The sequence below is a fragment of the Dipodomys merriami genome, unplaced genomic scaffold (assembly GCF_024711535.1).
Source record: "Dipodomys merriami isolate MVZ:Mamm:240054 unplaced genomic scaffold, mDipMer1.0.p SCAF_8, whole genome shotgun sequence".
Taxonomy (NCBI): Eukaryota; Metazoa; Chordata; class Mammalia; order Rodentia; family Heteromyidae; genus Dipodomys; species Dipodomys merriami.
The window spans coordinates 52176078-52248166 of record NW_027206401.1 but is presented as its reverse complement, the minus strand read 5'-3'; the positions used below and the strand labels follow the sequence as shown (position 1 = coordinate 52248166).

The 72089-nt window shown below is 36.9% G+C and overlaps 1 pseudogene; it reads right to left on the bottom strand.

Annotated features, from left to right (window-relative positions):
- Positions 1-31399: 31399 nt before the first annotated feature.
- On the bottom strand, positions 31400-53643 carry LOC138818997 (condensin complex subunit 3-like; annotated as a pseudogene).
- Between the last annotated feature and the right edge of the window lie 18446 nt (positions 53644-72089).

The following is a 72089-nucleotide window of genomic DNA, read 5'->3' as shown; positions in this document are numbered from 1 at the left end:
TTAGAACAAAATATGCACAAATATAAAAAATTATTTGGTAATTTTTAATTTTTCAGACTACATTTGTTTAGAGTTGTTGAATAGCCAAGTCAACTGCTACATGCCATAATTTTAGCATTCAGGAGGCTGAGATGGGTACTGCAAGTATGAGTGAGTCATTGTCTCAAAAATAAAAAAGAGGGCTGGGAAAGAGGCTCAGTGGTAGCGTGCTTGCCTTGGATGCATGAGGTCCTGGGTTCTATGCCTCAGTACCACATGAGCAGAAAAAGCCGGGAGTGGTACTGTGGCTCAAGGTATAGAGTGCTAGCCTTGAGCTAAGAGCTGAAGGACAGCACTCAGGAGAAGAGCTCAGGCACCATGACTGACACACACAAAAATAGAAGTAAAAATAAAAATAAAAAAGAGCTACTGAATATAAAATGACCACTTACCGATGAAAAACTAGATGCACAAGCCTATTCTAAAAGAAAATATTAATTTTAACTATTAACATTTAAGTATGCATTTCATTATGTATATTTATTGTAAAAATTTTGTACAGAGAGGTTACACTTACATGAGTAGGGTAATGAGTACATTTTGTAGCAAGCATTGTTACCTACTCTTTTGTTTCCCCCTACCATCACTTCCTTCCCCACCTTCCCAACTCCACCCTCCCCCTCCCCCCGACATTGTAAAGTTCATTTTCTGTTTTTCATTATTTATTTATTTTTAATTAAGTTTTTATTGTGAAAATACTGTACAAAGAGGTTACAGTTACATGAGCAAGGTAATGAGTACATTTCTTATCCAGCATTGTTGCTTCCTCCTTTAGCTGAGGAGGTGGGAGGGAAGGGATGGCAGGGGTAAAGTTTGTTTTCAACATAGTGTCCTGTACATCTTGTTGTCACAATGGGTCAGTCTGCATCCCCATTTATGTGTTCTGCAATATCCCTTCTTCTCCCCAAATTACAAAAATGTATATACAAGATGCAGAACACACTGGCATCAAATCCAGTGAAAACAGGGGTTATACCGTGGGGGAAGAGCATAGAAAAGAAACAAAAGAATCACATAGTGCATTGTATGTACATTAAAAACACTAGCAAGAAAGAAAAAACCACTTGTGTCCCTGTATTGGGGTCCATTTTGCTTAACATAATCTCATGTGGTCATGTGTACATATCCTTTGATCTTCTCTGCTTGTCCTAGACATATACTAGTTATTGTAGACCAGGGAAACCATGAGACCTATGTTTCTTTGGGCCTGGCTTACTTCACTTAATATAATTTGTTCCAAGTCTTTCCATTTCCTAACAAATGAGGCAATGTCATTCTTTCTGATGGAGGCATAGTATCCATTGTATAGATATAGCACATTTTCTTGATTCATTCATCTACTGAGGGGCATCTGGGTTGCTTGCATATCTTAGCTATGATAAATAATGCTACGATAAAACATAGTTCTGCTGGTAGCTTTGTTATGGCCTTGTTTGTGATCATTTGGGTAAATGCCCCAAAGTGGGATTACTGGGTTGTAAGGGAACCTCCATACTGCTTTCCAGAGTAGTTGAACAAGTTTACACTTTCACCAACAATGCAGTAGGGTTCCCTTTTGACCACATCCCCTCCAGCATCTGTTGTTACTAGATTTCTTGATGATAGCCATTCTAACTGGGGTGAGGTGGAATCTCAAGGTTGTCTTGATTTGCATTTCTTTTATTGCTAAAGAAGTTGAGCATTTCTTCATGTGTCTATTGGCCATTCTTATTTCCTCTTCAGAGAAGTCTCTCTTTAAGTCTTTAGCCCATTTATTAATTGGGAAGTTGTTTCTTTGAGGATTTGTTATTGGGGATTTAGTTTTTTGAGTTCTAAGTAAGTATATTTTAGATATGAGACCCTTGTCAGTTGTAATGGCTAGTGAAGATCTTCTCCCAGTCCTTGGGCTTTCTATTGATCTTGCTAGCTATGTCCTTTGCCTTGCAGAAACTCTGCAGTTTTATGCAATCCCATTTGTCCCACATTTCTTTGATTTGTTAAGCTTCTGGGTCTCTATTAAGAAAATTTCAGCCTATGTCAAGAGTCCTAGAGTTTCTCCTATTCCTTCCTGTAATGTTTTCATGGAGTCTGCTTTATTTCGAGTTGATTCTGGTAAAGGGTGATATAAATGGATCTAACTTCAGTTTTCTACAAGAGTTTAACCAATTTTGCCAGCACCATTTACTGAAAAGGCTGTTTTTCTTCCATTCTATTTCTTTAGCTCCCTTATCAAAGATAAGGTGGCTATAGGTCTGTGGGTTTATTTATGGGTTTTCAATTCTATTCCATTGGTCCTGAGGTCTGTTCTTGTGCCAGTACCAAGCTGTTTTGGTTACTATGGCTTTGTAGTAGAGTTTGACATTTGGAATTTATATTCCTCCAGCACTCTCCTTTCTACTAATTATTGTTTTTCTATTGGTGGTCTTTTATTTTTCCATATGAATTTTTGGATTTCTTCGTCTATTTCATTGAAGAATGAGGTTGGGGTATTGATAGGTATCACATTGAATTTGTAGATAGCCTTTGGCAATGTTGCCATTTTCATGATGTTAATCCTCCCAATCCAGGAGCATGGGAGGTTTTTCCACTTGCTTAGTTCTGCTTTGATTTCCTTTTTCAGGCTTTTAAAGTTTTTGTCATACAGGCCCTTCACCTCTTTAGTTAACTCCTAAATATTTTATTTCTTGTGGGGCTATTACAAAAGGGGTTGCTTTCCTAATTTCAGCCGTGCTCTTCTCATTATTGTTATACAGGAAAGCCATTGTTTTCTGAGGGTTAATTTTATACCCTGCTACTTTGCCAAAGTTTCCCATCAGGTCAAGTGACTTGGGAGTGGAGTCCATGGAGTTCTTTAAATACAAGATCGTGTCATCATGCATTTCATTTTTAATTTTACATTTACAAATTACATAATATTATAGTAGTTGTTAAGACACTGAAGACAAATAAGCTGTATTCAAATCCTAGCTCTTTTACTTAGTTGGTAGCAGTTGACTTGGGAAAATTTTTTCAACTTTTCTGTGGTCATTTTCCTTTTCTGAAAATGCGACTGTTACTGGTATTTACTATATAGAATTGGTTTAAGGATTAAATTTGTCCACTCAGATTAAGATTCTAAAACAATGGGTAACAGAGTAACATTCTATAATTGTTAGCTGATATTCGCAGTTATAGTTTGCCACATTTTCACCTGGTGCATGAATTTTCTATTTTGATCCAAGAATCATTTACTGAACCCAACTACATGTTTAGAACTGTACCATATAGAAACAAACAACCTTATGGATATTAAACCAATTTTAGCTACTTACAGATAAAGCAACAGAAGGAGAGGAGGAGGTAGAGGGGGGAAAGGGGGAGAAAGAAGAGGAGGATAACAAGAAAACAAGAAAAATTAAAATGAAACTAATAATGCCCACAGCAGTAATTGGCTACATTAATGAATGAATAGAAGCATCACTGTGATACTTTGGAAGCAAGCAAAGGTAGAAGTCTAAGTGATAGAAAAACATACAATAGAGATATTTGGAAAAAAAATGCTCTGTCATGGATACAGTCCTTTGTATAGAAGACACATTTGGTTTGATTTTAGCAATCTCTGACATCTCTGACATGTTTCAAAGTTCACTCAGCTTTCATCAACCTTTTCCTGTTATGGCTGTGCCCTCATAGGAGGGACATATGCCCAATGGAGTAGTAAGGCCAGCAGGTGAACTTAGAGCTTTATACAACAGGCAAAAGAGCAGCAAGCCAGGACAAAATGAGGGAAAACAGTTTCCTCCATTTTAGTGATCTCAATAAAAGCAACATTGTCGGCTCTGTTTAATATTTCTAATTATTCATGTTTTAAACCATATCCTTTATAGTTATTAGGCATCAGCTTCCTCCTATACAAAATATATAGATGAACTTGGAAGTCAGTATCTAGCTATCTAATGTTCATATTTCTGAAAATCTATCTTTGGAAAGCTAATTTTATCACATTAATATTCAATGACAGTCATCAAGAAAATTATCTTTTCATCATTTTTAGAGGTAATTGTAGAAATTCTGACTCCCTAAAGTATTACAGGACAATCTGTGAACAGAGAAAGCTTAGCTTATTTATGGTGCTAAGACAGCACTCTCTAAAGCATTTTGAGGTGAGAGAGGAAGTTGGGATCCTGAAAGGTAGCTTGAGGTCAGATTTATGTGGAGCCTTTCAGTATGGAGGTGGAACTTGTTAGGATTGGATGATAACTCTAACATAGTTGTGGAGGATATAACAAGGTGAAGATTTTGAGACATGGGAATGAAAACGTCAATTTTCCAGCTGGATTTACATAGATTTCCCACTGGAGAGGTTGCCTATAATATAGGCTTTCCAATTCCTATTTGCCTTATCTCAAGCTGATATAATTTTCTAATTTACTGGGACAGAGCCAAGCAGAATATTTTCCTTGAGTGTTTCTTTTTCTATCAAAAGTTATTTTAAAATTGTTATCCATTCTTTCCTCTCTGTGCTTCCTCCTCTTAAATTCTATCTACTCTCTTTATTCATTCTTCCACTCATTATCTGCTCATCCTTACAAAGTAACTGTCTCATTTCTCTCTGATTCCTTTTCCTTGCACCTCATTATGTTGCTGACCATTCTCTTCATTGAAAAAAATGTATTCTTTTAGCTTCTTGTTTGTTGAATGTTCTCTTTTAGCAGGACACCAATGGCTCACACATGTAATCCTAGCTACTCAGAAGGCTGAGATCTGAGGATTGCAGTTCAAAATGAGACTCTCATCTCCAATAAACTACTCAGAAAAGGCTGGAAGTGGCGCTGTGGCTCAAGTTGTAGAGCACTAGCCTTGATCATGAGAAGCTCAGGGACAGTGCCCAGGTCCTGAGTTCAAGCCCCAGGAACAGCAAAAAATAAAATAAAATAAAATAAATATTCTCCCATATCTTCTTGTTTGTTTTTCTGAAACTCTTCTTCCCTACCCCTTGCATGCACACATGTTGTCTCTTCTAACATCTGCTTAACTGTTATGGTTAGTTGAGGTTTTGTCCTTAGTCTCTTGATTTTCTCATACTATCGGGTCTCATAGTGTGCTTCATCCATAAGCAGGCTTCCATTATCACTTATTTATGGACTATTTCCTAAATGAAATTTTGTGTATGTGTGGTCCTGGGCCTGAACTAGAAAGGGGCTTGAGTGCTGTCCCTGAACAGTTTTGCTCAAGCCCAGTGCTCTACCAGTTGAGCTACAGCCCCATTTTTGGCTTTTTGATGGCCAATTGGATATAAGAATTTCCTGCCCAGAATAGGCAGTTCTCAGATTTTAGCCTTCTGAATAGCTAGGATTACAGCAATGGGCCACTGATGCCTGGCAATTCAAATTTTTACATGACTCTTTCCTTAGTGTCTGATACCAAGACCCAGTTAACCCAGATGAAATATATTATTTTATATATCTTTTAAATGAAATATGTCTTATTTTAATCTTTGATTATTTTAGTGGTGCCACTGTGCACTGTCTCTACCATCTCTCTACCTCTCAGATGGCATCACTCCTGACACTGATTAACTATTAAAATTGCCAGGCCTCTTCCTAGAAATCCTGATGCAAGTGAAGTTGAGTAGTCTGGGAAGCCTTAATGGGAATGAACACCCATCTTGTACTCTCTGTCTGCTTCACTCATACCTCTCCTACTTCATTTTTGGGATCTGGCCACTTGCTTCACCAAAGACCTCTCTAGTCCAAACCCCTCTGTTCCATCCCTCTGTTACAGCTTTACTCCTGGCCTTTGGGAACTTCTGTGCCTCCGGTTTCATCCCTGTAATCTCAACTCCCACTCAGGTCCAACAGAAGACATTTAGAAGTGATTATCTTATATTCCTCCATGACCTTTAGGATCTTTATTATAGGAAGGATGAAGTCCAAATTTTTGGACAAGCCTCTCATTTGTTACTCTGTGATTATTCTGAAGACCTGAAATCTATTTTCATGTATTGAACATCTAAAAGTTCATTATCAGGAAAATACCCTTTCTCATTTATGTTTTCTCTTCTTGAAATGCAATGCCTTATTAACGTCTTTTTAAAAAACTCCACAAAACTAGTTTCCCTTTGAGACAATTGAAATAAACTAGAAAACGCAGTTATCTGGAAGATAGTAAGAATGAGTAATCCTTGTAGACTTCTTTATTACTTTCATCCAGGCTGTAGCTTGCCTTATGCTTGCCAAAGGAGAAGCGTTTCACTATAGAAATACAGCTTTTTGTAGATAAAATGTTAGAGTAAGATAGGCCTGAATTAAATTGCCGTTATTTCCTGTTAATGACTATATGATGTGGACAGCTCTTTAAGATTTCCAAGCCTCAAGTTCTCATCTATGAAACTCAAGGTGAAGATAGAGAAGATTAAGTATATCACGGAAGAAATAAGTTGATACCAGGTCCACAACTAGTATTCTAGAATCTTCATATAAGGCAATGGTTTATAATCAATATCAGAACACTTTCAAGAATAAAAGAGGATGTTATGGTATTATTGTAAATCAGGGCTGTGACATGGTTAGCCTTTGTACAAGAGGAAGAGGGTATAGCTAAAAGACTTGCTCTTATGCAAAAACAGAGCAATCTCACTATTTTTACTTATACTATATGCAGTGATTTACATGTACTTTGCCATCAAGAAATACTTTGTTGAAACTGAATCCCCACTGTGAGGTATTAAGAGGAGTAGAAGCTTAAGGTCAATAGGAAGGGAAGAGAGCAGAAAGGCCCATACATACAAGTGTGTCCTCTCTCTTGGTGTACAATGCCCTGTAGCACTTTAGGGCTCTTGATCTACCACCTCCAGATTACAAACTCCAACAACCCCTTCTTCAATAATATCACACCTTACTCTGTTCTCAGAAAGAGATTTGGCTGAAGCCATTTCTCTCTTATTTGGTTAGATTTCACAGGGGTTCCCTCGATCCTAGAAGGTATACCCTTTTTACATGCTATTCATAAATGGTGGAATTCATGGTGCTAATCTAACAAGTTTCAGTCTACATGTCATTGTTCCAGCTCTGATTCACATATGTGCTGGTTAAATAACTTGTCAGTGTTAGGATGATGAGTGACCAGTCCTCATTTTGCTTATTCCCATTGTTCTTTTGGGAAGAAGTCATACAGATGAGGTACAAGGGATACCTGCTTCTTACTATCACTTCTCTACTGATATTAAGTTCCTTCCTTCCTTGTTTATGAAACTCTGGGCTTCCTTTATCATGTTCATCTCAATCTGTGCTTCTTGAGAGAAAAAAACTTAATTTTTGTTTATCATTTTATCTTTAGAATGTGGTACCGTGCCTGGCACATATAAATTCTCAAGAAATGTTTAAATAATCACATAAATATTACGTGCAAATAATCCTAAGAAATATTTTACCTTTCAAGTATACTTTAGTCATACATTAAAGTGACATTCTGGTGAGATGGAATGCTGTGCTGTGGTAGGGTTTATGGCTAGAGATACAGATATTTAAAATTTTCAGCACATTAATAATTATGACTAAGTCATGAAAATGGATAGAAGCTCTCAGCATACTTAGGAGAAAGAAGATGAAGGATCATGGAATCTATTTGAGATCCCTTCAGATCCTTCAGGATTGATGTAGACAGCATATTCCTTAAGAAAACCTGGTTCTTTTTTTTACTGTTATTGTTAAGATGATGTACAGAAAGGTTACAGTTACATAATTCAGGTGATGAGTACATTTCTTTTGGAACAGGGCTACTTCTTCCCTCATTTTCCCCATTTTTTCCTCCCAAGCCCCTTCCCCGCAAAGTTGTATAGTTCATTTTCAACATAGTGTCTAGTGAATATCACTGCTGCATTTGTTCACCCTTTGTCTCACCATTTCTGTGCTTGCCTTACCCTTTCAAAACCAGATAAACTTACATACAAAACAAAAGGTATAGAAAGCCAAAACAGTGACAAAGGAAAAAAATAAAAACAATAACCAAAAGTCCCTCTTTTTTCAATTCTTGAGTTCATTTTGATATCATCCTTTTATATGATTATATGTACATAGCTACTGAGGCTTTCTCATCCTCTCCTAAGAATGTCCTCCTTTGGTTTCACTGTTTGTATATGTCCTATATAACGTATCATGTCCAGGTGTATTTTTTTTTGTCTTTTACAATCCAATGTGTTTACTTGTAGATTTATAGGCACATTCTAGTTACCACAAACAAGGGAAACCATGCAAACTATGCTTACTTTTCTTAATATAATTCTTTTCAAGTCTTTCCATTTTATTCCATTGTGTATTTATACCACATTTTCTTGATCTATTTGTCTACCGAGGGTTCTCTGGATTGATTCCATATCTGGATTGTGGCAAACAATACAATAAACATAGTTGTGCTGGTAGCCTTAGTGTGGCCTTGTTTGTGCTGTATTGGATAAATGGCCAGGAGTGGAATTCTTGGGTCATAGAGAAACTGTATGTTTAGTCTTTCAAGGAACCGCCGTACTTTTCAGAGTGGTTGAACAAGTTTACATTTCCACCAGCATTGTAGTAGCATTCCCTTTTGACCACATTCCTGCCAATATCTGTTATTGTTAATTTCTCTTGATATGGTCATTCTAACTGGGATAAGGTGGAATCTCAATGTTGTTTTGATTTGCATTCTTTTTGTGCCCAGAGATATTGAACATCTCTCCAGCTCTCTATTGCCCATACTTACTTCTTCTGAAAAGTCACTCTTTTTAAAAAATTTTTATTTTATTGTTAAGATGATGTACAGAGGGGTTACAGTTGCATGAGTAAGGCAATGAGTACATTACTTGTCAATCATTGTTACTCCTTCCCTTCCTTGTTGTTGTCCCACTATCCCATCATCCCCCAATCCCTCTGCCACCCAAAGTTGTAGTTTGTTTCCAATATATTGTCCTCTGGGTATCCTTGTTGCAGCTGGTCATCCTGTGTCCTTGTTTCAGAGTTTTGTTATTCCCTTCCACTCCCCAGATTAGACATATGTATATACAAGATGCAGGGTATCAAAATCAAGTACATTGACAACAGGGGATATGCCATAGGGGAAAGAACATACAAAGGAAACAACAACAACCAAAAATAAAATTTCATGGTACATTTAAAACAATAACAATAAAGACAAGACTCTTGTGTCCATATCTTGGGGTTCATTTCACTTAGCATCATCTTATATGGTAATTTGTACATGGTTTTTGAACTTATTAGCCCATCTGATAAGATTATCCTGTATGTTTACTAATTACTGTGATTAAGAAAAAACATGGGACCTAAATTTCTTTGGGACTGGGTAACTTCACTTAATATGACTTTTTCCAAGTCTTTCCATTTCCTAACAAATGGGCAGTGTCGTTCATTCTGATGGAAGCATAGTTGTGCTGGTAGCTTTAGTATGGCCTTGTTTGTGACTGTTTGGGTAAATGCCCAGAAGTGGGATTGCTGGATCATAAGGAAGCTCTATGTGAAGTCTTTTGAGGAAGAACCTCCATATTGCTTTCCAGAGTGGCTGAACAAATTTACATTTCCATCAACAATGCAGTAGGGTTCCCTTTTGGCCACATCCCCTCCAGCATCTGTCATTATTAGATTTTTTTTGTTTATAGCCATTTTAACTGGGGTGAGGTGGAATCTCAATGTTGTTTTGATTTGCATTTCTTTTATGGCCAGAGAAGTTGAGCATTTCTTCATGTGTCTACTGGCCATTCTTTTTTAAATTCTTTTTGTAAATAAGTTTTTTTTATTGTGAAAATACTGTACAGAGGGGTTATAGTTTACATGAGCAAGGTAATGAGTACATTTCTTATCAAGCATTGTTGCCTCCTGCTTTGTTTTTCCCCTACTATGCCTTTCCTCCTACCTCCATAACTATACTCCCCACCCCACCCCACCCCCCACCTAAATTGTAAAGTTCATTATTCAACATAATGTCTTGTACATCTCATTGTTACAATGGATCAACCTGCATCCCTATTTAAACAATTTGTTTTTTCCCTTCCTTTCTTATTTCTTCTTCAGAGAAGTCTTTTTTTTAAGTCTTTAGCCCACTTATTAATGGGGTAATTGTTTCTTTGAGGATTTGTTTTTGGGTGACTTAATTTTTTGAGTTCTAAGTATATTTTAGATATGAGGTCCTTGTCTGTTGTATAGCTAGTGAAGGAAGATCTTTTCCCAGTCTGTGGGCTTTCTATTGATCTTACTAGCTATGTCTTTTGCCATGCAGGAGCTCTGTAGTTTTATGCATTCCAATTTGTCCAAGATTTCTTTGATTTGTTGTGTTTCTGGATCTTTATTAAGAAAATTTTGGCCTGTGCCAAGGAGTCCTAGAGTTTCTCCTATTTCTTCCTGTAATATTTTCAGGTGTCTGTTTTTACTTCCAGGTCTTTGATACATTTGGAGTTGATTCTGGTGCAAGGATCTAATTTTAGTTCTCTCCAGGTGTTTAACCAATTTTTCCAGCACTATTTCCTGAAGAGACTATCTTTCTTCCATTCTATTTTTTGTCCCCCTTATTGAAGATTAGGTGGGTTCATTGCTGGGTCTTTGGTTCTAGTCCATTGGTCTTCAGGTCTATTCTTGTGCCAGTGATTACTATGGCTTTGTAGAAGAGTTTGAAGTCTGGTATTGTTATTCCTTCATCACTGTTCTTTCTGCGAAGGATTGTCTCTCTTTAAGTCTTTAGCCCACTTATTAATTGGATTCTCTTTCTTTGATTTATTGTGATTCTGGATCTTAGGAAGTTTCAACCCTAAAATTTCCCTTAATCCTTCAAGTAATATTTTCATAGTATCAAAATACATAAAAATCTTTGATATATTTAGAAATGATTCTGGTACAGAGTGATATATAAGGATCTAGCTTTAGTTTTCTGAGTTCTGTCAGCACCACTTGTTGAAGAGGCTATCTTCCTTCTAACCTGTGTTTTTGGTTCCTTTATCAAATATTAGATGGAAAGCCTGGTCTTACTTCCTGTTTTAAATATTCTTTTACTTCCTACAACAGTTGACTATATCACTGTGGTATTTTCAAACACGAACGTTGGTACTGTAAGAATTTCAGTAAGGGAAATAACAGATAAAGGAAATGCAATATTAAAATAAGTGATGTAGACACAGCTCAAGAAAAGCTTAGAAATACAGACAAGAAATGAGAAAGACAGATCTTGAAATTAAAGATCCAGGGCCCAGAAAGGATGCATATGGAGGAATGGAAATTGGTCCAAGTGGCACCTGGTAGCTCTAGGGTAAATTAGAACATGGAACCATTAGCAGAGTCAGAGGCAATTGCAGTTACTGGGGAGACCATGATCAGTGGGATTAGCAATACAGTACTATGGCAATTTGGATTTCTACATCAAGGCTGAGACCCATGTCTGACACAGATTAAGACATTTAAAATCACAACTGTAATGGAAAAATCAAGGATATAGAGCAAGCATTGTTATGGTCTTTCTTGAAAAAATGCAGTACCTTGAACTGTTTTTAGGTACTCTGGAAACTACTACGATACATAAAATGATGCAGGCAAGTTGTAAGGAGAGTGATAGGAGAAATAGGTGACCTTAGTGTCTGGTGGGATCTGGAATTCTCCATCTTCATTAAGAATTTTGAGCAAAGGGACTAGAGAAGAGACCACAAAGTTGCTTTTATTAACAATTTTTTTCAGTTTATTTAAAAAAAATTTATTGTACAAGTGATGTACAAAGAGGTTGCAGTTACACGAATCAAGTAATGAGTATATTTCTTTGGGAAGAGGTGACACTGTTCAACAGAGATTTTCTGTTGACCATTGTTTAAGCTATTTTGACAAGTACCACCACCACAATCATTGTTAGCAAAGAACAGGGGTGAAAAACCCAGGCACCAAATAAGAGATCAGATTCAAGTGATAGCAATCATTTTGATGCATTTCTACATATGTTTTGCAGGAGGTAAATCATCTATACTTTCTGTAGGTAATGGTTTGAGATTGCAATATCTGGTATATTGTATATGTATGTATGTATATATTTTATATGTATGTGCATATATATACCAAATATTGGCATATGCATGTTCATATAATGTATGCACACACACACACACACACACACACACACACACACACACACACACACAATCCTCTATACAAAGGACTCTAATATAAAAAGAACTCTTCCTTTCTCCACAGGTTGTGTCAATGACAAAAGATCTCTCCCTTCTCTCCCTCTCTCTCCCTCTCCCTCCCTCCTCTCTCTCTCTCTCTCTCTCTCTCTCTCTCTCTCTCTCTCTCTCTCTCTCACACACACACACACACACACACACACACACACACATACACACTCCACAAATACATTCCCACTTATAGTCACTTAAAACTTAACCAGTAAAGTCCTTAATGCTGGCCAAGGTGAAAGAAAGCATTGGCTCAGACCACCTGGGGCCCCGTTATGCTACATGGTGCCAAGAACACTTGATTTGGATCTATCCTCCTGAAATAAATGCCATTTTCTTTCTCGGTCTGAAGAGACCTATATTAAGCAATAGTGACTGAGCTTTTGAACATGTATGTAGTTGAGTGCTTCTTAATTGGCAAGTGCTCAGATTTGAGCATCTCACCTAGACCAGTGAGATTCCCGTACCTTAGTAACACAGCTCTTTGCAAATAAGCAAAGCTTTGCGTTCTTGGGGGAAATGCAGCTTATATAGCACTTAGGAGTACTCAAAGAGCCTCTGTTTCCTCTCTGTATTCATGTGGTTTCATGAGAAGACCAAGATTGTTTTATTGCCCCAGGATGCCGGGAAATTTTCATTTGGCTCCCTTAGATCTTTGGGATAAAAGAAGGATGGTAAGAAAAAGAATTCCCTTTGCTGTCTTAGGTTTCTGTTCTCCAGGAAAATCTGTTATGTTTTCTAAGATCAGATACTCTATCGTTTATTTTTCGCTTTGGTGACTGTATAATTTTACACCTTCAGACCTCATTTTTTTTCAAAGGAATAACTTTCCTCTGGTTCTTCCTGTTTCAAATCATTTCATGGGATTCCATTTTCAGATAAAATGCAGGTAGTGTGTTCCATAAATTTTAGATTTATTGACTGCACATTTCTTTAAATTCTGAGAAATGAATGACCTAAGTATATTCGAACTAGAAATTATAATCACAACTAAAAATGAAGTGTTGCCAGTCACTGGTGACTCACCACTACATTCCTAGCTACTCAGGAAGCTGAGATTTGAGGGTCTCAGTTCAAAGCCAGACTGAACAGAAAACTCTACGTGATCCCTAAAAAGCCACAAGTGGAGGTATGACTCAAGTGATAAAACTCCAGCTAGAAGTAAAGCAGCCAAAGTGAGAATGGAAGGCCCTCATTTCAAGCTCCAGTTTCAGCACAAAAACAAACAAAAAAACTAACAAAATACACACCCTTTCTAGTACACTTGAGAAGTTTTTGAGGTGCAGATTGGCAGAGTAAGTTTGAATTTAGTCATTTGCTAGCGTGTAAACGAGTGATTCCTCTGGCCCTCTGTAGCATGGTACTTCTTGCTTCTATCTCCCTCATATCATTTAATCTTTCTTCATAGAACAGAATAAAGAACAACTCTTGGGCTTTTGTCTGTCTCCACTAGATTGCAATTGCACACAAAAATTTAACTATTGGGTTTCATTTCTGATGGACATCTGTGCCCATGAACTATAAATAATGCCCAAGTGATTCTACAAGGGGCAGTAGCTTATTTGTGTATTGAAAACTGAATACAGACTGGAAATGTAGCAGTTCAAAAGTTATATTCTACCATTTTATTTTTATTTATTTTTTTGTCAGTCGTGGGGCTTGAACTCGGCCTGGGCGCTGTCCCTCAGCTCTTCAGCTCAAGGCTAGCACTCTACCACTTGAACCGCAATGCCACTTCCAGTTTTCTGGTGGTTTATTGGAGATAAGAGTTTCACGGACTTTCCTGCCCAGGCTAGCTTTGAACCGTGATCCTCAGATCTCAGCCTCCTCAGTAGCTAGGATTACAGGCATGAGCCACTGGTGTCCAGCAATTCTACCATTTTTATAAGCCTTTATCTTGAATAATTCTGACTCAGTATTCTAATAAAATATTTTATTTATTTAATAAGCAATGGTAAAATGATACTCTCTTCTCTCTTCTTCTGCATAGGGACCTCTAATGCTAGAATGATACACATTAAATTAGTTCTTAGAACTTTTTATATTCTGACAATAGATGTTTTCCAATAATTCTAGCAGAATATCTGATTTGGGGAAGTGGCACTGTAGCTCAAGAGGTAGAGCGCTTGTCCTAAGCTGAAGAGCTGAGGGACAGTCCCCAGGCCCAGAATTCAAGCCCCAAGACCAACAACCACAACAAAAAAATCTGATTTGGGTACTATATGTATTAAATGATCTTTAAAAGTACACCTAAAATTTTTACAGAATTAAAATAAAACTATTCTTGTTTTGCAAAAATTCAAAATGTTCTAAGAGTTCTAAAGTACAAAAGAAAAATATTCAGAGGTTTAACACCAGTGTCATTTTTAGGTGGAAACTAGAGTTCTGTGATTTGAACTTTCCTTCTCCCTTTGAATGGCCTCCATTATTTTTAATGTCTTTTGAGTACCCTGTTCTCTTAAGTCACATTGGTGCTTGCTTTCTTTGAATCACATTTATAATGGTGGACTGTTTTCCATGAAATATGTGACGTTTTTACAGCTTTAAAAAGTGCCTAAAATCTTAAACAGCTAGTAACCCAACGTACAAATATCTAATAGTCTAATGTGTAAACAAAAAAATTAAGTTATTGTCTAGTGAAACTTTCATTTCAAGAGTGGATGGTAGAAGGAAAATTTCAGCAGATTTTTGTCATAAACATAGTCTTAAGGAGACACTGAATAACAAAGAATGAGAATAGCAGACCTATTTAATTGACAAGATACACAAATTAGTATCTGGATTTACTAGGATAGCACTCACATTGTGAATTCTGACATCTAGAATTGGTAAGAATTCAATGTGCCATTTAGATGTTGTTTGAAGACGATCTTCATTTTATAAAAGCATTTACCCAAATCATACCTTTTGATCCAGAAATTCTATGTAAACATTCCAGTGACTTTGAAATGAAAATTGTTTCCATAAAGCAACATTTTGGAGAGGAAGGATCTTAGGGGAAAATGTCCCTTAAAATCTTTACCAAAGTGAATAACTGTTCAAACTGAAAATCCTCAGGCAGTTGAAGATCTTAAAGCTGGTTTTCTGCCTATATATTTATATACATTATTGAAATAATCTTAAGTCATGATCTAATATTTATCTATTTGTTTGAAGAATTAAGTATAGAAACATAACCAGAACATTTTCATTAAACGTAGGAACACAGTATACCACATTTACTGCAGATAGCTTGATGTTTTGGATATGTGTATGTATATGTATATGTGTGGGAGTGTGTTATGTTGTGTGTGAACATGGGCACACAATAATGGGTAAATTAAATATTTTAATAATCACCTCACTTTTAAATTACAATAAGGGTAGAAGTCATTTATTTAAACATCTTTGCATGTACATAGGCATGCATACACACATACATGCATGCACACATAGAGAGACTGACAGACAAATACACACCTTCCAACCTTGCCAGATTTACCTGAGGTCTGGGAGGGTAAGATTTTCATCAGGTTATGGAATTAAGCTTAACCTTACCTTTTCATGTTAAGCATTCGTTCTGACATACTTTCTCCTCCTTCCAACCTTGTCGGATTTTTTTTATTCCATTTTTATAGGACAGCTTTGACTCTGCACTAAACCATGCCACTAACACGTTACTTAATCTAACTGGCACATTGTAAAATTTTACACATGCGCTCATCCAGATAATTACACAATTAATTTTCACTTAGTTCAGCTGAAATGGGGATAATGAAATTTCCACTGGTGTACTGTTACGTCCAGGGGCCAAAGGTCAGTTTCCTGTTTGGATAAGGGTGAGTTTAAAGAGGATTTCTGACAGTCTCCTTACTTCAACTAGTTCTAAAAACATTGCAATGGAATTTCAATTTACAGCTCAGTTCAATGAAAGGAGCAGATGTTGGGAGTGTGCCACCAGTGCGCTAGGGCTGCTTTCCACACAGGTGTGCAAAGAAAACCGTCAGCTCCAGCTTAAAGACATGTCGTTTCTACCTTTCATTCTGTAGTGAAAAGCTAGCTGACGGACAGCTGGAACTGATTTTTCTTTTAAGATTTAGATATCTTCCAAGCCATGATCTTAATGCAAACTTCGCAGGTGACACTGCCTTTAAATCTAGAAGTTAGTCCTTGAGGTGGAAGAGACATCAATTCATGTGCTTGTGACATTTTTTCATAGTGAAGAAGTTTTCCATTAGGCTTTCCTGATGGTGAAAGTGGAGAAAATTTACTTTGAAATACAAGATAAGTCTTCATCTTTCCTCAAGTGTTTACTTTGTTTTGTCACAATTCCAAAGTCTCCACATTTTATCCTAAGTACTCATTGGGTATTTTATAAACAGCAGTGAAAGATGCCCAACAAGAAAAATACAGTTACCATAAGTAATCCATTGTGTTAAAAGTTTTCTTTTCACCAGAATCAGACATACTACTAAAATTGGTATTTCCTAAGAAGGGAAATTGGATTCTAACAGGAGTCCACATTTTTGTTAAATTCTGATGCATGCAAAAGGTTGATTGTCTGGCAAGTGATAAAAGTACCTGAAAGGAGACACATATGCTAATTGATAAAACCTCACAGGTGCTCTGTTGATGTCTTTCCTGGCTAGGTTAACATTATGGTATAGACTTGCTTTCATAGCTGAATCCAGATGACTTGAACATTATCATACAAAGAAAATGAATCAGATGTTTACCTGTATAAAAGAAAACTTTTTAAAGAAAATGTTAGAAGACAGAGTATATTATTATTATAGTAAAAATATTTGTCTTCTTCTAAATGATAAGAAAGCTCAGATATTTTTAAGACAGCTGAGTGCTGGTGGCTCATGTCTATAATCCCAGCTACTCAGGAGACTGATATCTGAGGATCAAAGTTTGAAGCCAGCCCAAGCAAGAAAGTCTGTGAGACACTTACTATTCTGGAAGTGGAGCTGTGACTCAAGTGGTAGAGTATGAGCCTTGCACATAAAAGTTCAAGGATAGCATCTAGGTTCCAACTTCAATCCCTCGGACCCCCTATATCACACCCTCCCTACACAAACAACTGTAAGACAATAGGTTTTATTTATGATAACATATTAATTCCATATTTCCTAATAAAATAATTTCCCCTAAAATAAGTGAATCTTGTAAAAATAAGATCTCGAGGAGAAAAGGGAATGCATCTTTGCAAAGCATTTCTGGCACATCTGAGGTAGAAAGCTAGACTCTGTCTTTCCTTTGAATGTATTTTCCAAACTATTTTTTCAATAAAGTCTTCCCTGACCATCCTGCTTTGACATTACAAATCACAGTCTCCCTCTCCCTAGCTGGCCCTCTTTCTTCTGTATCCCTCCCTCCACCTTTTCTTTTTTCATAGAAAGACATACTGGAAAAGTTACATGTGATCTTATATTCATTAATTTCCTCCAGTAGAGTGTAAGCTCCAAGATGACAGTGATCTTCGCTTCATTCACCACTCCATCCCAAGCACCTAGGATGTGCTGAGTTACCGAGTGGATGAAGAATTTCTGCAGGCTAGTGCAGTTCTCTTTCTCTCCCAGAAGCAACTGCAGAAACAAGAGTCCCTAATAGATAGGAAACGCTTCATTATGGAGTCAGTGAGTAAATAACAGGGTGTAGTTATTCTGGCATAAAAGCAGGCTATACACAATGGCTCAGTAGCTATGCGCATATGACCGTATAAAATGATGCTTATTGAAATGAACTCCAAGAAACGAAAACAAGAGTTGAGTTTTGTTATTGTTGCAGTTGTTTCTTTTTATTTTCTCCTTTGGTTTACTCCCTGGTGTCACTGTTTTTATTTCTCTACCCTTTGTCTTGTATATAAGTTTATCTGATTTGTGAAGGGAAGAGGAATCACAGAAACGGTGGGACAAAGAGTAAAGCAATGCAACAGTGATATTCACTAGATACTATGTTGGAAATTAACTTTACCACTTTGGTGGAGGGTAGTTGGTGGAGAGGTAAGTGGGAGAAAATGAGGGAGGGGTTAACACTATTCAAAAAGAAATGTACTCATTACCTTACTTATGTAACCTACAACCCTGTACATCATCTTTAAAATTAAATTTAAATTTAAAAAATAAATAAAAGAAGGCTACAAATACAGAGTATTCTAGGAAGTCTAGCCACTCTATGGCCAATGAGTGATAACCTCCAGAACATATAACACAGTAGGAAATGACCTTTCCATCTGCAGGTAAACTCTCTAAGTTGACAGAAGACATGAATCCAGACTTAGGAGGGACAATTTAATTTAAATTATAAACATAAATAGTTTCATACTTTTGTAAAAAACATTTTAATATCTTGGTTTTTAAGTGCACATAAGAACAGAGTGAACACATCCCTGGAAATAGTAAGGTTTCATGCTAATCTGTCTTGAGCACTGGGAAGAATTTTCAATGAATAATCTTGAACCATTTATTACATTTACTTGATCTTTAAGATGCTGATGAACAAATCAGAGGTATAAGAAGTAGCCACTGAAAAGGTAACTATATAGGAATGGGGGAAGGACTCTCATAACTTCATCTGAGAAAAAGAAAGAGGGTAAATGTGACTTTTTTCTAGATTAAATAAATACAAACATGTTGAAGGGCACATTTTCAAATAAAAGGACTCATGCTTTCTTGTAAATTCTAATTTCTCATGTTTTAATGGGCTCTAGACTATAACATCAATTTGAAATAAATTAAACTTTTTACTGAAATAAAGAAAATTTGAAATAAAATCAAATAAAATGTTGATGCCTGTGGTCTAACTCATTCCTGAATGCTTTGCATTTTATTATAATTTCTGCCTTTCTAGAGAATTCTCCAGTGAACTGGCACTCAGACAGTTTCCACAATGAGGAAGTATGGAGGTCAAAATGAGTCACTTCCCCCAATACAGTGTGATTCTTAACACTTTTCTCCCACTAACACTATACCTTATAAGATACCTATACTTTACTGATTTCGTTCCTTTTTCCACTGACAATTTAAGACTAGATTCATTTATTGCCTTGGGATCAATTCTTAATCAGTATCCCTGGAAAGATCCGTCCATAAAATTTTCAACAATTTGATTGCCCCCCTCCCCATTTTCCCAAATAGTATCTTGATCACCAATTTTCCTGTATTTTTTTCCCTAAGATCATCGAGGTTTTTGAGAGCACATCTTCAACTTCCCTTGGCATTCTCTCTCTCTCTCTCTCTCTCTCTCTCTCTCTCTCTCTCTCTCTCTCTCTCTCTCTCTCTCTCTCTCTCTCTCTCTCTATATATATATATATATATATATATATATATATATATATAGATGCTTCTTGAGGGAATTTAGACAAATGTGAAAAAACCTCACTTATAAATGAACAGTGCTTTAGGGTCTCTGCTCTTTATATATTACTGAAAACTGGGTGATGGATTTGCAATCCCCATGGCCTTTATCTGTCACTTCTTAATAAAATCACTGCATTGCTTCCATATGTTCAGTTATTATACTTCCCCCATTTCATTTTGGCCCTTGTCCATGCTCTATGACTGAGGATCTAGTGACTTTCCAATGGAATGTCAGAAAACTTGCTGAAAATTGCCATGTTGGACACTAAGTCTCTGTTTGAGACTGTACATCTTTATTAATAAAAATCACTCTACTCCATGGAATCATGATACCTCCAATTTTTCTTTGCAATTTTTTGTCAAGACATGAGCATATTGATTCATTTTTCTCAATTCAAATGAAAATGATAGCATTTAAAATCATTGACTATCTGGGAATCATGATATCCCTCAGACACATACATGAGGTTCTCAAAATCTCTTGCTCATTGTAGTAGGTTTAGTAATCTTTCTCCAAAAGTTATGTCTACTTGACACTTGTATATGATCTTATTTGGAAAGATGGCAGTTGCCAATATAATCAGTTAAGGATCCAAATGAGAATATCTGATAGGAAACAAAAAAGAATGGACATGCACAGGCAGAGATTTTAGTGCTGAATCAGACTTATAGCCTCTATCACTGTAAGTAAATAAATTTCTGTTGCTTTAAACCATTCATCTTGTGGTGATTTGTTATAGCAACTACAAGAAACTATTAGTATATACTCCTCTCTTTCCCCCTCTCCTTTCCAATATTTCTCTTCTCAGTTAGTTTCTATTCTCAGAGTTCTTCTGAAATCCCATCTCCATGTCTAAAGCCACATTTTAAAAGATGGACAAAGAAACCCACCCAGAAAAGGGTAAGAAGTCTGAATAGTCAAGAGAGTTAAGGGAGACATCAGAGACGCCTGTATATTTATTTTTTAAATAATTGTGGTACATAAGCAGAAATCACAACTTTATGTTATAATTTAGTTAATATGCAGTGAAAAAATTCAAATACTAGAATGACACAAATATTAGCTATAGTTGTTAGTGATGTAGAATGCTATATTAGAACTGGCAAAGGCTAGATACTTAAAAAAAAAACAACAAAATTTCATCAGAGTCAAGGAGGAGGCTCAGATCTAAGGATCATGGTTCAAAACTAGCCCTGGCAAGGAAGTACATGAGACTCTTATCGCCACTAAAACTGACCAAAAAATGCTAGAAGTGGAGCTGTGGCTCATATGGTAGAGTGCTAGCCTTGAGGGAAAAATAAAAAGGAAGCTCAGGGACAGAACTAAGAGACTGGCACACACACACAACTTTTTTTTCCAACAAAAAAGTAAGTTTTCATGAGAGATCATGCAACAGTCTTGCTGGAAGAAGTCCAATAAAAATGAGATAGCCAATGTCCAGACTATCTATAAATACTTCAGGCATTGTTAACTAGTTAAATGATCTTTGCAAGTGATCTAACTTGTCTGGATGTATGTCCTAATACAGAAAATAAAGTATAAATATTAGTCATTTAGGGTGGTTGCTGTATGAACAAACAGCACATACCGAGTTAGAAAAAAAAACCACAAGCACAAAGCACCAAAGTTGCTTTTTATTTTAAATCTAGATAGCTTTGCATAACCTTATAGCTCAAGGTCATGTAGTAATTAATATCACAGCCTGCTGCCTGTCTTGCTGACCTTTCTGGGAACCCCATGGTTCTACTAATAGGGACTTCACTTAATGGCCTTTTATCCGGCTGTTCTCTATGGTTGATCTTACTGCTTCCATAATCACTTTTTTGGTGATCTTTGGGCTGGAATCCTATAATCTATTTGTTATTAATTAGCATTTGCATTTTTAAGTTTTCTGCATTTTAAAATGATCAGCTAATTCAACATTATTCTTGGTCAACATTCCCAGGTTTGAAAGAGATGTTATTATAAAAATCTCCTCAATCCTGTGTCCTATTTTCAGCATTGATACTCACAGGACACTACATTGGAAGTGATCTTTACAACTTTGGCAGGGAGAGGGGGGTGGGAAGTTGGGGGAGGAGGGGGAGGGAAGGGATAGTAGGAAAAAAACAAAGGAGAGGGTAACAATGTTTGACAAGAAATGTTCTCATCTTACTCATGTAACTGTAACCCCTCTGTACAGCATCTTTACAATAAAATAAAATTTTTTAAAAATCTCATTTTTTTAATGTTTTCAAGTATTCCTCAGTTGCCCTGGATTTTAATATATGAGCAGCTGAAATTCAGGATGTTTTGTTCCATATTTCTCCAAATTAGTGACTTCTTTCCCTTACTTTTGGAGATTTTTACTAATGCCTAAACAAGATTTACACACACATAAAATTCTTTATAACAAGTTACAGAAATAGGAGGAGATACATTTATATTTCTGTTTAAATATACACATTTCAACCTTAGAACTGTTTAAACATCCAGATTTATTTTCATCTTTGGCACTTGACTAATTTCATCAGTTCAATTTCTTGATTAGAAATTCTTAATAAGACACTCCCTAGGATATAGTAATAATTAAGCTCAGAGGGACTGGTATCCCTACTATTAAGAAATAAAAAGTTTATAAAACCTCTTTCTATCACTTCTATGAAAAAAGAGTTCTTTCACATTTGAGTATTAGTTTTGCTGCTTTTACACATGGCAAATTAATTTTACTTTTATAATTAGGTGAGGTGTTCCAAATCTAAATTAACACTTTTGGCTTTACTTTTTGAGAATACCTACTCATTATTCTCTAGCAACTTAATGGTTGTGCCATTCTATGAACCAAAATAGTTAATGTAATCTGACATTTATGACTTCCACATAATATCAACTGCTAAAATTTGAAAAGAGGTCTCTATTCAGAAAAAAAATCTCAAACTAATAAGTATGCACTCAATATTAAAATAGGGTCAGAGATCCTTTTCACTTTCATTACATATAATTTATGCTACTTGAATGTAGTTTAATAAGGTCATAAAAATGCCAGTTGCGGTATCTCATAATACTTTTTATAAACTGGTTTTACAGTCTCTCCTTTGTTCCAAAGTTCAAAGTGACAATTGAAATGCACAAGTTGCTTAAGGGTTGTTGAAGCTGTCTCCTGGAAAAACTCCTGGAAAAAAATACATAAATTATACATGTATGTATATGAAACAAAGCTTTCATAAAAATTTGTATATTATCTACTTATAAGCATGTAAAATATCCTATTTGCTTAAGGTATATTTTCTAAATGTAAAATTATTTCTTAAAATCTTGACAATTAATGAAAGACATTTCTTTTTTCCAGGTGATATTTCTTATTTCCAGGTGATAGGTTGATATTTTTTCAATTATGAGGGAAAAAACAGAATTCAAGAAAAGGCTAATTTTATATTATTCCTCTAGCCTGACCCTTTTGTTAAGATGAGATTAAAATTTCCCAACACTTATTCTTCACTTGGTCAATGTCAAACAAACTCCAAGGTGCTCTTACAATGGTGGCATTGTCAGCTTTCCATGACTTCATTTACTTGCTGATCACTGCTTTACTTCCTGTCTGAGGTAAATAGGGCTTTGCAAGCACTTCCTGCAAGTCATTTCAGAGGAGATAAATTAAATAATGATTGCAATGTAATATTGTGATAGTGCTAAAATATTTCCTTCATGTTTCAACTTTAAGCACAAGTTTCCAATAATATATAATTTTTCATTTGCTAGCTCAAACTTTTGGTTTTATTAAATTCTACAGCTGCACACAGTATTTATGCATTTGGTGACCAACCTTGATAGACTATAATAATACTGAGCTAGGGCCTTTATATAAAAATAAAGAAAATTTCAAAGATCACTGTCGAATCAAGCACAGATATTTTATGAAATTTTCTTAAAAACATCAGTTGAACAAAAGCATGAGCAAGTTAGTGAGCCAATATATAAATTGTCATTCCACCTTTGCTTTATCTTTCTGAAGACTTCCATGTTTTATTTCTATTATCAGAAGAATTATTCAGGAAGGCCACAACAAAGTGATTCTTATTTAATACTCAACTCCTGTGTAGAGGTTTTAGCTAATTAGATTTTCGGTGAATATGTAGTTATTCCTTAGAATTGTTTATTCTATCCTGCTAATGACAAGAGGAAGAAAAGAGCACAGTATTAATACTACACTGTCTGAGAGGATAACACCAGGTAACTTATTGTCAGAAATGGGTTAATTTCAGCACTTGTACTTACTAGTATGATCATGGAATTGCCTCACCTGTGAAATAAGAACACAACATTCTGTAAGATTGAAATCCAAACAAGATAGAATAGAAAGTATAATACCTATCATAAAAATAAGGTATCATCATCATTATAGAGAATGACATGGCATATAAGCAGTATGCATAGTTCACTTCTCTATTCTGCAATATTCAATGGAGACACTGACTTCTCAAGTGAGAAACTTGTGCTTTTCATAAGATAAATAGATCCCACAGAATCACTGACACACCTGGATCACTAGAACAAAGGTCCTTGAGGGAATCAGCAGGAAATTGCTAGAAAATGGGCTCAATAGGATAGGAAACATAAAGAGCAGAAACATTCTCCTCAAACCAATACTGTTTGGCTGACAAAGTCTAAGTCTTTTGGGCCTAAAGCTGTCAGCAGTCACCACTTCCTGATGTTGAGTGTAGAGAGATACCTAGCAACTTTCATGAGAAAATGTGAAAAAAATCAGAAAAAATTTGAATGATTAGACAAAACGAATACTAATAGCTATGTGGAACATATGCATACTCAATACAAACCATTTGAACTTACAAATTCAATAGTTGAAAAAGAAGTTTCACTTGATCCTTAAGAAACAATTTTGTATCATTTTAAATATGGCTTTCTTCTTTCTCTGTAACATAATCTCCATACTTGAAGCCATCATAGATGAATGTTGTATTTTTCACTCCCAGTTTTCTTCAACCTTCCCTCCCATCCTCTTCTAATATAGGAAGCCTGACCTTGGAACCTCACTCAGTGCTGCTCTACTTTGTGTCTTGACCCTCACAGCCTCCAGATGGGCTATCAACCATTGTTATTGTCTTGTTTAATTGTTAAACAGTGGCCTGAGGATGGATTTAAGAAGTTGAATCCAAGCCTATTGCTGGTGGCTCACACTTGTAATCCTAGCTACTCAGGAGGCTGAGATGTGAGAATCACAGCTCCAAGCCAGCCCTGGCAGAAAAGTCCCTGTGAGATTCAGATCTCCAATTAACTCAAAATCCAGAAGTGGCTCAAGTGGTAGAGCACTAGCCTTGAGCACAGAGACTCAGGGATAGTACCCAAGGCCCTAAGTTCAAGCCCCACAACCAACAACAACAAACAATAAAGTTAAACCTAGAGGGCCTGCTCATTAGGATCCAACCCCAGAAATACTATTAGAGGCCTCTGACATGTTATTACATAACTTTCTGAAAAAACAAAACCAAACCATGAAGCACACACAACAACCAGAAATAAAATGTCATGAAGGACATATGATGGGGATTAAATATGAAGAATTATTTTGAATCCATGTTGTAGATGGGACCCTTGCAAGTTTACAAGAGTTTCACAAGAAGAAAACAACCCTGAATGAATGGTAAACTGTGAGATGATCCCAGCTTACTTTCCACTAGGTCTTATGCTTATTGCAACTTCTTCATAGAATAGAAGCCTCTGAACACACATGATTTGACATGAAACCTGTATCAAAATTGTCTAGTAATTTCAAGGAGCAAAGTGATAATCCTTGAGGTTGGGGTTGTTCCTTTGGGATTCAGAAGTGCTTGTGTGACAGATTAAAAATAAGCATCAAATTTCAAGATTCAACACTCAACATCATGCTGAAACCTTCAGGCAGATTTCACAATGCTAAAGACAAAGCCTCTATGGGGAATGGTGGTGGGGGGAGGAGGAGAATGGGAAGGAAGGGGAAGGGGAAACAAAGGAGGAGGCTACAATGCTTGATAAGAAATGTACTCATTATCTTGCCCATGTAATTGTAACCCCTCTGTACAGTATTTTCACAATTAAAAAAAAAAGCCTCTATCTCTATTTTGTTTGTTTTCATTTTGTGATATTTGGATTTGAAATCAGGACCTCATACATTTTCAGCTTGCTTGCTTGGCTGGTGTTGCATCAATTGAACCACACAGCTAGCCTTGATTTTTGTTGGTTATTCTGGAAATGGACTTTCATGCCTGAGCTAGTTTTGAACCATGCTCCTCCAAATCTCAGCCTTCCAGATAGCTATGATTACAGGTATGATCCACCAAAACCCAGCTGAAAGGCTTCAATTTTTTTGTCTGCACCTGAAAATGTCCTGGAACTTACTGTGTAGCCCACACTGTTCTGGAACTCAGGATCTTCCTGTATCACCCTCTGGATGGTGGGACTATCGACATGCACTAGCATAATTAGGTAACAAAAGCTTCACGAAAAAAATCAAAAGATCCATCCATTCTACAAATTTGAAGTTTAACAAAAGCAGGCTCTTTCCTGCATATCAACCATATTTTTTCTCTACTTTGCTCTGTTTGAAATTCTTGGGTAAAATTGTAAAGAAAGGATAACTGAGCAGGAATTTGAAGTCAGAGAATCTAAAAGACTGAGAACACAAATGTAAATCAGAAACTTGGGGGAAAACCTTATTAGTATGCATGTTATTGATTTGTCATTTGGACAGTAGTGAGGAAAAATTTAAATAGTTATGAACACATCCAAGCATTGATTCTTGCCAGATGAAAGTGACAATTTGCCCTTCCAAGCCTTAATTTATTTTGGAAAATGAAGGTATAATCTATAAATTACTATGAAATATTGTGTCCAAAGGCACACTGTGGGACAGTTGGTTCAGAATAGATTTTCAATAATTTGCAACTACCATTATGAACAAGAGCAGATTACTCATGTTTTGAAAACAGATTCTTTCTCAGCAATTGTACTCTTTTTCCTTATATACAGAGTTCTCTGTTCTAATCATCCCTTGAAAGTCATTGTGAGACTATTTGCTACCATAAACAAAAATACCAAGGATTTTTAAAAAGTTCTCAAATCTCAAGCATGAATAGAGAAACTCTTACAACCAGACATTTTTCTTTAACTATATAGACCTATCTATGAGAAAGAGACAAACAGAGAGAGGGAGAGAGAGGGAGGGGGGAGAGAAAGGAAAAGCAAGAAAAAGGAGGGAGAGGAGGAGGAGGAGGAAGATGAGAAGGAATGAGAGAAAATTAAATAAATGATAAAAATGGAAAAATTACTGAACCAACCATTAGAAAATGACATAGATAAATAATCTGTATTTTCCCTCAAAGGAAATTGTTACATAATCCCATTCTTTCTTATGTAAGCGAGTTCACTTGTCTTTAAAATATTTCCAATTGTTTGAAGTCAAATTGAAAGTAGGCAGAAAAAAAGATGCTATGTAAAGTATTTGAGCTTAGATTTGTAAAACAATGCTAAAAACATATTTATACACAATACTTTAGGATAACAGATTCACAAAAGTTTCCAGTAGATTATCTCTTAAAGATCACAGACCATTTTATTTATATTAATTAGTTCTATGCCTTAGTGAAAAAAACTATTTGATTCAAAATGCTTAAAAGCCAATGCTTTATTTATGGTCCATCATAGCAAAAGGAGTGTTGGTGATCATACTATGCAAGTTAGCACTCAAAGATCTTAGTGATAATCTTGTGCAAACAGATCTTAGTGATAATCTTGTGCAAACAGAATATCTCTTAAGTAATCATTGAGTAATAATGGACAATCCATTCTCAAGTAGAAAGTTCAAAAGCTCCTTTTGAGTTTCTTAGAGAGGATTTTAAAAAATTTATTGTTACTGTAAAGATGATGTACACAGAGGTTACAGTTACATAGTCAGATAAACAGTGCATTGCTCTTTTGTGAGTTCATTTTGCTTAGCCTCATCTTATATTTTTCATATATATTTTTATTGTAAAAATACTGTACAGAAGTGTTACAGTTACATGAGTAGGGTAACACATACATTTCCTATTGAGCAGTGTTACCTCTTCCTTTGTTTTCCTCCTCCCACCCTTTCCCACTCCCCAACTCCTTCTCCCCCTCCCCAAAGTTGTAAAGTTCGTTTTCAACATAATGTCTTATACATCTTATTATTACAATGGGTCAATCTCCTCATTTCAGCATTTTGTTATTTCCCTTCCCCTTCTCAAATTACAAAAATGTATAAACAAGATGCAGAGCACTTGAATCAAACAGTGAAAATGGGTTACACCATGGGGGAAGAACATATGAAAGAAACAAAAAAATCACATGGTACATTATAAATACATTAAAAACAACAGTAAAAAGGATAAAACTGCTTGTGTGCCTATCTTGGGGTTGATTTCACTTAGCATCATCTTATATTGTCATATGCACATAGCTTTTGAGCTTTTCTGCTTGCCCTAGACATATACTAGTTATTGCAAATGAGGGAGACCATGGGACCTATGTTTCTTTGGGTATAGCTTACTTCACTTAATATATTTTTTCCAAGTCTTTCCATTTCCTAACAAATGGGGCAATGTCATTCTTTCTAACAGAGGCCTAGAATTCCATTATATATATATATATATATATATATATATATATATATATATATATATATATATATATACCACATTTTCTTGATCTGTTCATCTACTGAGGGGAATCTGGGTTGGTTCCGTATCTTAGCTATGGTGAATAATGCTGCAACAAACATGGTTGTGCTGGTAGTTTTGGTATGACTTTGTTTGTGATCATTTGGGTAAATGCCCAAAAGTGGGATTACTGGATCATAAAGGAGTTCTATGTGGAGTCTTTTGAGGAACCTCCATACTGCCTTCCAAAGTAGTTGTAAAAGTTTACACTCCCACCTACAATGCGGTAGGGTTCCCTTCTGGCCAAATCCCCTACAGCCTCTGTTGTTATGAGATTTTTTTTTATTATAGCCATTCTAACTGGGGTGAGGTGGAATCTCAATGTTGCATTGATTTGCATTTCTTTTATGGCCAGAGAAGTTGAGCATTACTTCATGTATCTATTGGCCATTCTTATTTCCTCTTCAGAGAAGTCTCTCTTTAAGTCTTTAGCCCATTTATTAATCGGGCAGTTGTTTCTTTGAGTATTTGTTGTTGGGGGATTTAGTTCTTTGAGTTCTAAGTATATTTTAGATATGAGACCCTTGTCCATTGTATGGCTAGTAAAGACCTTCTCCCAATCTGTGGGCTTTCTATTGACCTTGCTAGCTATGTCCTTTGCCATGCAGAAGCTCTGTAATTTCATGCAATCCCATTTGTTGAATATTTCTTTGATTTTTTGAGTTTCTGGGTCTCTATTAAGAAAATTTCAGCTTGTGCTAAGGAGCCCTATTCCTTCCTGTAATGTTTTCAGGGTGTCTACTTTTATTTCAAGGTCTTTGATCAATTTGGAGTTGATTCTGGTTTAGGGTGATATATACAGATCTAGCTTCCATGATCAAAAAGGATTAATTTCAGGGATGCAAAGCTGGTTCAATATACACAAATCAATTAATATAATTCACATCAACAAGAGCAAGGACAAGAACCACATGATTACCTCAACTGATGTAGAAAAAGCATTTGACAAGATCAAACACCCCTTTATGATGAAGGCTCTGGAAAAACTAGAATCAATGGAACATTCCTCAATACAATAAAGGCTGTGTATGGCAAACCTATAGCCAGCATTATACTTAATGGCAAAAAGCTTAAGCCATTTCTTCTAAATTCAAGAATGAGACAAGGATGTCTGCTCTCTCCACTCCTCTTCAATTTAGTATTAAAATGCCTAGCTAAGGCAATAAGACAAGATGCAAACACAAAGGAGATACAAATAGGGAAAGATGAAGTAAAACTCTCCCTCTTTGCAGATAACATGATCTTGTATTTAAAGAACCCCATGGACTCCATTCCCAAGTTACTTGACCTGATGGGAAACTTTGGCAAAGTAGCAGAGTATAAAATTAACCCTCAGAAATCCATGGCTTTCTTGTATGCCAACAATGAGACGAGTGAGGCTTAAATTAGAAAAGCAACCCATTTTGTAATAGCCCCACAAAAAATAAAATACTCAGGAGTTAACTAAAGTGGTGAATGACCTCTACGATGAAAACTTTAAAAACCTGAAAAAGGAAATCAAAGCAGAACTAAGGAAGTGGAAAATCCTCCCATGCTCCTGGATTGGGAGGATTAATATCATGAAAATGGCAATATTGCCAAAGGCTATATACTAATTGAATGCGATACTTATCAATATCCCAACCTCATTCTTCAATGAAATAGAAGCAATCCAAAAATTCATATGGAACAATAAAAGACCCCAAATAACAAAAACAATCCTTAGCAGAAAGAACAGCACTGGAGGAATATAAATCCCAAATGTCAAACTCTACTACAAAGGTATAGTAATCAAAACAGCTTGGTACGGGCTTAAGAACAGACCTGAGGACCAATGGAATAGGACTGAAGTCCCAGAAATGAACCCACAGACCTACAGCCACCTAATCTTTGATAAGGGAGCTAAAGAAATAGAATGGAAGAAAAACAGCCTTTTCAGTAAATGGTGCTGGCAAAATTGATTAAACAGTACATTTCTTTTTGAACAATATCACCCCTTCCCTCACTCTCTCTTCCAGTTTTTGTCCATTCTGCCTCCACCCACAAGTTGTAGAGTTCATTTCCCATATGGTGTTCAGTGAGTACTGCTGGCTGTACTTGTTCACCCTTTGTTCCATCATTTAAGACAGTGAGGTTTCTGAACTCTGGACAGGAGCAGTGGAAAGCTTAACCAGCTGATGTTCTCTGGGCTTTTGGTCAGCAGCAGGATTCTTTCTTGTCTCATTTTGTTGTTTAATTCTGTGACAGAAGAAGACATTGGACTTGGATATTGTCCAAGGGTGATTCTCCCCATGATTGCTTATGCTGCCAGGATCAACCAGGAGTACTTCGAAGAGGCCTTTCTTTCAACTCTGCAAACACTGGCTAATGCCCTTGTTTCATCTCCTTTAGCTTTCCAACCAGATGGAGGTATAAAATAATTGGTTCCTTTATGTAAGGAATTACTTTCCTGTGGTGAAAATTCAATGAGGCAACAAATAAATAATGATAGTTTAAGGCTGATTATGGCAAAAGTCATAAGGGAGGCATTATGTTACTCTATGTACAAAATGATATTGGATTTCAGGAGATCAAAATATAAAAGTTTCTTCTGTGCTGAGAACTCTGATTTTATTAATGCCAGAGGCTCCCGAAGTGTCATAAAATGTTTGAAATCATGAGAGTTTTTGAAAATACACCATTATATCCAGATTGCTTGTCTAAGCCACAAATTCTTTCTAGATCCCACATGACACTAAATAGTTATGCTGTGCATGTTTCTTGATCAATTTCATTGACCGCTGATAGACTTGTAAAAATAATTGAGAGGAGCCATGAGAAAATAGGACACTTGAAAAATACTTGAATGACTTTCAGATATGTAAACAGAGATGAGTGCATGTGCGTGCGTGTGCACACATACACACACACACACACACACACACACACACACACACACACTCGTGTATATAAATGGAGAACTAAGGGGATTATCTATATTGTTCAAGCAAAGTTAAAATTTCTGCCTGAACTCTCTACATGGATTATTTGGATGATTGGCTAAATTGTAGAAAGGGGAATACTCCACATTTCTACAAGGACAATGGAAGTACACACAATTGTACTACACTTTTTATCCTTCTATATTCAAGCAATAGTTGTCAAGTACCTATAATATGTTGGGGTGCTAAAAAAATTAACAATTTTGAAGGAGCTTTTGAACATTCTTGGTGGTAGCCTCCTCAGCTTCTTTCAGTTCCGACTCATCATTACTGCTTATTTCTGCACCTTCACACTGAGGGGACTTGATGTTTTTAGTTTTAAATGGTTCAGTTCCAAATATCATCAGTTGGTCAAAGATAGCCTTTAAAACACTTACTTCATTATGACATCATCATAAGTTTACAAAACCTGTAACACTACCACAAAATGTTTACTTGCAAAATCTTGATCCTGTATTCCTCAACATCCCAAACATAATACAGCCAAACTTCTTATTACAGGAGGAATATTTATTATTCCAGGAAGAATCAGAGATTTAATGACTCCATTCATGGTCGCACTGATCCCACTAGAAATGGACATCTGTTTCAACAGTTCATAGTACAAAACAAGACACTTCTGTAGTGTCTCCATAACATTCTTTTCTATGTGGGTTTCTTTAATTTCAAGTTGTTCTATCTCTTTCAACAGCTCTATTTTGGTATCATCCAGTGCTCTTATTTCTCTTTTAATTTTGATACCCCATTGAAATCTTGTAATTTTCCAAAGCTTCTTTAGCTTCAATTAATGTAACTTTTATTTTATCCTTCTTGAGTTCTTTCTTGCATTGGATGGATCAACATTAATAGTATTAATAGGTGCATAAATCTCCAAGATAATTTCTATAACAATTTGTGTCCTATTACTGTCAACTGTGATGATGTGGAGTTGTCTCTTTTTTTTTAAATTTTTATTTTATTTTATTTGAGAACATACTGTACAGAGGGGTTACAATTACATGGGCAGGATAATGCATACATTTCTTACCAAGCATTGCAGCCTCCTCCTTTGTTTACCCTTCACCTCCCTTCCCAGTCTCCCCCCTCCCCCCACCCAATTATACCCCTCTCCCCCCCCACACCGAAATTGGAAAGTTGGTTTTGACATGATATTTTGTACTTCTCATTGTTGCAACAGGTCCACCTGAATCCTTAAACGACTTGTTTGTCCCCATGTCCTCCACATGTTATACTGACATCAAATATAGTGAAAGCGGGGGTTACACTGTGGGGGAGGGACATACAAAGCAACAAAGAAATAATCTTATAAATGCATTAGAGACACATGCATGAAAGAAACGAAAACATTAAAATACATATTTAAGGGTTCATTTTCCTAACATCACATTATCTGACCTTTTCCGTTTGACTCACACCTATACTAGATATTGCAAATAAGGGAAACCATGGGACCTATGCTTCTTTGGGCCTGGCTTACTTCACTTAATATAATTTTTTCCAAACCTTTCCATTTCCTAACAAATGGGGAAATGTCATTCTTTCTGATGGAAGCATAGAATTCCATTGTGTATATATACCACATTTTCTTGATCCATTCATCTACTGAGGGGCATCTGGGTTGGTTCCATATCTTAGCTATGGTAAATAATGCTGCAATAAACATAGTTGTGCTGGTAGCTTTAGTGTGGTCTTGTTTATAAACATTTGGGTAAATGCCCAAAAGTGGGATTGCTGGATCATAGGGGAGATCTATGTGAAGACTTTTGAGTAACCTCCATACTGCTTTCCAAAGTGGTTGAACAAGTTTACATTCCCACCAACAATGAAGTAAGGTTCCTTTTTGTCCACATCCCCTCCAGCATCTGTTGTTGTTAGAGTTCTTGATTTTTGCTGTTCTAACTGGAGTGAGGTGATATCTCAATGTTGTTTTGATTTGCATTTCTTTTATGGCTAGGGATGTTGAACATTTCTTCATGTGTCTATTGGCCATCCTTCTTTCTTCTTCAGAGAAGCTTCTCTTTAAGTCTTTTGCCCACTTATTTATTGGGCAGTTGTTTCTTTGAGGATTTGTTGTTGGGTGGTTTAATTTTTTGAGTTCCAAGTATATTTTAGATATGAGACCCTTGTCTGTTGTATGGCTAGTAAAGATCTTCTCCCAATCGGTGGGTTTTCTATTGATCTTGCTAGCTATGCCATTTGCCCTGCAGAAGCTCTGCAACCTTATGCAATCCCATTTGTCCAACCTTTCTTTGATTTGTTGTGTTTCTGGGTCTCTATTCAGAAAATTTCGGCCTGAGCCAAGGAGACCTAGGGTTTCTCCTATTCCATCCTGTAATGTTTTCAGAGTGTCTGCTTTGACTTCAAGGTCTTTGATCCATTTGGAGTTGATTCTGGTGCAGGGTGATATATAAGGATCTAGCTTAAGTTTTCTACATGTAGTTAACCAATTTTGCCAGCACCATTTACTGAAGAGGCTGTCTTTCTTCCATTCTATTGTTTTAGCTTCCTTATCGAAGATTAGATGGCTATAGGTCTGTAGGTTCATTTCTGGGTTTTCAATTCTATTCCATTGGTCCTGAGGTCTGTTCTTATGCCAATACCAAGCTGTTTTGATTACTATGGCTTTATAGTAGAGTTTGAAATTTAGTATTGATATTCCTCCAGCAGTGTTCTTTCCGTTGAGGAGCGTTTTTGCTATTCGGGGTCTTTTATTGTTCCATATGAATTTTTGGATTGCCTCTTCTATTTCCTTGAAGAATGAGGGTGGAATTTTGATAGGTATCGCGTTGAATTTGTAGATAGCCTTGGGAAGTATTGCCATTTTCACGATGTTAATCTTGCCAATCCAGGAGCATGGGAGGTTTTGCCATTTTTTAAGTTCTATGTTGATTTCCTTTTTCAAGATTTTAAAGTTTTCATCATAGAGGTCCTTCACTTCTTTGGTTAAGTTAATTCCTAGGTATTTTATTTTTTGTGGGGCTATTACAAATGGAGTTGCTTTCCTAATTTCAGCCACACTTTTCTCATTGTTGGCATATAGAAAAGCCATTGATTTTGGGGGGTTAATTTTATAACCTGCTACTTTGCCAAAGTTTTGAATCAGCTTGGGTAATTTGGGAGTGGAGTCTATGGGATTCTTTAAATACAAGATCATGTCATCTGCAAAGAGGGAGAGTTTTATTTCTTCTTTCCCTATTTGGATCCCCTTTATGTCTGCATCTTGTCTTATTGCTGTAGCTAGGCATTCTAATACTAGATTGAAGAGAAGTGGAGAGAGTAGGCATCCTTGTCTTGTTCCTGAGTTAAGAGGAAATGGCTTTAGTTTTTCACCATTGAGTATAATGCTGACTGTAGGTTTGTCATATACAGCCTTTATTGTATTGAGGAATGATCCATAGATTCCTAATTTTTCCTGAACCTTCATCATAAAGGGGTGTTGGATCTTGTCAAATGCTTTTTCTGCATCTATTGAGATAACCATGTGGTTCTTATTCTTGCTCCTGTTGATATGATGAATAATATTAATTGATTTGCGTATATTGAACCAGCTTTGCATCCCTGAAATGAATCCTGTTTGATCATGGTGTATGATTTTTTGGATGAATTGTTGAAGTCAATTGGCCAAAATTTTGTTGAGAAGTTTTGCATCAATGTTCATCAAAGAAATGGGTCTATAGTTCTCTTTCTTTGATGAGTCCCTGCCTGGTTTTGGGATGAGGGTTATGATGGCTTCATAGAATGTGTTCGGTAGTGAGCTTTCTCTTTCAATTTCATTGAACATTTGGAGGAGTATTGGTGTGAGCTCTGCTTTGAAGGCCTTGTAAAATTCCACTGTAAAACCATCTGGTCCTGGACTTTTCTTAGCTGGGAGGTCTCTTATTGCTGTTTCTATTTCAATGCTTGATATGGGCCTGTTAAGCTGGTTTAACTCATCTTGGTTTAGTTTTGGCATGTCAATATTTGCTAGGAAAAGGTCCATTTCTGTCAAGTTCTCAAACTTATTAGCATAAAGTTTTGAGAAGTATGCCCTTATAATGTTCTGAATCTTGGTTGTTTCCGTGGTGATGTTTCCATTCTCATCTCTGAGTTTATTAATTTGGGTGTGTTCTCTCCTTTTTCTGATAAGGTTTGCTAAGGGTCTGTCAATTTTGTTAAGTTTTTCGAACTCTTTGTTTTGTTGATTCTTTCTATAGTTTTTTTGGATTCTAATTCATTTAATTCTGATTTAATTTTGATTATTTCTTTCCGTCTACTGGATTGGGGTTTATCTTGCTGCTCTTTTTCAAGGAGGTTTAGATGTGTCATTAAATTGTTAGTTTCCGATCTCTCCAATTTGTTGATGTAGGAGCTCAGAGCTATAAACTTGCCTCTGAGTACTGCCTTTGCTGTGTCCCAGAGGAGCTGGTAATTTGTGTGTTCATTTTTTGTTGAAAAGCATGAACATTTGAATTTCCTTTCTAATCTCTTCCATGACCCACTGGTGATTCAGCAGTGTGTTGTTCAGCCTCCATGTGATACCGGACTTTCTTTGGTGGCTTTTGGTGTTGAGTTCTAATTTTATTCCCTTGTGGTCAGAGAGAATGCAAGGTATAACTTCAATGTTTCTGAATTTAGACAAGTTTGCTTTGTGGCCTAAAATGTGGTCTATTTTAGAAAACGTTCCATGTGCTGCTGAGAAGAACTTGTATTCTGATGCTGCTGGGTGAAATGTTCGGTAAATGTCTGTTAAGTCTAGTTGATCTATGCAGCTGTTTAGATCTGCGGTTTCTCTGTTGAGTTTTTGCCGAGTTGATCTATCTAGTGGGGAGAGTGATGTGTTAAAATCCCCAACAATTAATGTCTTTGGATCTATATGGGATTTTAGGGAAAGTAGTGTTTCTTTGATAAATTTGGGTGCTCCATTGTTTGGCGAATAGATATTTAGAATTGTAATATCCTCCTGAAGGACAGATCCTTTAATTAGTATGTAGCGACCTTCTTTATCTCTTCTCATGAATTTTAATTTGAAGTCTATTTTATCTGATATTAGGATTGCAACTCCCGCCTGTTTATGAGGGCCGTTTGCTTGGTAGATTTTGTTCCAGCCTTTAACATTGAAAATGTGTTTGTTTTTACGGGCAAGATGTGACTCCTGCAGGCAGCAGATAGAAGGGTCTTGTTTTTTAATCCAACTAGGCAGTCTATGTCGCTTAATTGGAGAGTTCAGTCCGTTAACGTTAAGAGATAGGACTGAGAGGTATTTGGGAGTTCCTGCCATGTTATCCACCTTCTTGGGGGCTGCGAAAACTGGATTCTTCCTATGGTTCTTGGATTCTCAGTTTGGGTGCAGTTTCTTGGCCTTTGTTGCGGTCTTGTTGGTTTTCTATGTGTAGGACATCTTTAAGAATCTTTTGTAGAGCTGGTTTGGTGGAGATGTATTGTTTCAATTTTTCTTTGCTATGGAAGGTTTTTATTTGGCCTTCAGTTATGAAGGAGAGTTTAGCTGGGTACAGTATTCTTGGTTGATAGTTGTTTGTTTTTAGGGCATGGCATACGTCATTCCAGGCTCTTCTTGCTTTGATTGTCACTGCTGAGAAATCTGAGGTAATTCTAATTGGTTTCCCTTTATAGGTGATTACCCTTTTCTCCTTGACAGCTTTAAGGATCTTTTCCTTGGTCTGGGTTGATCCTGTGTGGATTATAATGTGATGCTGGGATGTCCTATTCTGGTCTGGTCTATTTGGGGTTCTAAAAGCTTCTTGTATCTGAATAGGCCTATCTTTTTGTATGTTTGGGAAGTTCTCTGCTAGGATCCTGTTCAACAAATTTCCTAGACCATTAACTTCTGTTTCTAGGTGCTCCTCTACACCCATTATCCTTAGATTGGGCCTTCTGATGGTGTCTTCCAAGTGTTGGATAGACCTATCATATTTCTTGGACTTGTCTTGGATGGTTGTATGTTCTTTCTCTATAATATCTAGGCTGTCTTCAATCCCTGAGATTCGATCTTCTGCATGGTCTAACCTGCTGTCAAGACTCTCTACTTGTTTTTTATCTCTTTTCCTTCTAATTGGTCAGCTTTGATGGCTTCAAGTTCTTTGTTGAAGCTCTGTTTTAGGTCTTGTATGAATTTCTTTACTTCCTTAATTTGGTGTTCAGTGTTTGTTCTCAAATCACTTAGTTGATTGGTTATGGTTTCTTTGGACTCCCATTCCTTCTGTTGGGTTCCATTCAGCATTCCCTTTGTGGTCTCCCTGACTTCCTTCAGCTCTTTGTTAATGGATTCCATGAATGCCTTTAGTGATCTTTGTGTATTCTCTACCTGGTCTCTCAATTCCTGAATTACTCTTTGATTAGCTTCCTCCCGTCTGTGGGATTCCTGCAGTTCTCTTTCTTCCAGTTCGTGGGATTCCTGCAGTTCTCTTTGAGTGTTCTCTGCCTACTCACGCCATTCCTCCCTTTCTCTTTGAGTATTCTCAAGTTGTTCACGCAAATCCTGTATCAGTTTTTGAGTAGCTTCCTCACGCTTATGATATTCCTGTATAAACTTCTGGGATGCCTCCTCTCTCTCCCTATCACGCTCATACAGAGTCCTTTGTACATTGTCAAACTTCTCATTTATCATGTTTGCTATTAGTGTTTGTAGAGCTATTTGGGAACTCTCCTCTGGATTATTCTTTATCTGTTCTAATCCCTGATTATCAAGATTGGGAATTGAGATGCCCGAATTTGCCATTTTTCTTGTGTTTTTCCGGCTTACTCGGCCCATTTGAGATGAAGATTGCACCAGTTTTGTGCTAGAACTCTATCTTAAGGCAACCATCAACCAAAGTTTGCGTTTGTAAAGTCAATAGTCTACAGATACAATCTAGTTCAACAGATACATCTATTCAACATCAAACAACTATATGTTAAAGGACTTCGAACTGCAGAAAAGAATTTGGAAAACCAGACATTTTTAGGGTTAGGGAGAGATGTGGGTAAAAAATAGGAATAGATTGGTGTGGGGAGGCACAGGGAGAGTTAATTATGTCCTAATCACAATGCAGGAAATGGGTTGGGTAGGATGCAAGTAGAGAGAGAGAGAAAAAGAAGAGACGGAAAGGGGAATGAAGAGAGACCAGAAAAAAAATAGAAACGTAAAAAGTAATGTTATTATAGAGGTCAAAAGACCGTCTATTTAGAGAGGAATGTGAATATGTTCAGAGAAGGGGAGGGACATAGAGGAGATGTGAAAAACTTTAAGGATGGGAAAGGGAGAAGAAAAGATCAGAAGTTCAGTAGAGCTAGACAAAAAACAAAAAGATAATTAAGAAAGAAAGAAAAAGAGAAAGAAGACAAGAAAAGAAAGGAAAACGCTCATTCACATATTCCTAAAATAAAAATTATAAGATGAGAAAAAAAAGTTACTGGAAAACAATTATTTTTTCAGAAGAGGCAAAAATTAAAGATTAATAAAAGTTTTAGAAGGGGAAAAAAAATATATATATATATATATAAGGTAACAAAAAACAAAAGACAAGCAAAAAAAAGAAAAGAAGAAGAAGAAAAAAAAAAGAAAAAAAGTCTTTTGATTTTTTTTTTGGGGGGGGAGGAGTGGGAAGAATCCTGTATCTCCCTTTTGTCTGTAACCAGTCTCTTGTTGGAGTCTCTGGTCAGCTTGAGGTCCTGTGGCTTGATTGGCTTCTTAAGTGGGTTGGTTGGAAGAGGCAGAAAAATGCTCTGCTTTACCCAAGATTTTGAGATCCCCCTCCCAGGTTAGTTTTCTGGGAGGGTGATCTGCTTTGAGAATCACAAAAGAGGGGGATGTGGTGATGAGGCTAGGTTCTGGGTAGAGTTGAGGCCTTTCAACAAACAGTAGCTTTTTCCTGGGGCTATTTTGTGAAAAAGCTCATAGCGCCCAGCCTGGAGCCATTCTCAGGGTTTCTGTTTTTCAATTGATTGTGGTGGCTGCTAGAGGGAGGGGCAGCCTCTGGCTCTGGTTACCCAGTGAGGCAAGGCACTCCAATGGCTGGCGCCTGAGCTGGGTGACTTTTCCCTGGATGGAGCTGAGTCTGGCAGGTCACTTCGCCGTTAAGTTCTTGTGACCTGCTAAATGACTTGTTTTATTCCAAGGTCTGAGCTGGAGCTAGCAGCTCCTCCGAGCTTTGTCGGTATCCAAGATGGAGATCACCGGTGCTGGGGGGGGGAGGGGTGGCCTTCCCTCCTCTGCTCCCTGAGAAGGAGTGAGGACGTCGGGCTTGTACTCACGCCGAGTCTTGGATCCTGGGTCGTCTCTGGTCTGCAAACAGCAGGATGAAGATGTCCGCTCCTTGTCGGTTCTTGTTGGTGTTGAGTAGAATCCGCTCATCCGCTGCGTCTGGCTCCTTCGTCCCTGACTCTCTGTGTCTCAGGTATGGCCCCGCGGCAGTGGTCGCCGCCGCGACCCTGCCGCCGCCGCGGCAGCTGATGTGTTTCCTTGGCTTCCCCTCTCTTGTCTAACTCTCTGTCCTGTGATGGCACACTTGGTGTGATTCTCTGGCTTAGGACTGTTCACTGGAACTCTAAAACTGCTTTCTATGCGAGAGCTTGTTCAGATTCCAGCTTCTCCTCCGCCATCTTCCCGGAACTCTCCTGGAGTTGTCTCTTGACAAGAAGAGAAACCAGTGACACTGGCATTGTGGGTAATCAGTCTCCTATAAAATAGCCACCAGTTCTTTCCATCCTCCTTCACTAGTAACCAAAGACTTGAAAATCTGAATCAATTACTGACCAATGAACTTCCTTGTTATCAAGTTTCCAATATATAAAAAATCATTTCTCCATTCCTCATCAACTACTGGGATGCTCTAGATATAACTCAGTAAATACTCTGTGTATACTACGGGTTCGGTCCGACAATATCTCCTTTAAAATCACTTTACCTGCAGATCCTTTTGATTTCAAATAATTGCAAAGGGCACACCAACATCAAGAAATTTTAGGAGTTAATATTTCCACAAGGGATCAGTTTCCTGCCATCATTATTTTTACAGATCATCACAAGTCCGCAGAGAGGAGTCACTGCAAATAAAACACTGACAAGACTGCCACTTCAAAAGGAGATATTTCCTTTGGTGAAGTATAACCAGCTTGGAGATGTTTCTGCATGGCTAGCTTCACAGTGTCTGTTGGAGCATTGCTCTCTGAGCAATGAATGTCAGTCTTATATGGACTTTTTAGCTGAAACCTGATAAACCAACTTTCTTTTTTTAATTTTTTTTGTGAAAATACTGTACAGAGGGGTTACAATTACATGAGCAAGGTAATAAGTACATTTCTTATCAAGCATTGTTACTCCTCCTTTGTTTCTCCCCTAGAATCCCTTCCTTCCCATCTCCACTACTACATTCCCCCTCCCTCACCAAAGTTGTAAAGTTCATTTTTCAATATAGCATCTTGTACATCTCATTGTTGCAATGGTTCCACCTGTATCCCTACTTAAACAATTTGTTTTCCCTTCCCCTCCCCAAATTATGCTAACATCAAATACAGTGAAAACAGGGGTTATATCATGGGAGAGTGACATACAAAGCAACAAAACAATCACCTTATAAATAGGTTAGAAACAATAGCAAGAAAGAAAAAACCACTTGTTTCCTTATCTTGGGGTTCATTTCTCCTAACATCTTATCTGACCTTTCTCTGCTTGTCTCAGACATATACTAGTTATTGCAAATAAGGTAAACCATGGAGCCTATGTTTCTTTGGGCTTGAAAGCCAACTTTCTGACAGCCTCTTTCACATCCTTGGTGCATTCTACAATTTTTGGCAAAGTCTTGGCTGATGATACAGTACCTGATAACACCACCCTCCTAACTTCTGGATTCAAACAATTTTCAGTCCAAATAGTGCATGCATTAACCATTGGGCACTCATTATCATTGGGGATCTTGGAGTCAAGAAAAAGCCAAAATTGCCTGTATTCTCACATATTGAATCTAATCTTTTAATCTAATAAGCATGGGTTCCATAATTTTATCAAACAAATCATCATTAGTCTGGGCATTTTCTGTCATATTTCTCAAAATCCTGTTTATGAGTTGGCATACTCTAAATGTGACCTCATTGTTGTTGGCTTCAAGAGACTAAAGTGGAAGGTAAACAATTTTAAATGCCCTCATCTTCCTCTTCCTCATCATCTTTGGTACCTAGTTGAACTGAAGTAACAAACTTTGCTGCAAATTCTGTCACGTGTTCAACAGTTGGTTTACAGTTATAGACCACTGCCATTTATTTTAGGCAATGAATGAACTCTTCATAAAAAACAGTTTTATCATCTACCTTGTCATAAGTACAGCTCAGAGTCACCACCAGCTTTGCCTGGTTCTGGTGCGGCTGCTGAGTCAGCTGAAAACCTCAAAGATCAGCAGCCTCTTCTCTCTCTCATGGTGCTGCTGGAATGGATGGAATTCCAGCAAGGCCAAATTTTCCCCACAATTGGCTCAGTTCTTGGCTCCTCCAACAATTCTGTCTCAGAGCATTACTTTGTTGAGGTGATGAATAAATACTACATGAATGCTAGTTATGGATATAAAAAGTCTAGCCTGTATAAAAATACAATAAAACAGACTGAAAGAGTTTCATAGTGAAATGCTTCTTCACATACTTTTGATTTTTGATCATTAAATTAAAAATAACAAAATACATTAACAAATAATAAATAACAAAAATAACAAAATTCATAGAAAATATTAACATAAACAAATAGTTTTACAATAAAATAATTCAAGATCTTTTTTGGAGTTCAAGTAGGAGAACTTGGTTCTTCAGTAATTTGGAAATCCTTTTTTGCTTTGGCTATTCGGTAACTTCAAAATATGTTGATAAATATCTACTGGTCTCCTAAAGAATATTTGGTACAATGATACTAACTCAGCCATTTTGGGTTTATTTATGGAATAAGGAGTTGATTGTGTCCTGTTTCTGAGTGGTGAGACTACTACTATTCCTACTGTGATGGTTTCCAATAATGAGAACTTAGAGACTAATCCTCTTTTTCAATGTTTATATTTTAGTTATGACTGGGATAGAGGAGCTTTAAAGGTTTTACTCTACCTGCAGGCTTCTAATACAAAAGGGAATGACCATGACCTTAAATCCAAGCCTTAAAGGTAGTAATCCCACATGATCTTGTTCTCTCCTTTTTCCCCCTTCTACTTGATGGATGGGAAGAAAATCTGTGTTTGGCTAGTGGGAAGAAAACAGAATAATTATATGCTAATCATTTATTATGCACCATTTTATTGTCACAGATAACATTCCAATGACATATGATATAATCAGATAACACTTTGTTTAGTCCATGTACCAATGTTTCACAACAGTCTATTATTTCTCTATTTCACAATCTAACTTTTGATAAATAGTCATTACTTCAACATAGGCATGGATATGTTTGACTGGAAGAGTATGACTGGTAAAGCCATACTGGTAAAGCCGTTAGAAGCCAAATTTGAGGTGTTCTATTGATGAATCTTCAATCACATCATTGATGGATTGGTGATGGAGAGGGTTAACTTTTCTTAAAATATTGTCAGAGATGTATTGAAAAACATCATTTGCTGGGAAGAAATGTCCATGAATCCCATTCTTATAAGTAGCTAACTACAAAGTCCAGTTCTATGTAGATGGGATATATGTCCTTTAAACCATGTCTGTTTCATAATTTCAAAGCTACTGAAAATGGAGTTCCTGGGTGAAAAGCCCTGACTCCAGGATCCCAATAAGACTATAGTTGGTCACCAATTCCTACATGCCAATTAAAGAAATGTGCAGTAGTGAATGGCAGAGAAGAGAGGTTTAATTGAATGTGGCTGCATCTGGTACTCACAGAAAATATAGGCTTAAGTAGGACAAGAGTTAGAAGGATGCAATGAGGGATGTCTGTAAGCAGCCACAGTCACAGGTGTATTCCATGCTTTTGAATGATTGACTGCAGCTATAGATAGTCTGGAAGTACATTGTCTTGAGATTGCTTGACAGGGTCTTTTATATGATAAGAATTACTGACACCTGGCAAGTGGCCCAGTTCTTTTGTATTCTAAGATGGTGACAAAGGGACTTAATGTTCAGTGGTTTTGGTTGAAGATTTATTCCAGTTGATTCTTATTCCAGAGTGTTCACATGTTATTATCTGAGGACATTGGGTGGTATCAGGTCATAAGAAGAGGCATTTTATTGCTTTTAACATATTTGTAATGTACAATGTGATTTTTTTGTTTCTTTTGTATGTTCTTCCCCCATGGTATAACCCCTGTTTTCACTGTATTTGATTCCAGTGCCCTGCATATAATTTGGGGAGGGGAAGGGAAATAACAAAATGCTGAAATAAGGATACATGTTGACCCATTGTAACAAAGAGATGTACAAAACACTATGTTGGAAATGGGGTGGGGGAGGAGGGAGTTGGGGGAGTTGGGGAGGGAAGGGATAGTAAGGGGAAAAATAAAGAAAAAGGCATTGTCTGCCTGAGGGACAATTTTGCTTTTTGTCACAAGATGCCTATACCACTAATCCCATTCTTTCTAGAGTCCCAAGGTAGCAGGATGGAGGGACTCAGAGTAAGTGGTTAACATGGCAGAAACGGGGAAAATAGGGATAGCTTCTATAGTAAAGACTCTGAGATTGCACACTGTTTTAAATTTCTTGTTGTAATATGAACCACATTGACTTTGTCCTTCCTTGTTCCATTACAGCAAAAAGAAGCATTTTCATTACTTCAAAACGTATCCTAGGAAGCCAGACTGGGCAGCCAAGTTGCATGTGTGACTTCGTTGTATAAATTTGGGTGAGGTAGTCATCTCTCTGCATCACAGTTTCTTCATTTGTCAATAGAACCTGAGCTAGAAGACAGTCTTTCCATGCATAACTCACAGATAATTTGCAGATAGAAATAGACTTTATGTTAAAAATTCTGGGTTTCCTCAAAAAGAGGGGTTCTGAGAGTACAAATTTTACTTAACCTGAAAGTGCAAATATTTTCCAGGTTTGCTTCTCAACCTAGAAGATCCTCCAAGTTTATAGTGAGTTAACACCACACTAGAGAAGTAAGCTGTAAATTTCTTGGTTGGCCAAAATCAACTCTAAGTCAGTTATTTCAAGACTTGCTCAATTTTAGTGTTTGAAAAACATCAACACCTCCATTATGTTGTTAATACTGATGGGGGAAAGCACAGTGACCCTCTTCTAAAGGAATTGGACTTGGGAGGTAGGAAAGTGTGCACTCACACAGAGGGTGTTTTAATAAAGTATGTAGAACAAGGCCTTTGAAATGGAAGTGTTGATTGAAAAGCATGTATGGAAAATTTTTAAAAATAAAGCAGGCCCTATGTGGCTAAATGATCAGTGATGTTATTTGAGAGCCAGAAAGTTAAAGACTTGCATGAAGAACTTTATTCATGTTAATCTATTCATCAGTTAGCTGTGTTTAGAAGTCGTCTCAAATACATTTTGGATGGGCTATGAGAAATTTACACAGAAAAAGTGCTACTGTGACTTTACCAATAAATTGTGTATTTCACCATGTGCTAATGATTTTTTTCTAAAAAAGAATATGTTGTGACCTCAATAAACTTTTATATGTCAAAATAATGAAACAAACCTTATTTTCTGGTGCCAAGTTTCTATAAAGTCACTCTTTAAAATATTAATCTCACTGCAGCATGGAGAATTTTACACACAGCTTCAAAATAGGTCTGGCACTATATATTTTTATAAAGTGAAAAGACTTGGAGCAGAGTCAAGATCCAAACATCAAGGTTTGACTTCTCATTGTTTTAAGAAATCAGTGTAGCTTATACTTACTCCCATACAATATACTATAATCACATTTTAGATAACATTAGCTGGCTGATATTGCTTCTTCATGACATTTTCCACAGCAGATGTAGTTATAGGTCTGTGATATAAAAGATAAGAAATAGATAAATACTTCCTTTTGTTTAGTAAAAGTTGTACTAGCTATAAAAATTGCAAATGTTAATAGCGGTATGTTTAAAAATGGAATGTCCAACTTTATAGTGATTAATTGGTTATTCTTATAGTGCTCTAGTTAATAGTGAAAAGTTAAGACCACTTGGGTTCAAGTCCTAGCACTGCCTATCTTTCTCTGTGTGACCATAGGTACTTTATTTAACCTTTCTGTGACTAGATTTTTTTTCATGTCTACAATAGCAGTAATAATAATATCTACATTATAGGTGGTTAGGAGTCTATATTTATGAAATGTTATAGATAGGGAAGAAAACACATGCTATAAGATTTGTGTTTGTTTTCAGCCTTAGATGTAAATAGAGTGGTATAAAGAGAGAAAAAGAAAAAAAATTCAGGCAGGAAAAGAAAATATTGCATTAAAGAAGATTATAGTTACAGGTACTGAATGGATATGAAAATCACTTATTTGTTGATAAATAATTTAAAATTTTCATGATCAAGATTCTCCTGAACAATGATATCAGGTCATGAACATTCTATTTCCACATCAGCAATCATCATTTGGAATGATATAAGGACTACAAGGAGATAAAAGCAAAGAAAATGTCAGGATGAGTGGTTTTCTATATTTTAGAAAGCAATGAAGACTTGAACAATTTAACCAGAGTTTATTAAACCAACCAACCAAACAACCAATATTTGGCTGAATCTGGGTAAAAGTATCTGGCTTTGGGAAATTTCAAGTTGTTCCTATTCTGGTCATTTTCTCTCCAACTCTGCAATACCTTTGAAAAGCAGGAGTCATACAATCATAGAAGGTTAAAAAAAAAAACAGCAACCTGGAAGCCACTGAAATATCAATCTGAGAGAACTGTCACTATGGAAGCTTGATCATTCATTAAAATCAGTAGCCTTTTCCTTGAGACTCTGAGTAAAAAACGATCAGCAACAATTGTTTAATGATGCAGCTACCTGAGGCAGTGATGAGAGTTGTAATAAATAAGAAGTTGACTAAAAACTTTTAAGGACAATTTGGGAAATCAAATGTCCACCTGAGCTTTAAATGGGTTTGACTATTCCTAGGAATCTAGAAGGCCAGATACAGAACTAGTAACATGGCCGGGAAAGAACTGAGAAAGTCCTTAGCTCTCTTCTCTGTCTCATTTGAAGTGCCCAAAACTAAGAATTGCAACTTGTCTGCCTGAATGTTAAAGATATTCTCCCAAGCACAAAGACCTTTGGTGAAGGTTGGGAATCTTATTAATGCGAAGAATTTAATAAAAAGTCTGTGCAATCATTAGTTGACCACTAGCCTGAGTATAAAGGCATACATAAAAGGGAACACAAACTTTACAAAATTACTTTAAGATTCACTGAACAACAAGAATACATAATAGTAGTAAAAAAAAAAAAACCTTAGAGGTGATCTGATTTCTAAATTATTTATTTTAAACAAATCTTCAGCAAAAATTATAGATGCAAAAAAAAAATAAGAAATAGTCAATACCAGAAGAAAATTGCAGAAACTTTTACTGAGAAATCCCAACTATTCAGTTGAACAGGCGAAGATTTTTAAATCGTATATTTAAAATGTGTCTAAGAATCAAAGGAACTTATGTAGAGAGGATAAAAGAAAGTATCAGAATTATGTCTTGCCAAATAGAAAGTATCAATAAATAGGGAGAAATAAAAACAAACCAAACTGGAGCAGGGAATGTGGCTTAGTGGTAGAGTGTTTGCCTAGCAAACATGAGGCCCTGTGTTTGATTCCTTGGTACCACGTAAACAATAAATAGAAACTAATAAAAGAAAAGAAAAAAAAATCAAAGTGCCTATAGTAACTAATGCCTATTAGCCTAGTTATGTAGGAAGCTGGCATCTGGGAGATCCAGATGTCTGTCCAGCCTAGATAGAAAAGTTTATGTGATTCCATCTCTAGTTAATCAAGCAAAAGCTGAGATGGAGGTATGGCTTACATGGTAAAGTGTCAGCCATGAGCAAGAAAGCTAAGAAAGAACACATGGCCAAGTTCAAGCTCCAGTACTAGAAACAAACAAACATACACAAATAAAAATTGTGTAGTTGAACAGTAATACAAACATTTAAAATCAGTAGAGGAGCTCAAAAACAGATGTAAGCTGACAAAAGAATCAGTAAATTTAACTATAGGTCATTTGACATTATCAGGTGTAAGAGACCGAAAGAGTAAAGAAGAAAAATGAACTGAGCCTCTGGAGAGCTATTGAAGACCACCTATGAGACATGATCAAACCAGCTAAAGGCATAATGAGAATTCCAGAAATAAGGGAAACAAAGGAGAAACAGTATATATGAGTAAATAATGGCTGAAAAATCTCTAAATAATGATAAATATTAATCTGCACACCAAAGAAGCTCAACATTCTAAGTAGGATAAATTCCTTGATACATCAGAATCCAGGTTTTTAATCTGGATAGCAAGGTGATTTCTTCCCAGAAACAATGGAGGCAAGAATAAAGTAAGAGGGTGAATTTCATATCGAGTGAAGGTCTGTAAAAAAAAAAGAAAGAAAGAAAGAAAGAAAAGAAAGAAAGGAAATTGAGATATTCAAGACAAATAAAAACTAAGAGTAATTATTGCAAGCAGACCTAAGTGGCAAGAAATAAAAGAGTTCTTCAAGCTTATCTGTAAGGACAATAGTGATTAATCTGGATCTAGATGAAAAAACATAAAACACCAGTTAAAAGTAGCTATGTAAAAAAGCAGAATACAAATGTAACTTTTTTTTATAATTCTTCTCTGTCTCTTGTCTGACTAAAATTACAACTGCAAAATAAACAGTTATAATAAGTATAAATCTGTTATGATGGGCATATCATATATCATATAAAATATAATAGTACCAGGGAGGAAGAAGGCATCAGAGTTATAGAAGTAAAGTCTTGAATATTATTGAAATGAAGTTGCTATTTTCTCTTGAATATTATTGAAATGAAGTTGCTATTTTCTCTTGTTACATAACATTAATTATTGAGGCAACTACTAAGGAAACAATTTTAAGATATAGAACAGTTATGAAAGGAAATAAAAAAGGTAAATTAGAAAATATTTATTTACAACAAAGAAAGTAATGGTGGAGAAGAGGAATAAAAATACATAAAGCATATGCATAAAACAATTTACAAATAGTTGCTGTAAATCTTAACTTCTCATTGATTACATTGATTGTGAATAAACACTTAAAATGCAAAGTTTTTTCAGAATAAATACAATTTAGGATTTAAAGACAGAAAATAAATATGTGATTTAAAATCTTTATATTTAAAGACAGAAACAGCTAAAAAGTTAAAGGATAAACAATGCAAACAGCAACCTAAAACAGTTTCAGTGACTATATTAATGAACATAAAATAGACTTTGAGATAGAAATTGTTATTTGAAGCAAGAAGGTATTTTATAATGTATTCTTTTTATAATGTATTCTTTTATAATGCATTTTATAATGTATTTATTTTTATAATGTATTAAGTCTACATAACAATCATATATTCACTTAACTGCAGATTTCCCATTGTTTTCAAAACAAAAACTGACAAGAACTTTAAAAAACTCCCAACAATAGTTACATACATCAGTACCCTACTTTCAATAACTACAACTAGGCAAAAGATCAGCAATAAAATAAAAGACTTGAACAATATTGTATTTCAGCCAAACATAGCAAGTATTTTAAAAATCATCTACCCAACAGCACCAGACTGTCTTAAGCATACACAGAACACTCTTCAGGATGGGTATGTTTGATTATAAAACAAGTAATAATGAAGTACATTCTCATTCTTTATGAATGAAATAAAAAATCGGTACATTAAAAGTTGGAAATTAGGAAATGTGTGAAAATAAAACAGCACACTTTTAAATCACAAATAAGTCAAAGAAAAAATCACAAAGGAATTTAAAGACCACCTTGAGATGAATTAAAATGAAAATCCAACATACCAAAATCTGTAGGGTACATGTAAAGAGGAAAATGAATAGCTGTTAATGCCTAGGTTGAAAAGAAGAAAAAGTTCAATCTATGATCTAACTTTCACCTTAAAACCAAAAATAAGCAAAAAATAAATACAGAAGATTAAAAGAAACAATAATGGCTTGCTAGAAATAAAATGAGGAATTCAGTAACAATGGAAATTAATAAAAGCAAAAGTTAGTTCTATAAAAATGTCAACAAAATTGAGTATGTTTTATTTTATTGTATTGTAAAGGTGCTATACAGAGGGGTTACAGTTACATAAGTAAGGTAAGAGTACACTTATTGTCAAACATTGTTACCCATTCCTTTGTTTATCTCCTTCTATCCCTTTTCCCCACTCCCTCCTCCCCCACTTGAAGTTGTAAATATAAAAAATAGTGTCTTGTGCATATCAGTGATGCCTTGGGTCATCCTTTGTCCTTGTTTTATCATTTTGTTATTCTCCTTCCTTCCTCAAATCAGATAAATGTTTATACAAGACACAGGGTGCCAGAATCAAAGACAGTGATTGCCAGGGATGAAGCAAAGGGAAAAAGAAAAATGAAATAAAAAAAACTATCCCTTGTTGTCACTGTACTCAATTTTGATACTCTTCATCTTGTATATGCATATGTCTAATCTGAGAAGAGGAAGGAGAATAACAAAATGCTGAAACAAGGACACAGGATGACCCATTGCAACGAAGGTACCTACTGGACAGTATATTGGAAACGAACTTTACAATTTCAGGTGGTGAGGTGGGGAGGGGGGATGGGAGTGTGGGAGGTGGGGGATGGGAGGGATAGTGGGACAACAACAAGGAAGGGAAGGGGTAACAATGATGGATCGACAAGTAATGTATTCACTGCCTTTCCCATTTTATATGTAATATGTACATAGCTACTGAGCTATTGTGATCCTAGGTTTTATCTTAGTTAAATAATAAAGATGAGAGATAATTAAAATTACTAAAATCATGAATAAAAAATTACTATCTACCCAAAGAAATAACTTAAAAATATAAGAAGATACTATAAAAATATTATGTGCCAGAAAATTTGAGTAAGTGTTTAGAAAGACATAAATTAGTAAAACTGGCTCAAGAAGACATATAAAAATATGAAGGCATATAACAAACTAAAACTGAATTTATACTCATAAAATTTCTTAACAAGAGAAGGAAATTATGTCCTTAAATTAACTTGTATATTTTTTGTTTACACATAAAATGAATTTATCTTATTTTTATCTGTAAATATTTCAAGGAAACTTCTCAAATCATGATTTACTTGAGTGATAAGAATATTTGTTATTCACATTATTCCTTGGACCACACCTGAATTTTTGTTATGGAAATAACTGAGGATGTTCACTGGTCATGCCTGAAAGATCAATCATATGGCTTGAGGTTTGGAACCTTGGAACACGTGCTAACATACTGACCTGACTTCTGGGGAAAAGTGGAAATCTAGACATTCAGTCACATGATTTCTACAAGGAGAATGACTCCATCCTACTAAATATTTAAGAAAAAATTAATACTGAATTTTCATGAGCTCATGCCCCTTAAAAAATTAGAAGAGAAAGGAACACTTCCCAATATAGTAAGGTCAGTATTATTGGAAATAAAAACAAAACATAGAATCACATGAAAGAGGGGGGAAAACCCACAAGACAAATATTCCACATGCATGTAACTTTCTTAACTTCCATACAGTATTTGAAAGTCTATTCCAACAATATCAGAAAACAATTATACACTATAGCCAGGTAGAATTTATTCCAAATTGTTAGATTTGACTAACTTTGAAATCATGGTATACTACATCATATTAATAAGAGCAAAATATAAAAAAACACATGATTATCTCAATAGTTGCAGAAAATGCATTGAGAAATTCTAATATTCCTTTTAGGATAATATCAAGGCTTCTATGAAGAAATCACAATTACGAAATGCCTTTCCCTTAAAAACAGGCACAAGAGTAGGATGAACCTCTGTCTCTTCATTCAGTATTGTACTAAAGATTTGACCTACCAAAACCAATCGAGAAGAAAAGTCATCAACACTGGAAAGGGAGAAGTACAACTTTTCTATTCTCAGATGACATGCTCTTATATAGAAAATTCTTCAGAATATCTCAAAAACCTATTAGAGCTAATAAATTAGATTAACTAATTTGTAGGCTACAAGATCAAGGTGTATGAAATATTTTATTTCACTATATTAGAAATGAATACTTAAAAATGAAATTCAGGAATTGTATTATTGAAAATTTAGGAATTATACTCATAATAGCATTGCAAGAACAGCATCACACAAATAAGGAAAATGTAAGAATTTACATGGAATATAACAAAATAGAGTTGGATGAAATTAACTGAGACTTAATTAAATAGATGAATGTATCTATCAATATTTGAGGTGAAAAATGCATTTTAAAAATGCCATTTTTTAAATGTTAAACAATAGGAATGAAGACAGGGCTCAAGTAGTAGAATACAGCTATGAGTGAAAAAGCCAACCAAGAACACAAGACTCTCAAACTCTCAGTACAGGCAGGCACACACACACACACACACACACACACACACACACACACACACACACACACACACACACACTCATACACACACACAAATTAAACACAAGTCTAGAAATAGTTCATATAAGTACAGTCAATAAAGTCAAATAGTCTTTGCCAATGAACAAAAAGTAATACAAGGAAATGTTTTTTCAATAATATTACTGAAAGAACTGAACATCCACATGCCAAAGACTAAATCTACACCTTACAACCTTCATAAACATCGACTCAGAGTGGTAATCTCAAAGGTTTGGATCACATAGAAGAAATAACATAACATAACATATAGGTGAATTTAATTTACATAGAAACATGTTAGATTCAACATGAAGATCCATGAAAGAAAGAATTGAAATCCTTGACTTCATTGAAATGAAACACCGTTCTAGGAAACACACTATGAAGATAAAGAAAAATAAATAAAGAGGGCTGGGAAGGTGCTCAGTGGTAGAGCGCTTGCCTTACATGCATGAGGCCATGGGTTCCTCAGCACCACATAAGCAGAAAAAAAAAAAAAGCCGGAAGTGGTGCTGTGGCTCAAGTGGTAGAGTGTTAGCCTTGAGCTGAAGAGCTGAGGGATAGCGCCCAGGCCCAGAGTTCAGGCCCATGCCCGGACCCCCCACCCCCCCAAAAAAAAAAGAAAGAAAGAAAGAAAGAGAGAGAGAGAGAAGAAAGAAAGAGAGAAAGAGAGAGAGAAAGAAAGAAAGAAAGAAAGAGAGAGAAAGAGAGAAAGAGAGAAAGAGAGAAAGAAAGAGAGAAAGCAAGCAAGCAAGCAAGCAAGCAAGCAAGCAAGCCACAGTCTGGGAAAAATTATTTGGGACAATATCTAATAAAGGATACACATTATATAAAGAACAATTAAAATTCAATAGTAAGAAAACAGCATGATTTTTTCCAAGTCTTTCCATTTCCTAACAAATGGGTCAATGTCATTCTTTCGGATGGAGGCATAGAATTCCATTGTGTATATATACTACCTTTTCTTGATCCATTCATCAAATTATATTAAGTGAAGTAAGCCAAGCCCAAAGAAACATAGGTTCCATGGTTTCCCTTATTTGCAATATCTAGTATATGTCTGAGTCAAGCAGAAAAGGTCAGATAAGGTGATGTTAGGGAAATGAACCGTAAGATATGTATTCAAATGTTTTTTTTCTTTCATGAGATTGTTTCTAAAGCATTTATAAGATTATTTCTTTGTTGCTTTGTATGTCCCTCCCCCACAGTATAAGCCCTGCTTTCACTGTATTTGCCGTTGGTATAATTTCTGGAGGGGAAGGGGAAAAACAAGTCATTTAAATAAGGATACAGGTGTACCCGTTGCAACAATGAGAAGTACAAGTTGTTATGTCAAAAACGAACTTTACAACTTTGGTGGGGGTGGGGTGGGGAGGATTGGGTGGGGGGGCGGGGGAAGGATGGGAAGGAATGGGAAGGGGAAACAAAGGAGGAGGCTAAAATGCTTGATAAGAAATGTACTCATTATCTTGCCCATGTAATTGTAACCCCTCTGTACAGTATTTTCACAATAAAAATAAATAAAAATTAAAAAAAAGAAAACAGCATGATTAAATATGGGCTAAAGACTTTAATAAACACCTCACCAAAGCCTTATGAACAGATGTCAAATAACTATATAAAGGATGTTTATTCCACATGATTTGTCAAGACATTGCAATTTAACACAACAGTGGATAAACATCACACATATTTCAGAATTCCCAAATCCAGAGAACTGAAAATACCAAACATTGGTGAAGAACACAACTCTCTTTGTTGGTCTGGTGGTAAATTATTAAATCAACTCTGGAGCACCGTTTGGCGTTATTAACATATCCATACCAATTTTTCTGCTGTTTGCAGTCGGTAGAGCCCATTTAAATTGCAGCATAGGTTCACAGCTTCATTGCTGACTTCAACCTTCATTGCCTTCTTCAGTTCTGTTTTGTGGATTGGAAGCATGAAATCCACAGAAAAGAAAGGGTAGTCCTAAAGAACTTTATGCAAGTAGCTGCTATTCCAAAGTGGCTGAGGCTAGGGGTTTCATACCCTGAGTTGTTCCCTGATTGCTTGCACCCTAGGCAAATGAGGTACAAGACAGCTGGCCAGTCAGTGGAGACTTGCTGAGCCATTGAGGGACCTGAAACTCTAGTTGTCAATTAGGTCTTCAGCATCCTCTTTCCTCAGATTATGTAGAACTAGGAGGGATGGAGGCAGAACATTCTGTTCTCTGAGGTTGGTGTGTAAGTGTGTGTGCGTAAAGGGGGAGGGTGCTGTCACACTGTTCATTGAACCACACTCTACTTCTGCATTTCATCAGTTAATTGGAGATAAGAGTCTCACAAACTTTTCTGCCCAATTGCCTTTGAACCTCACATCTTTCCCTTTTTGATTACAGGCATGAGCTACTGAAAGCCAACTTGCAGATGTAATTTTTAAACAATCTTACATTTTCTCCAGTCTCCTCTCTGTTCACCAGACCAACAATAACTTACATCTTCACCAAGGATCCTGAGCTCTAACTAACCTATTAAAGTATATAATTTTTAGCTAATTCTAATATCATCCAACAACTATATTGCTTAGTTGAAAACATAATTCCACACCAAAACCTGCACAAAGATGTTGATCACAGCTTTATTTATAATTGACAAAATTTGCAAGCAACTTAGATGTCCTAATTTAAATTGTTATTATGACTCAAGAGTTCCTCTTTGGTACATACCCAAGAAAACAGAAAACATATGTCCACACAAAAACTGGTTACACAACTGTTAACTGCAGCCTTGTTCCAAGTAGCAAAGATGTGAAAACAAACCACAGGCCCCTTAATGAACAGATTTATCAAGGTATGGTAACTTCATACAGTGGAATATTATTTAGCCACAAGAAAGCCATGGCACCCCGTGGGTATACCTTAGGAACACTAAGTGACATAGAAAGACTACATGCTGTTTGATTTCATTTGTGCTACAGATCCAAACTAGGTAAATCCACATCAGTTTTCAAGCACTAGGTGTGTGAGTGTTTAGTGGGGGATGGGTGAGAGAGAGTAACAGGTGCAGAGTTTCTTATTGGGCTGAAGTTGAACAAAAATGATGGTGTAGTTCTATGAATATGCTAAAAAAATTGAGTCATACACTTTACAAGAACTAAATTTGACACTGACTGAAACATATGAACTGCTCAGCAAATGTTTGCTGTTTTTTATTTTCATTAATAAGAATAGACACGTTTTTATCTTTTTTTAAAAATTTTTTATTGTAAAGATACTATACAGAGTGTTACAGTTACATGAGTGAGGTATTGAGTACACTTCCTCTTGAACATTGTTACCCCCTCCATTGTTTTCCCCCTACCATCCCCTCCCTGCCTCCCTTCCCCGAGTTTCTTTTTTTTTTTTTTTTGATTGTGATTAAGTGATTACATAATTTCCGGAAATTCACAGTATTGTGGAATAATGATGCTCATTTAAAGTCACAAGTTCATTCTAACTTTCCTGGAGCAAATTGTCTATCACAGTCTGTAATATATAAAGGTGCTCACATGTTATATACCATATATGTGATCAGCAGCATGGGGATATTTGGTAGTGGTTCAACCAGATGAGTGGGAGTTCTTTGTTTCTTAAGTCCTGTTAGTTTTGTCATATCACCTAACATTTTGGATTTAGCATCCACTTATCAGGGAGACCATGTACTGTTTGTCTCTTCGTTCTTGGCTTACCTCGCTCAACATGATTCCTTCTAGCTCCATCCATTTCCCTGCAAATGCCATTATTTTGTCATTTCTAATGGCTGCATAATATTCCATTGTGTATAGATACCACAATTTTTGGATCCATTCATCTGTGGTGGGGCATCTAGGTTGTTTCCATATCCTAGCTATTGCGAACAGTGCTGCAATAAACATGGAGGTGCACATGTCCTTGTATATTGGTTCCTGTTGTTCAGGGTAGATGCCTAGAAGTGGTATGACTGGGTCGTAAGGGAGGTCAATCTTTAGCTTTCTAAGGACCCTCCAGACTGCTTTCCAAACTGGTTGTATAAGTGTACATTCCCACCAGCAGTGTAATAGCGTTCCTCATTCTCCACATCCCCTCCAGCATTTGTCCTTGGCTGATTTGTGGATGTGGGACATTCTGACTGGGGTAAGGTGGTATCTCAGGGTTGTCTTTATTTGCATTTCCTTCACCACCAGGGATGATGAACATTTCCTCATGTGTTTCTTTGCCATTTTTATTTCTTCATTTGAGAAGTCCCTCTTTAGTTCCCTTGCCCATTTAGTAATTGGTTTGTTAGGTTTGGGAGGGATTAGTTTCTTGAGTTCCCTGTATATACTGGATGTTAACCCCTTGTCTGATATATTGCTGGTAAATATTTTTTCCCAATTAGTTGGTTGTCTTTCTAGCTTGGTTGCGATAGCTTTATCTGTGCAGAAGCTTTTTATTTTAAGGTAGTCCCATTTGTCGAGTGTCTCTCCAACTTGTTGTGACCCTGGGACTCTGTTCAGGAAGTTCCTTCCTGTGCCTATTAGTTCAAGTGTCTCTCCTACTCTGTCCTGCAGTAGTTTCAGAGATTCAGGTTTAATGTTAAGGTCTTTAATCCATTTTGAGTTGATGTTGGTGCATGGTGATAGGCTGGGGTCCACTTTTAGTTTTCTGCATGTGGCTGCCCAGTTTTCCCAGCACCAGCAGTTGAAGAGGCTGTGTTTCTTCCATTGTATGTCTTTGGCTCCTTTGTCGAATATCAGCTGGCTGTAGGCCTGTGGATTTATTTCTGGATCTTCTATTCTGTTCCATTGGTCTTCGGGTCTGTTTTTGTGCCAGTACCATGCTGTCTTTGTTATTATAGCTCTGTAGTAGAGTTTGAAGTTTGGCATGGATAGCCCTCCCATATTGTCTTTATCCCCTAGAATTGTTTTGGCTATTCTAGGTCTTTTGTTGTTCCATATGAATTTTTGGACTGTTTTCTGTATTTCAGTGATGTACGTCATTGGGATTTTAATAGGAATTGCATTGAATTTGTATATTAGTTTTGGAAGTATTACCATCTTTACTATATTAAGTTGGCCTATCCAGGAGCATGGGAGGTCTTTCCATTTCCTAGTGTCTTCTGCAATTTCTTTCTTTAACTTTTTATAGTTCTCATTAAATAGTTCTTTTACATCTTTGGTTAGGTTAATTCCTAAATATTTTATTTTTTGGGAGGTTATTGTGAAAGGGGTTGCTCCCTTTATTTCCCTCTCTTCCTGTACATTATCAGTGTATAGGAAGGCAACTGATTTTTGTGGGTTTATTTTGTATTCTGCTATTTTGCCAAAGTGATTTATGATTTCTAAGAGTTTGGGGATGGAGTTTGTGGGATCGTGGAGTTATAGTATCATGTCATCTGCAAAAAGGGACAGTTTAACTTCTTCTTTCCTTATGCGGATCCCTTTAGTGTCTTTTTCTTGCCTTATTGCCCTGGTTAAGGGTTCTAGGACTATATTGAAGAGGAGTGGAGACAGTGGGCATCCTTGCCTTGTTCCTGATTTTAGGAGAATTGGTTGTAGCTTTTCCCCATTAAGTATAATATTGGCTATTGGTCTGTCATAAATGGCTTTTATTGTTTTTAGAAATGTTCCTTCTATTCCTATTTTCTCCAGAGCTTTTAGCATGAATGAATGTTGAATTTTGTCAAAGGCCTTTTCTGCATCTGTGGCGATAATCATGTGATTCTTGACCTTGGCTCTGTTGATATGTTGGATTACATTTATTGACTTACGTATGTTAAACCATCCCTGTGTTTCTGGGATGAAGCCTACCTGGTCATAGTGAATTATTTCTTTTATGTCTTTCTGGATTCTGTTAGCTAGAATCTTGTTAAGGATCTTTGCATCTGTGTTCATCAAGGAGATTGGCCTGTAATTCTCCTTTTTGGTTGGGTCTTTGCCTGGTTTGGGGATGAGTGTGATATTGGCTTCGTAGAATGAGTTTGGGATAGCTCCCTCCTTCTCTGTTTCTCTGAAGAGCTTGAGGAGTATGGGTATTAGTTCTTGTTTAAAGGTCTTATAGAATTCTGCTGTGAATCCATCTGGTCCTGGGCTTTTTTTTGTTGGAAGACTTTTGATAACTTCCTGTATCTCATTATAGGATATTGGCTTATTTAATTGGTTAACTTCTTCTTTGCTCAGTTTGGGCAACTTGTATTTCTCTAAAAATGCATCCATTTCTGCCCGATTTTCTTCCTTTAGAGAGTATAGCTTTTGAAAGTAGTCTGTTAGAATTGTTTGGATATCTTGGGTACGTGTTGTGATGTTTCCCATGGCATCCCTAATCCTATTAATATGGGTTTCCTCTCTTCTTTTTTTAATTAATCTAGCCAATGGGCCATCAATTTTGTTTATTTTTTCAAAGAACCAGCTTTTTGTTTGGTTTATTTTGGTTATGGTTTTCTGATTTTCTAATTGGTTAATCTCTGCTTTTAATTTGGTTATCTGGCTTCGTCTAGTAGCTTTAGGTCCCATTTTTTCTTGTTTTTTTCTAGCTGTTTTAATTGCAACATGAGATTATTTACTTGGTCTGTCTTCATTCTCTTGATGTGGGCACTGAGTGGAATAAATTTGCCCCTCAGGACTGCTTTTGCTGTGTCCCACAAGTTTCTTTGTGAGGTGTTTTCATTTTCATTGAGTTGTAGGAAATGCTTTATTTCTTCTCTGATCTCTTCTGTTACCCAGGCATTGTTAAGGAGTGTGCTGTTCAATTTCCATGTATTAGAGAAATTTCTGCGGTATGCTTTGTTATTGAGAGCTAGCTTGATTCCACTGTGGTCAGATAGGATACAGTGGATTATGTCGATCCCTTTGTATTTGCTTAAGTTCCTTGCATGAACTATGATATGGTCTATTTTGGAGAAAGTTCCTTGAGCTGCTGAGAAGAATGTGTACTGTGTTGTTTTAGGGTGAAATACTCGGTAGATGTCAGTTAATTCCGCTTGGAGTATGGCCTCTCTTAATTCGGTAGCTTCTTTGCCAATCCTCTGGTTGGTAGACCTGTCCTTTGGTGAGAGTGGTGTGTTAAAGTCTCCTAGTATTATCGTATTGGGATCTATTTTATTCTGTAAGTTTGAGAGCATTTGTTTGACATATCTGGGTGCACCAATATTTGGGGCATGTAAGTTGATGATGGTTATATCCTCCTCTTGGATTGTTCCCTTTATCAATATGTAGTGTCCATCCTTGTCTTTCTGTACTGATTTTAGTGAAAAGTTTATTTTGTCAGATATCAGGATAGCTACACCTGCTTTTTTACTGGGGGCGTTTGATTGGTAGATCCTTTTCCACCCCTTCACTCTGAGTTTGTTTGTATGTTTGGCTGAGAGGTGGGTCTCCTGAAGGCAACAGATGGATGGGTCTTGTTTTCGGATCCAGTCCTCAGTTCGTTTTCTTTTAATTGGCGAATTCAGCCCATTTATATTAAGAGAAAGTATAGAGAGATGCATTGTTGTCCCTGCCATTCCGTTTTCCTAAGTTTTTCTTCTTTCCTTTCCTCCTGTGCTTGCTCAGTTAGACTTTGAGTAACGCCTGTTTGGGGCAGGCCCCAGTTCCTGGTTGCTTTCTTCAGGTTGTGTCCCCCCTCTTAAAATTCTTTGTAATGCTGGCTTAATGTTTATGTATTCATTTAGTTTTTCTTTGCTATTAAAAGTTTTCAGTTCTCCATCGAATGTGAATGCTAGCTTTGCCGGGTATATTAGTCTGGGTTGGCAGTTATTGGCTCTCAGGGCTCGTATGGTGCTTTCCCAGGCTTTTCTTGCATTCATTGTTTGTGTGGAGAGATCTGCAGTAATTCTAATTTTTTTCCCGTTGTAGTATAGCTCCTTCTTCATTTTTGCTGCATGCAGGATTGTTTCCTTATTATTCAGATCTATCATTTTTATTATAATGTGTCTAGAAGTGTTTCTCCTGGGGTCTTGCTTGTTGGGTGTTCGATAAGCTTTTGTGATGTAGTTAAGATGGTCGTTTTTGAGGTGGGGAAAATTTTCATTGATTATCTTGTTAAATAGGTTTTGCATTCCCTTGCTCTGGAATACCTCACCTTCATCCACTCCGATTATGTGAAGGTTAAATTTTTTAGCATTATCTGCTTGCTCTTGAATTTCCCTTTGGTTTAATTTGAGTGATTTTTCCATATCTGTCACTTTTTGGTCCAGTTGGTGTATTCTGTCTTCTGTATCTGACACTCTACCTTCCATTTCATTCACTCTGTTGACCGTGGCTTCTATTGTGGTTTGCATGGAGGAAATGGATCCCTTTATGGATTCAATGTTGGTTCTGAGTACTGATCTCACCTCTCAATGAGGTATGCATTACCTCTAATTTGGCGTTTATCTCACTTCTTACTGAGGTTTGTGCAGCTTCTATTTTTGCATCCAACTCTTGTTTGATATCCTGTATCTCTTTTGATAGTTCATCCTTGTGCTCTTTCAATTTCTGATCAATTTCTCGCTTTATTTCTTGAGTCATTGCCTCCAGCAACCCTTGGATGTAGCTTTTGTCTTCCATTCCTGCTTTGCTCCCACTGGGGTTCTCCCCTGTGTGGCTGCTGGCTTTTGAGGTGAGCTTGCTGTCCTGGGAGGTGGTAAACCTTTTGATTTTTCTCTGTGATTTTCGCATGGAGGTTCAGGAGTCTGCTCTTCAATTTTGTTTTGGTGTGTCTGTCTTTGCTTGGTTGCTGATTCTGTATTGGTAGAGAGAGTCTGTGCCTGATCTGGGTTCTGTTGGGAGCCTATTTCCAGCTGCTATTCTGACTTACTTAGGATTCTCAGCTCTCTGCTGTAGATTGCTGGCAGTTCCCACCTTTGGAAGGGTCTAGCAGCCTAGACTGCTTGTGTTTGCTCCTACGGGTGCTCTTGTGAAGAACAGATGCTCTGGATGCACTCTCCCAAATACTGGAGTCTGCTATGGGCTCCTGATGTGTTTTTGTTTGTTTGTTTTGGGCTGGTTGTGGTCTTGAACTCTAGGTTTGGGTGCTGTCCCTCAGCTCTTCAGCTCAAGGCTGGCACCCTACCATTTGAGCCACAGCACCACTTCTGACCCTTTTTGCTTTTGTGATGCTGAGGAATCAGATCCAGGGCCTCATACATCCAAGACTATCACTCTATTGCTGAGCCACCTTAACAGTCTGAGCTCCTGCTTACTATCAGGTGCTGGCAGCCTGTGTTGCCCAATTCTCAGTCTAGGGTATATGGGTGGAGTCTTGGTGGGGTTTGGGCTTCTTTTGTCCTGGGCCTCCAGGTCTTTTGTTGTCACAGGCATGCTTCCCGGGGAGTGTTGTTTCCTGGTTTTCTCCCCTCTGTTGAGGCGTATGCTCAGCTTTTTACTTCAGTTGGGAGGAGTTGGTCGTGTTGTTCAGGCGCCAGATCCCCGGGCCTGGTTCCGGCCCCAACCTGGAGCACACTCGTTAGGCCTGTGCTGATGTGTATACCACCTAGGTTATGCAGCCTGGAGTGTGCTCGTTAGGCCTGTGCTAATGTGTATACCAACTAGGTTATACAGCCTGGGGGACACAGTTCAAATTTCTTCTACTGTTGGTAGTCTTGACCCAGTGGCGCTGTTCCTGGCTTGGGTATTTAAGCTCCCTTCCAGGGGTGCTCTTGCTCTGGCCTGGCCAGCTGAGTGTGCTCCACGGGCTGGTGGAGCTCTCAAACAGTTCCCAGTTTTAGTGGGTCCTGTGGTCCGGGTGTTGGGGTAGGGATTCTGGGTCAGGGTCTGGGGATTCCCTCCAGCTCTGGTCTCCCTTGAGGGATACACTGTCCCCTGTGGGGTACTCACCCTGGAGCTGGTTGTTTCTGTGTGGTGTAGGTCGTCAGTTGTTGTTACAATCCGAGTTCAGTTGGGGTGGTTGCGGGCTGGGTTGGGTGGTGGTGGCTCTGTGTGATTCTTTTCTGTCTCTGCCTCTGTTGAAGCTGTCGGGTCAAAAGTGTCCATTCTCAGGCAGCTTCTTTGTGATGCCTCTGGGGCCCCGGGCAGTCCCGCCTGGTGGTCTGGCGGGTGGTCTGCCGACAGGTCCCTTTGTCGCGCTGCTGGTGCCAAGAGGCTTTGGCGGGATGGAGCCTCTCTGCTCCTCTGGAGAGTGAGGGGTGGGGGTGGGATCCTCGTGGAGACTCCTGGCTGGTAGGTTTCTCTGTTCCTGGCGATCTGCTGTTCTGCAAACCGGTACGTTTTTATCTTTGAGAAAAAAATACAAAGCAATAGATCACTGAAATTTCTGCAGAAGAAGTAATTAGGGATATGTGACAGCAAGTATGGGTCTCTGAAAGAGTAGCAGCCATCTTGTCATGTGGAATGGGAAGGAAACACAATATGCCATGTGGGTACTCAAGATACTGGGCCCTCCCTGTCCTACTTGGATGAAGTAAAAGCCTTTGCTAAACAAATACATTTCCAATGTTATATCCATGGTAACTGCCACAGAGAGCTGCACTTGTGAGAAAGAGCTTGATTACAAAGTATGGCCTTCTCTTCTGAAAATCTGCCATGGTGACTTTCAGTCAGGGACCCAGGGTGAATACCCCTGATTTATTTCTTTTTCAAGGGCATCCATGACAGCCTGGCCTCTCAATGAACTCTTCTTTCAGCTGCCCTGGTGGGTGACAGCATGTCTCTCTGAAGTATATACCAGGGCGATTCCACATGGGGTGCAATTTATATTTTAAATCAGAGCAGGTCAAACAGGCTGCAAAGTTCTCCAACTATTTTCAGAGGATATATGGATTTAAAGCAATTTCTTTGAAATTTAAAAAGACCTTTTCGTTCAATATGAAAGACAGCAATAATAGTTCTATAGAGAAAATTCCATTTGCCTGTCACTCTGAGACTAAATGCATGTTCAAAAAGTCAGTCCTATTTGTACACTAATGAATAACTGCAGTATGATTTATGCAGGGGAGAATCACAACAGTATAACTCCTTTGAACAACTAACTTACTATTGAATGAAATGAGTACCAGGAAGCTGGAAATTGAGGTGTCAGAGGGGGAAGGTCAAAGGGAAGGGGATAGGTAAATGAAAAGAAGGATGAGAGAAGCAGTTATAATATTCAATGTATATATATATATGTATATATATACATGTATATATGTATATATATGTGTGTGTATATATATAATATATATGAAAATGGAACAAGGAAAATTGAGAGGATGGGTAGGATTGTGAGGTATGAATAGAATGATGACATTGCCCAAGATGCACTGCATCTATGAACTGAAATGTTGACTTGAAACCTTTGTAGAACTACTTAAAGCTATTTTTTAAAGGTGGTGGGGAAGATTTAGTCTTCGACAATGAGAGAAGAGGAGAGGGGAGAATGGAAAATTATGCTCAGAATAGAAGGGCTAGACCAAACAAAAAGTGTCTTCCTCTTCTTCCTTCTTCCTTTCCCTTCCTCTCCTCCTCTTATAACTCCTCTACCTCCTTTTCTCCTTCTTTCTTTTCTCTTCCTCCTTCTCTTCTTCTTTTCCAGAAAGCTTCTTGAGTCACCAAGGAAATAAGACTAGAATCTTTATGTTTCTTTAGACTTCTCTTCTCCTAGGCATGTAATGAATAGTTCTCCCCTTGTGGGCCATGGAGAAATTACTTTCCTACATTCCAGGGGAAATAGAAAATCCCTCTAATGTATATGGCCTATGGGATACCACATCTGAGAAGCTCAAGGAAGTTCTGAGTGAAATTACTTTTCTTCCAGCATCAGCCCCTTCAAAAAGGAAGCATCAAAAATCTTATTACAGGGCTGGAAATGTGGCTCAGTGATAGAGTGCTTGCCTTGCATGCATGAGGCCCTGAGTTCGATTCCTCAGCACCACATAAGCAAAAAAAAAAAAAAAAAAAAACACCAAAAAACTGGAAATGGCTCTGTGGCTCAAGTGGTAGAGCACTCACCTTGAGCTGAAGAGCTCAGGGACAGTGCCAAGGCTCAGAGTTCAGGTCCCATGACCAGTAAAAAAAAAAAGAAAAAAGAAAAAGAAAGAAAAAGAAAAAGAATCTTATTAGGGCAGATATAGCCTAACTGTGTATTCTCTACCACATGATTACTGATATGTTGGCTTTCTCTAAGGCTTAAAATTAGAACACCAGGCCCACATTTGTTTACAGTTGAGCATGTGCAGGGCCTGAGCCACACAACATGCTCAACAGGAAGTGTGTGTAGGTCATCTCCGCCTTCCTAGAAGCATCACCCCTCTGTGGTGTATTTAGACAGGAGGGATGATAATAATGAGCATACCATCAACTTTGCCAGTAATTCAGAAAGGGAGATATCTGGAAGTGATAGAAAAAAAACTGCAATTGATAAAAGCTTCCCTTGTTAAATTTGGGCCACACATATTCTAAATAAAATATACCACTTAGGAAATGATTTGTGTTGATAAAACTTGATGGAGTTGTTTTTCCAAATGTCTTCTCCCTGCTGGGAATTTCACACTTTGGCAGGCTCTCCCCAGGCCTCCCCAGTTGCCATTCTCCTTCCATGACCTGACCTGGTGTTGTTTATACGGCTGTTTACACATGTCTTAACAACCTTTGCAAAGGGTCTTTAATGACTTTCACTCCTGGCAGTACATAGCTCCAGGCAGAGCTCCAAAGGCTGCCAATGTTGTTGTGTTTATTTGTGCAGTACCCTCCCCAGCTTCCTGTAGACCCCTCAAAGAGTAGTCTGGAAAGCATGTTGAAGGTTACATTGTTATAGATGCGTTTTAAGACTTGGGCTCTAATTGTTAGTAAGAAACATGGTGGGACTGCTTAAACAATTAGAAACTGTCATGCCATCATCATCAGACTCCCTTGGTGACCTGAGCCGGGGTGTTTCAAGTCTGTTTGAAAAGTATCATGGCTCCAGTGGGATTCTGTTGTCTGATAGGAGAATTGGGTGAGTGAGCTGACTACCAAGGGCGGGCAATCTCAAACAGTCTGAGCTAGACAAATGGCTCAGAGCAAAGAGAAATTATTAGAAAAGACGGAAAATACTTCCCTTCTCCAGATGCTTTGAAGAATGACTAATAGGATGAAAAGAGAATTTAAATTTTAGACTAGATTGGTAATATTAGCGTGTGAAGAGGCTAATTTATATTATTTTTGATATATTTTTATTGTAAAGATACTGTACAAAGGGGTTACAATTACATGAGTAAGGTAATGAGAACATTTTCTATCTATCATTGTTATCCCCTCCTTTGTTTTCCCCCTACCATCCCTTCTCTCCCCACCTCTCCAACTCTTCCCTTTCCCCACCAACCTGTGATGTTCGTTTTCAACAGTGTCTTGTACATCTCATTGTTACAATGGATCAACTTGGATCCTTGCTTCAGCATTTTATTTTCCTTCTCCTCCCCTAATTCGAAAAATGTATATGCAGGGCACCAGAATCAATACAGTGAAAACAGGAATTATAACATGTGGGAAGAACATACAAAAGAAACAAAAAAATCACACAGTACATTATAAGTACCCTATAAACAACAGCAACATTGTATAATTCAGGCCATGGGAGGAAATTGTATCTACATTTTCTAGCATGAAATTCTAAGGGGTATTTCTAGATCTTCATTCCTACTTGGCTGTCCATGAAAATAACAAGAGAAGCCACAAATCCATCATGAAATGAATGGGGTAAAACAGGAAAGACTAGAAGCATCCAAGTGGACTGAGCAAAAGTAGGAAGCCCAAAGTGTGATTGCCGGGGCTCCATACACACATTGGAAACATGGTGCCCTAACTTCTATGGGAACTGGGAACTGATTATATCAGCTGTATTTATATCAGAAAAGTTTGTGTCCCAAAGGATAAAGTCCCTCAGAGACATATCAATAAAATATCAAAACTGAAATAATGCAGTATTACAAGTGTCAAATACATCTTTTGAAACAAAAAGATGAGTAGGAATCATATGATATTTAAAAATATGGCCATTGTTTATTGTGACAAATAGATTTCATATTTGAAAGATTGAACATTATTCTAAATACAGAGAAAATAGTTTCAACACAACCATAATCCATTTCCTATAGCAATTATTAAACAAATATCTTCTTTGATTTTTTTTCTCTGAAGTTCTCTTAAATCTCAAAGTAGTTCACTTAGGGCTTAGTTTCTTAAAATGATGAATTGACAGGTTCTATAAACATCCTCTTTACAGGGATTTCCATGTGGTTTCAAGCAAATATGTGCTAAATATCTACTATTGTTTCTGGGAATACAAAAATAAAGAAGATACCACTGTGGTATGTCTCCACTTCAAAGATGTTACAGTGTAAAGACAGAATGCTAGATCATTTTTCAAAAACTATGAAAAAATAACTAGATGTGCCCATTAGCTTTTTCTCCTTGATGAAGAACAACTTTTTCTAATATGAATTTCAGGAACAAATGCTTATATTGACCCTGAATGCTAAATAGGTAAAGGAAGCATTTACCCTTAAGATTTATCCGAGTTAGGTGCTTGTGTCTCATGCCTGTGATCCTAACTAGTCAGAAGACTGGGATTTGAAGACCATAGTTTGAGGACAACCTGGGCAGAAAAGTTCATGAAATTCTTATCTCCAATTAATCACCAAAAAGCCAGAAGTTGAGATATAGCTCAAATGGAAGAGTGTCAGTATCAGAAAAAGTCAAGTAAGACTGTGAATAACTTAGTTCAAGTACCATTGTAGACACAAAGCATTATTTTTCATGGTGATTTTTATAACAGCATCACCCAGACAGATGGTGCTTTCTACATTGGTATCTCTCAGTTCCTTGAATTTCTCTATGGTAGGGATCTTGTCTCTATTCTACCTTATTTTTCTTCGTAATTATTGTTCTTATTATTAAAATTGCAACACTTGTAAAATGCTAGCTAGAAGGATTTATTACTACTATGAACCACTGACTGCATCATATATTTTATATTTCAATTCACTTTTCAAATTAGAGACTTACTACAGTTAAATTGTGTTTGCCTCCTCATTGAATATGAGAGGGATGTAGTGGTAGATACTATGTCTTTTTAGTCCACAAAATATCTATCTATCTATCTATCTATCTATCTATCTATCTATCTATCTATCTATCTATCTATCTATCTGACACATATATCCTATACAGTTATGTGTATATGTGTATGTGTGTATAAATTTATATATGCCTAACTTCTCTGATAATGTAAGTTATAAAGATATGTATGGTTAGGTAAAACTTAAATAGAAAAAAAGATTGCTTATAGACAGAATTATGGCTGGGAAGACTTAACTGAAATCAAGTGAAAATTTTGAGAAAAAATGTTGATTCAGAAGAATAACAGGAGTTTTAGCATTTTAAAAATAAGATTTTCAGTAGAACAAATGACAGAATGGAGTGGGAAAGTTTGAGATAATTTCCTTCATTACTTCTTCAGGACCTTTATTTTTCAAGAGAAAGCAATCTATTTTCTACATAATAGCTAATTCTTGAATTTTCTTTTCAGTCAGTCCACTATTATTCAAACATGAGTTTATGTATATAAATATGAATCCAGCTTCCCTAGACAACTAAGCAAGTGCCTTATCAGTCAGTAAGGAGTCAGGACCATAAGATTTAGGAACCATCCCACTCACATCAAAAAGAAGGTCAAGTGAAGCTTTTATCTTTAAGCTGAAACTACTCCCTTTCTGTGAAAATTATTTGTGGACCTGTATTTCATATCCATCATCAGCAAAAGGAATGACCCTTTAAGTGGCAACAAATTAAAGTACTAACATCTCAGTTCATGTCTTGCTGAATTTAGAGTGTCAGTAGCAATTGCAAAGATCAAAATTGCCTCACTAATTCCTAAATTCTGAGAGTATAAAATCATATGACAGCTTTTTTTTCTATGTTGTGTGGTCAGAGGAAGAATAACATTTTAGATATACAATTAAAAGCACCTTCACTGTAGAAATATTTCAGATTAATCTCATTAAAAGCAATATCACCTCTGGTATAAATTAAAAGAATTTGGATTCGGTAAAGAGACCTAAGTCAGGCTGATACTACTGCTGTCTTCTGGTGGATTGTGGAAAATCTTCATTCTTTTCCCCATTCAAAAAAAATAATTCCAATCAAATGAAATCGTAAACATGATAGTACTTTGTAAAGAAAAAAGCACCATTCTAAATGCTGCTTCTGTTAATAATGATAATTAGTATTAGTGAATTAATTTGTATGTGTGAATCATATCTAAACTTGTATTATTGTATCTTTTTTATTTGTTTGATGGTACTGGGGTTTGAGCTCAGAGCCATGCGCTTATTAGACAGCTAATCTATCACCACTCCTTTTTGCTTTCATGGTTTTTGAAATAGTCTTCTGGTTTTGCCTGATAGACAGCGATCTTCCTACTTATACTTTGCACTGGACTTGGAAAAGTGTGAAAAAACATCTGCACAGTTCACTGGTGATGCAAATTGTCAGTGGGGCCAGAAAGACTCTCTCTGCAGGAGCCCCTGGGCTCCAAGACAAAAGTGTGGCAGCACAGTGCTTCTAGTTGGGTGTTGTCTCAAAGATAACAACTAGAGAAAGAGACAAAGGGCCCTGAATCTCCTGAGTAGAACATGCAGAAAAGGTATTAGTTATCTGTGAAAGCCAGGACTCTAAGACAATGAAATGAGTGAGGATATAATAAGAGAATGATAATATCAGGTAATTATTCTATATTGTTTACAATGGCAGGTATCTACTCTGAATTACTTGTACTAAACCATTTAGACTTCCTAACTGCTGAATGATATATATCTATAGATATCTATATCTATATATCTATATAATACAGAATAGTAATTTGCCTCATCTTACATATGAAGAAATGAACACATGACAGGTTAAATAACGTTCCTACAAAGCAAATTGCAGAGGTAGGTATTGAATCCAGGTTGTTTCCAGAACTGATGTTAACAACCACTTTAGTGTATTGAAAACTCAAATTTATTTCCCAGATGCAGTAAAGGTTCTTTTGGCTTATGAAAAAGATGGGGGGTTCTTAATATGGACTAAAAGGCCTGGTCTGGACTAACTGCCTCTCTAGACTAAGCTCCAGTATATTCTCCTCTGAGATACAAAAGCAGTCCACACTAACACTAGAATGACACCAGCTGGTATTTTCCAAAGATAGTTGCCACAGTGTATCTCAAACCAGAGAGATCTCCAAGAATGTGACATTGATGATCCTCCTACACAAAGAAAGTTCTTTGTCTCCATCTCATTTGAATTTGGATAGCTAACTGATTAAAGCAGAAGTAATGCTTGTGTCACTTACAAAAGAAAGCAAGATGTTTCCACCTGTTTCTACATAGAGACATAGCATTTCTGTGGTGAGTAGAGAGAGACTAAGTGTACGTAGGTACAGTCCACAGCTATACTGAAGAGATAGATGGCAGGTAGCACAGCCCTCCAACAAGGAATCTTCAAGATAACTCTAGACCTAACCACTGGTCTAAATGCAGCTACAAGCCAGACCCTGAGCCAGGACTGCCTTAGTATGCCGTTTAGTCCTTGGGATTATAAAAGTTATTGTAAAAGGATTGTTGTTACTTTTACTTTGAGCTTTATATATCCATTCATTTCCAATATTACCTGCTAGTCTAAGCCACACATTTCTAGCTCCGAACATTTTATCCTTTCTTACCTCTCCCTCCTTGAAGCCAATGAGTCCTTTTTCCTATTTTTGAAAGAAGCAGTAAAATACATGTTCTTTTGAATCACTAAGGTTTGTTTTAGAAGCCACCTTCCAATTATTTATTGTTACAGAGTACCCAACATCCAAATTACTTTTCTTTAGTGCCAAAGCCCATGTTACTCTGAACCAGGTTGGGTCAGGGACATGTACAAAAGCCAAAAAGCTGATGTAGCAGTTTATTTTTCCTCTGAGGAACTAAGGAGAAAATTGATGAATATGTGAACTGAGCAATCTTGGGTAAAAGCAGACAGAAATGAGTGAAATCAGTACACAGCAAGTGATCATTGGAAAGTCTTTTACTCCTGGTGTTTTGTCTTTATTCTTTATACTTTCCTCATTTTTTTAAAATTTTATTTTATTTTATTTGTGAACATACTGTACAGAGGGGTTACAATTGCATGGGCAGGATAATGCGTACATTTCTTACCAAGCATTGTAGCCTCCTCCTTTGTTTACCCTTCACATCACTTCCCAGCCTCCCCCCTCCCCCCCTAATCCCAATCCTTCTCCTTCCCCCCTTCCCCCCCCCCCCGTACCGATGTTGTAAAGCTCATTTTGGACATGACAACTTGTACTTCTCCTCATTTTCTATGTACCTTTTCTACACAAACCTTCCTAATAGCATTCTCAACCCCTCTCCACTCATACCAGGTCCTGTTGCTTTGCTGTGAGCTCCATATTCCTTTTCTTTAAAAACAGGGTTAGCAATATTCTTTTCTGGTTTTCTTACTGAATAACATGATATTACTGGTTTCTGTGTATTATCAGGTAACTTTGGGGGTAGAGAAAATATTGAGTAAAATTTAGTGTATCCAAATGCATGTCCTGGGCCATAGAGTTCATTCAATAAGTCTTGGAATGCATATTTAAGAGAATAAATGCTGGTGCCCCCATGCTAGGAGCAGAGGATTGCTTTTAAAGGAAGACTCCAACAGCAAGAAGCTATACACAATTTGAGAGTGACTTCAAGTTGTATTTCTGAAGTTGACATAGGATTCCTCAAGTGCCAGTAGCAAAGACAAACTGTGTGGAGAACAAATGAACCTTGTTTGCAAACAGTTTGCAAAGATAAACCTGTTCATCTTCCATATGTGTTTTCCAGCTGGAGCAAATAAGCAATTTCCCTAGGGTTCGGCCTCTGGTATGCTGAAGAGTTTTGCCTGCAGAAGCCTTGCTGTGTTAATGCTTAACACACCTCTAGATTCAGTACATTGTGAAAGTTGGAAATACTGGCCACTGGGAGAGTGTTCACATCGAAAAGGTGTCATCACAAGGACCCGTCATGTCCCCATTCCATTTCTTGTCTCCTAGTAAGGGTGAATTCAGACTTTTGAATATAACAGTGACCTGTGGGCTCCTTATTCTACCTTATGTCTAGATAAGAAGTTATGGCTTTGCCCCAAATCCCATAATTCTCTCAAAGACATGCCTGCAAATGACTTGAGGGCCTCTCAAAAGGCTTCACCTCTTAACTGTCCACAGCTTTCCACAATGTGTTCCAATTACGTCTTTAGTAGATGTTGGCCTTTTGAGAGACAGTTAGCATGCAAGCCACAGAAGTACTATTGTACACAAATTTCACCTCCCTGCATTATTTGGTGAACACCACAGAATACAGATAGTGCTTTGCAGGTATCTTTAAAATCAGAGTGCATTTTTAAAGCTCCATTTATCTAAATAATAGCTAATCCACATCTTATTTTTTCACATAAATTTCAGACTGTTGAACTTCCTTAATGTTTCTTACAGGACAGGCCTGCTAGCAACAAATCCTCTTTGTTTTCTTTTTTTCTGGGTATGCATGGGTTTCTCCTTTATTTTTGAAGAAAAATTTTTGTTGAATAGAGAATTATTATTTGACAGCATTTTGAATATTTCATGCCAGTACTCTCTAGACCCGATTGATTCAAATGAAAAGTGATCTATTAATTCTTGTTTTTGTTGTTGCTGCTTTAAAACTATACTTTTCAAAAAAATTAATGGACATGTGGTAGTTATACTGTACAGAGGGGTTACAGTTACATAAGCAAGGTAATGAGTACATTTCCTACCAAGCATTGTTACCTCCTCCTTTGTTTTTCCCCTACCATCTCTTCCCTCCCATCTCCACAAATACACTTCCTCCCACCCCCCACCCCCGCCTAAATTGTAAAGTTTGTTTTTCAACATAGTGTCTTGTGCAACTCATTGTTACAATGGGTCAAGCTGTATCCGTATTTAAGAATTTTGTTTTTTCCCTTCCCCTCCCCAAATTAGAGAAGTGTATAGTCAAGAAGCAGGGCACCGACATCAAATACAGTGAAAACAGGGGTTATACCATGGGGGAGAAGAATATACAAAGAAACAAAAAAAATCACATGGTACATTAGAAATACTTTAGAAATCATAGCAAGAAAGAAAAAACAACTTGTGTCCCATCTTGGGGTTCATTTCACTTAACATCATCTTATAAGGTCATATTACATAGCCTTTTACCTTTTCTGCTTGTCTTAGACATATACTAGTTATTGCAAATAAGGGAAACCATGGGACCTATGTTTCTTTGGGCCTGGCTTACTTCACTTAATATAGTTTTTTCCAAGTCTTTCCATTTCCTAACAAATGGGGCAATGTCATTCTTTCTGATGGAGGCATAGAATTCCATTGCATACACACACACACACACACACAC